The 72,089-nt window shown below is 48.3% G+C and overlaps 1 long non-coding RNA gene across 1 annotated transcript; it reads right to left on the bottom strand.

Annotated features, from left to right (window-relative positions):
• Window positions 1-17,299: 17,299 nt before the first annotated feature.
• LOC138498702 (uncharacterized) lies at window positions 17,300-59,871 on the bottom strand. Its single transcript, XR_011278846.1, has 3 exons — window positions 59,794-59,871; window positions 22,134-22,270; window positions 17,300-17,459 (listed from the first exon to the last, which is right to left on the bottom strand). It is a non-coding gene; the product is annotated as an uncharacterized lncRNA (long non-coding RNA).
• Window positions 59,872-72,089: the final 12,218 nt, after the last annotated feature.

Here is a 72,089-nt window from a genome sequence, read left to right as displayed (position 1 = left end):
AAGCAGAGGTTGCAGATCCCTGTCTAGGTTTATAATCTGAAAAGCAAAACTACAAGCCCCAGAATGCAAAGACAAAAGGGGTATTTGAAATATAGGGGTTCTGATCATGCCACTTGGATGAGGATACACGCTGACCACTTCTGGTGGCTGATCTACTGTAGGTAGGGATGATTAGGGTTTAACCCCCCCTTTCCCTGACACGAACACTTTCTCACAGACAGTTCATCGTGAGTAACAACAGACTAACACAAGAGCTGTATACCTGAAATGTCCGAACACCCTGGTCAGGCAAGGTCAGACAATTACTAATCATTACACACACCTGACTGCCATCACACTTCCCTACACAGATAAAAGGCGGAGCACGAAAGCACACTCTGAGCGAGGAAAAGCACACAAGGAAGCAGCAGTTCCAAGATGGCGATTTAACACAAGGAGAAAGGTGGCGAGACCGGAGAGGGTTGCAAGGAGGGAAGTGCCCTTGACCTTTAGAAACTGTTACTTTCACAAGCCTTGGAAATTGAGAAGCTTAAGACGGGGAACTGATGCTGATCTATCCTACACTGTGCATCAAAGGTATCCAGGGTGCTCCCGTGTTGATAACCCAGGCCGGCAGGAGCGATTGCCGCCATGGTGCTGTCCTTGACTCCTGCAAGAAAGCCACGCCAGTAAAAGCAGCAGAGCCAGTGAATCAGAGAAACTGATACGAAATCAACTTGTGTTTGAAGCAAGGTTGCAAGCGGCAACATTGTATGAAGAAACCCACAAAGGCCAGTGTTTGAAGCGGATGTGAAGGACTGAATATACTTTGAAAAGCCAAATAAGATACCGGGTACAGAGTGGTCTGGCGCCACGTGGTTGCTCATTCGAAGGTCTCTGTAAGGTATCCAACTGAATGACAACTGCATTGTAAAAAAGGAACTTTGCATCGAAGTGGTCCTGCGACGGGTTGAGCTAAATGATATGTCAGGATAATTGAACAGTTGGCTTCCCTTCCCCACGTGCTCAACACGGGACAAGGCGGAACGCTCGAGCTTCGCACACTCTGGCTTCTATGCCACGAGGATATAGTTCAAAGCTTCAAAGCATAGCTATCAGAGCATTCTGCCAAAGTCTCTTTCCAAATAACAGTCTCTTATCGCAGAGGGCCGGACGTAACAAACAAGCACCAAAGTTGTTTTCTTATCGGGATTTCCACATACACAAGTTCTCGGGTCCACTGTTCACCATGGGTCTCCCTCATTCAGGCTCAGACCTCCTTTTAAAACAATATTCACAATTGGTCTTCCTCAATCAGGCTCGGACCACAGATCTTCCTCGTTCGGGCTCGGACCTCTTTATCACAATGTTCATAATTGGTCTCCCTCGATCGGGCTCGGACAACTTAAGCACAATGTTCACAATTGGTCTCCCTCGTTCGAGCTCAGACCCCTTAAGTACAATTTTCACAATTGGTCTCCCTCGTTCAGGTTCGGACACCTTAAGCACAATGTTCACAATTGGTCTCCCTCGTTCGGGCTCGGACCATGTAATCTCACGTTCTAAGCTTTCCGCTTTGTATAGAAAATGGAAGACTTTCGATTGTGCGATGGATTTTGCTTAAACGGTCGCAGGACCACTTCGATTCACTTCTTTTCTCATTCTTATCTTTTACTTTCGCCTCTGACATTTCTTGGCTGGATACCTCACAGACACCTTCGATTGAGCACACTTGTGGTGCCGGACCACTCTGTCACTGGTATTGTATCTTTTTTTGTTAAAGTTCAAACATCCATCAGCAATTAAGCTTTCCTTGCGTCTTTCATCACACACGTTACCAATCTTCGTTCTTTCGCTCTTTATACAAGGTTGCCGCTAGCAACCTTAACTTCAACATAGACCGTTCTTGCATCGATCTCCCCAACTCACTGGCTGTGTTGATCTCTCTGGAGCTGCTTTGATCCTGGAGCCAAGGACAGTACCACGGCAGCTGCTGCTCCTCCCCGGCTCGGTCAGTCATGCAGGAGGGCCCCGGGTATCTCAGATAGGATTCTTCAGTCTGGTTTCCTGGCTTTACTCTTTTTAAGCTGAAGAGTTCTGGAAAGTAACAGTTTCTCCCCGGAAAGTTCAAGGGTATCTCCCTCCTTGCGCACCCTTCTTGTTTGCCGTCTTTCTTCCCTCGTGCAGCTGCTGTTTGGAAAATACTGTTCTTTCGTGTGCTTTGCCTAGCCATGGGTGTACTCTCATGCTCTACCTTTTATCTGTGTGGGGAAGCTTAATGGAAGTCATGTGTGAGTGGTTGCCAGTGATTGCCTGACCTTACCTGACCATAGTAGTGAGACATGTCAGGTACAATGCTTGGGTGTGAGTCTGTTTTCTCCCAGAACGGGCTGTCCGTGTGAAAGTGTTTGTGAAGGGAAACGGTGGAGGGTAAAGTTCCCACATATCCTACCGGGTAAAATGGGGTAATTGTAATGGGTTATATATAACACGCTTAATAACCCAGAGGTTTCTAAGCACGGACCGGGGAATCGAACCTGTGTTCTCCGCATCGTCTTGCTTCCAAGACGAGCGCGTCGCACCTGAGCTATCTTCCTGATACAAGTGTAAAGGTGTTACAGGGAGGCGGATACCACGTCTCGCCATTAGGTGTCCCACTCCCCAAACACCCCTTACCCAGGCGATCCTCCCGCACTAGTCCATCCCCAGGAACTGAATCCAAAAGCGATGGCCGCGTCCTGGCCACCTGGGTGACAGATCCCTGAGGACTAGCAGGTGAGACACCTTCTGGTTTCTCACAGTGCTACCCATGAACGTGAAGAAAGGAAGACCCAAGCAGCCAGGAGAAAAGGTTGACAGAGTAGAGGGTGAACATAGTAGGAAAGAGGGTGGTGGTCAGAGGAGCTAAGTAGATACTCAAAAAGGTGAAGATGAAAGGTGTAAAGAATATTAAAGCTGAGAATAGAAATGGAACGAATGGTGATCAGTGGAGTGAAGCACCCAAAGGGGTGAAGATGGTGGGAGAGAGAAGTGTCTTCGAGATTAGTCACAGGACAGAGAAGATTGGAGGAGGTTGGTAATAGTGAAGAGAAGGTTGAAGTAATCAAGAATTTCAGTTAAAGGTGGAGAACCTTGCAAACATTGGCAAAGTTGGTTTAGAGAGAAGGTTGGAGACAAGAGGGAGACAGAGGCAGAAGCAGAAAATAATTAGGAGCAAGAACACCAAGAAGTAGTTGGGGAAAGAATAGAGGGGTTAGAAATATCCAGATGGGACTGAGAAGAACAGGGAAAGTCAAGAGACAGTACAAAGAGGTGGAGCAACCACCAGGTAGTCAGACCAGGAAGGTTCTGGTTGGCCGTAGGCAAGTATCAGAGGCAGAACGTGATCAGGCTCAGGTTCAGAGGTGAAGGAGGGGGACTGAGATGAAAACTGAGGAGGAAGGGCTAGGAAGGTCCAGGAGAATCAGCCCAGCTCATATTGAGACAAGACTACCTTCCACCATGAGGGCCTGGGGACCAGCTTCCCCAGGAAGCAGATATTCAGAGGAGCTGGATGGTTTTCTGGAGCAGGAACTCCAGCTCTACCCCATCCCTCCTCGAGGATGGTGTACAAAATCAGTAGGCCTTAGACAATCCTATGCAATGACCTTATAAAGGGTAAAGGAAAAACTAAAACTCAATACATCCAGGACACCTGCAAAAGGGGTTGGAACCCCTCAAAAACTGCACTGTAGAACCAGAGTTGAACCCAGTCCTGAACTTATCAAGAATTTCTGTTTGAATGCTTTACTTCTGAGGGACACTTTCTTTTAGTTAAATTCCTGAGGTACTACCCAGATCCAGGAGAACAACTCCATCCTGTTTTGTTTGTGAGGACGCGTTTTGGTTGTTTTGACCAACCTTTGTACATGAACCCCCTTGGTCATTTGATCGCCATCAATCCAAAATAATAATCTTTCTAAAAAAAATATGACAATGAACCAACCGTATAATGCATTCAATTAGTATCTAGCCCACTGTTTGCCTCAAATAAATTAGGCAAAACGAGGGACCATCGTCATAAAATGCAACAAAGAGAACCAATAGTTAGGTTGAAATGAAAACAAGGAGAATGTCCAGAAGTTGAATTAGATATCTCCAACGGCAGAAATGTCCACCCGAAAATGATAGGCCAAAATAAACTAGAATGGGCAAGTCCCTACTTCATGGACAAAATGTAGTACAAATCACGTGCAAAAAGAATTCACTGCTCTGTGGCAATCCCTATGTGGACAGATTTGGGCAAGATTTTCATCTGAATACCTCTCATTTGTTGATGATTTTAAGTGTGGTGCCTGATCTGAAAGGGAATTAATAGCATTCTTCTCTGCATTAGAAATGACTGAAATGACTTTCAGATCAATGTTCTACAGAAGCCTGGTAATGGAAAATGTGCATAAACTGTGTAATGAAACATGTTGGAAGGGAAGAAATACTGTGTCAATTTCCTTCCTAAAATAAACATGCGTCTTAAACACAGATGTATTTTTAATTCATTGGATTGGTTTACTTTTGAGCTCCATCCAGTTGGACGTTGAATCCAATCCAAGAGACGTTACACCTCAGCCTGTCTCCTGCGGTTTTCTCAGTTTCCCCTTCTGCTGCTTGAGGGATCCGAGAGACATCTCCTACGCTCTCCCTGACCCCAGTTCTTAGTTGAAACAAGACCGTGGTCGGTGCCCTTGACCTCAATTCCCAGACGCAATGTCATTTCTTGGTTTCTTTAATCTTTACTAAATTGACGTCAGGTCTTCGGAATGACTTATAGGTAGATTGGATTATACTAAACTGGTAGGTTGTTGGCTCTTGAACTGAACCACATTCCCCCAACAAGCAATTTGATTGACTTCTCACGTCCCTTAGATTACAGTACACTTTTCTCAAACTGTTATGGTCGAGGTTGTTGCTGGTTATACCGAATGCTTAAATCACCAGGCATTTTTTATATGCAGCAGCTCTAGCTTTGGTTAATCAACGCCAACTTGTAAGTCAAATTATTACGATACTCGTCCAGTCTTTAGGACAATTGCTACTAGGCCTTTGGACCACCTTTCCAAAAATACAACCCTTTACTCTTTCAGTCCTTTTTAGACTTCATTGGATATTTGGAGGCGGACCAGCATGCAACACATTACTTTTGAACTCTCCATTCTTCTTAGACCATTGTAGCATCTGACATGATGACTTTCCTCCATCAATTCTTAATACTCTTTCTAGACACTTTGACCATATGTGCCAGCATGCAACATAGAGGACTCCTCAAGTCCTCTGGGTCAGGCACCTAGTTCTCCTTCTCTCACCTGGAGCGAAACTCTGAGTTCTGCTACTTACCTCCTCAAATGCTTTCAGGCCTTTGGGTTTCTCAGGCTTCTTCTTGTTTAACCTTCTCATAGTGGCCCTTCTGTCCTCCTCCCAGTCTATAGTTAACACTCATGATGTCTGAGGTGCGTTCTTTCATACCTTCCTGGCTATCACTGTTTAGACTCTTCTTGCACTGATTAAACTCTTCTTGGCAGCTGTCACACCAGTGCACACAAGCTTGTCGGCTTCCTTGCTACCCACGCCTCTCGTGGCTTCCACTAATTCTCTCTTGTGACTGTTCTGCCTGCCGTTGCATCCTGCTTTTCGACTCTGGCAATGTTTCCGTGCCAGACGTTCTCCCTCCTTGCAGGAAGTCAACACATTGTGGTTTGCTGTGGCCCAGCTCATGCATCGTTTTACCTCTGGACTGAAAGCCAACATCTCAAAGGCAGTTCTTGTGGAGCTCACCTTACACAATGTTCCTCCTAGTCCATGCAAACTCCTAGCCCTCAGGCATTTCTGGCACCGCTCACATGGTGTGCCTCAACTCTGCCATGAGTTGGCAGTCCTCTGGCAGCTCGGGTCTCTACTCTTTTGAATTCCCTGTGACTCCAGTCATCGGGCCATCATAAGGGGGAAAAGGACTTTTCTAAGCCACTCTCTCAGGTGCAGTACTTTCCCACAATACATACTGTGAACCCCAAATGGGGTAATGATAATGATGTGTTATTTATATAGCGCCTTTATCAAAAGCTCTTTACAGAGCACACATTTTACATACAATATCACCCAACCGAAATTGGTACTCATTTATCGACCTCGGAAGGATGAAAGGCTGAGTTGGCCTTGCTGGGATTCGAACCTGCGACCTGCAGATCAAATCGCAGCAGCGAGTGCTCAACCCGCTGAGCTATCTTACCGGCTTACAAAGAAAACCAAAGCCAAGCTGGAAGAAGGAATGAGAATGTAAGACTTAACATCTGACAGTGATGTGTCCGTGATTGAGTTTGCGTAAAAGATTTCTCAAACCAACAAAAGACTAACACTGATTGTTGCGGAGTGCAATCTACATATGGGGATGGGCACTATGACTCAATCAGATGTAAACATTTTTTGAGGCAGATTAACTGAATAAGGAAAAAAGAAAGTTAGCAATACATATAGGCTAATTTACCACTGAAAGTGGCGTGATTATTAACACCTCCTAAGCAACAGACATTTTCCAGCATTAAACAAATATAGATATTAATAGTTTTGATTGATATATGGTTTGTCACCTGCAACAAGTAAAAGGGTCCAATGACCTTAGTCTGTAGGGCCTTTTCCCAAGAACCAAGGACAGGGAACTGAGTAATGAAAACTCACTGTTCATGGTTTTGGTACTGTTGGTTACCCGAAGAAAATGGCATACATGTACACCTTCTTCCTGGCTCTGGAAATATTATCTGCACCCTAGATCATATGTTAGGTGGTCTCCTAAAAACTATATAGTCAGGGACAGGGCCCCACATGATTTTTGAAAGAGTAAAATGTGTACTGTAATGTGACTGATTACAAAATTGAAAGAAAGTGAAAACACGGAGCCCTCTCTCTCAACACACAACTCCTGCAGCTGCGGAGGGCCAGGTCTGTTGAAATAGCAAGGTCCATGGTTTGTTTATTCTACATATGTGCAGTCGGGACAGTCAGCACAGTAAAGAGTTATCCGTGTGAGGGACCAGGACTCTCCAAGCCAGGGTCAAATAGATGCCTGGAGGCATTAACACAAACACCCCCGAAGCACAGATCATCCTTGACCCCATGCCCTATCCTGTACTTCATGCAAGCTGTGGTGGGATTAGAATTTGCTGACAAGACCCCAGCCGGGTTAGACAAAGGATAGGGGGCAGGGTGAAGTGATGATGGGATGACTTTATAAACTGATGGATTCTAGAGGTGGTGTTGTGCATTTGGGTGTTTTATGTGACATGCTGCTGTGTATTGTGCAGCCCGTTCTGCCATTGTATCAGTTACCTGAGGGAATGTGCGTTTTCTGGTCATCTTTTAGATGGGGGAGGTTTGTATCTTCCTCTCAGTCTCTTCTCCCAGTTTCTATGGATGTGAAGCAATGAAGGAGACGGTGTGATTCGCCTTTGATAGGTTTGAGGTTGCACTGGTTAGGGATCCGGTCTTCTTCAGGTGTATCTGCATCCTCCAGTTTCAATCTAGTCTGTGGTCATTCACCTTGCATCCGGTCATTATTTGTCCATGTTTGAAGTTTGATTTTCTAAAAGTGTGTATCCTCTCTCAAGTAGTCTCTAACATTGCATATCATTCTGGGCATGTGAGAGGACTTCAGGGAGTTCTTTAGGCCGAGGGTCTAGGAGTTTGTTTTCTGGGTGTTTGTCTGTTTTGTCGGTTGTTTGCTTCATTATTTGCTTTCAAGTGGTACAATCTAACATGGCTCTTCTTGAGATATGTCCAGAACTCCATAGATTGATCTGTTATGCCCAGTAACAGGGGACCCACCCCCCTTTCTCACACATTGTGTTGTTGAATGTGTCGATGAACTTTAAGTATCTATTTGTATAATAACAGGTCCATGGATGCTTTTGTCGTCCGGTTCCACTTGACAGGGTGTTGGTTGAGAGTTGGTCTCCAGACTTTACTTCCGTAAAGGAGAGTTGGCTTAATGATTTAATAAAATGTTATCCAGACGCATTCAGTCTAATAAGGTGAGATTTGATGGCATATTATGCCCATAGACCTTTCTCATCTATTGCTTTTGTGGCTTGTGGGAACTATGCTGGGACACTAAATGATGCCTGGGTATGTATACGCCATTGTATGTTCTAGGGTTTCCCAAATGAAGTAGAAATGATGGTTCCTGTATGTGGCTTTTGTTGGGGGGAGGGTCATTACTGAGGCAGTTTATCTGCATCTCCTTGTTGTATACCTGGTGTGCAAGTTTCCAATGTGATCGGTGGAACATCCATGAACAGATAACCAAAATGGGCTCAGGCAGCATCCCGGTTTAACTCCCTTTCCTTATTTTCATGATGTTTATTTTAACACTGCATTTGGCCTGGGAGTACAACATTGCCTGGCTTGTCATTAGTCTTAACTCCAATGCCAATTTCAATGAGTTCTAGTGATGGCGCTGCATGACATAGAGTCAAATGCTTTTTGGAAGCCTACGAAACAAGCACACCCTTCTCCCTTGGGGCGTCTGTGGATGTTTTTGGCTAGTGTTTGTAGGTTGTTTATAGGGCCTGTTCTGTGATTGGTGAGAAATCCTATCTGGCTCATGTGTAGAAGCATTGCCTCAATGCTTTCATTGCAGGTGCTACAGAAGAGCTTCCCTATTGCGCCCCTGCCCCCCACACAGAGGTCTTGACAGTTACCTGTGTCTAGGTGGCGACTACTTTTATGCAATATGGAGATCATACCATTGGTCCATCCTGCAAGGAAGTGGCAATTGATTAGGATAGGACTGAATTGTGTAGTCAGGACCTCTCATTATGCTGTGCTCCGCTTAGCATGTCATGTAATGTAGCATGTACTCTGCTGAATGTTCCGCATCACAGTTTTGTGGCTAGTCTTTGGCCTCCTTTGGTGTTATTTCGGTCTCTAGTGACATCTGTTGCTTGTCCAGGGCTACTTGTTCTGGGTTCAGTTACTCCCCTGGAATGTCTCTAAATAGTTCCCAGAAGGGTTCCTCCCTCCCCATCCAGAAAGAGCACAGCTGTGCAGGAAACCCCACCCACCATCTACCAGCCCAAGAGCGGAGTAAGGCTGAATAGTGGTGAAAAGCTGTGAATGGCTAGTCTGTAGAACCAACCACATGCAGCTGTGTGTGGGAGAAAGATGAAGAGGGTGTGGCTGAGGGAAGGGCTATGAGGGAGGGGCAAGAGAGAGGGGGGCATTAGAGGGGGAGGGGCAAGAGGGAGGGGCAAGAGTGAGGGAGGGGCAAAAGAGAGGGCAGGGCAAGAGAGAGGGCGTGGCAAGAGAGAGAGGCAAGAGAGGGAGAGGCAAGAGGGAGGGAGGAGCAAGAGAGCGGGGGCAGGAGAGAGAGAGGTGCAAGAGAGAGAGAGAGAGAGAGAGAGAGATAGAAGGGGCTGGAGAGAGGGAAGGGGGCACGATCTTGTGAATTATTGTGTCTGTGCAGTTTGTGCATGTGTGAGGGGAGATGGTAGACTGGACATGGCTTTGCAAATAGTGTGATGTTGTAAGCCAGCGTGCATTTCAAAGGATTCTGCACATTCACTTCAAGCCAGGTTGGACTGGGGCTCGGTCTGCTGCCTCAGGAAAGATGTTAATTGCCAGCTGCTGCAGGCAAGGTATGCAACAGTCTTAATTGGACCACCAACGTCATAAAAAATGGCAATAAATCTGCCACAACCATGAATTTTTCACTGCTCATGGTCCCACGCATGTCGACACAAATGACACTAACGTAACCAAAATTTGAACCAGACTTCAAGAACACATGATGCAACACCCGGAAGTGCCACAGCATCGCCAGGTAGAAACAATGAACTGCAAGAGGGAAAACTAGAAATCAGGCATTTCCCTAATACACACCCAGTCTCTGGAACAAGTTACCAAAGAAGATCACACATACCCCACCATACTTCACTTAAGGGGTTACATTTCCTACTCTACAAAGGACGTGCCGCCAATCGTTCCCCTGTGAACCTTTCAACCTCCACTGATCCCTCTCCAATCCGACCTCTTCTGCTACCCCCGCAGCTTTACTTGTAATACCCTGGGTACACGGTCTATGTACAGCACTCGTTACTTGCCGGCTAGGCTTGATCTTTATAAATCAGCTACATACTTACAAGGGAGGGGGTTGGAGGAACATCGCCGCAAGACGGTGGAATGGTAATGAAACTCGGGCAGTGGTATTCAAACATTTTTATGCTATCCTCCAAACATAACTCCTTTCAGTTGGAGATCTTATAAGGTTGAAGCGATTGGTATATACCAGGTTATCTTGCACTGAACGCCTGGAAAAAAGACTGTGATGGTTGAAACATGTGTCAGGTGTGTGTTTTGATTAAATTTGTATTACATCCGCACAGTGTGATGGTGCATGATTTCAATTTAGATTTCTCAAGTGTCTACCCACTTGGCGCGATCACCCGCAGCGGATCAGTACTATTGTATTCATATGTACATGTGCTTGACAAGCGCAGGAGGTTCAATGTCTAAGTGCCCTAGTGTTTTCTTACCTCACTCTGATTATCATTTGTACGATCAAACAAGATTCAGAACTACACAACAACAAACTGGTGGGCCTAAATGGGGCGGACGGCCTTCATTGGAAATGTTCTGCAAAAAAATTATGAAGTCTGTCACCTTGCGTTCCACTGCCATTGTGAAAGGATGTGCAAGAAAATCATTTTGGCAATCTCATAGCAATGCAGAGGGATCCCGCGCCCCTAAAGGTCTGTGTATGGCCAACAAGCTCAAATTCCCAGCGGTTCTCTACAAGAGTCCAAAGGCAATCAAGGGCGTACAGACCTAAAGGAAAAGTCTTCTAATCATTAGATCAATGATTGCAGGTTTTGGAATAAATAATATATAAAGTTTGCTAAACTTTGGAAAAAAAGATTTGTAAATTAATGGAAAATTGGAAATGTAAAACTTGAAAATATGGAAAATCTGGTTTATGTGAACTTTCCACTTACCGCACGCCCGAATTAAGGGTACGTGATGGAGTAGGCAAAAAGAAAAGTCGTAAAATAATAAAAATGAACACAAAATGTGGGCGATTTTCTCTGATTCCTGCTGTAACATTTCCTATTGGTAAAGTTTTCCCTAAATTAATATATGGTCTTGAAATCATGCCATACTGGATATTGGAGAAGTTGTATTACTTAGAGGACCTAATTTGGAGGAAAATGCTTCTCCTACCGAACTGTGTACTGTGATGGGTCAGGAATAAAAGCCAGAAACAAAGATGTCATGTTTTGGTTATAGACTTTTATTAAAAATAAAAGGGGTTGGGAAAATGCCTCTCTGGCCCTATTCTAAAGAGGAATTTCCCTACCTAAAAACAAAACTAAGGATCTGTCGTTGTCAGGATGTCATAAATAAAAAAGCCATCCTTGTGTCCAAAACATTCTATCCTGATCCTCACACTAAAACAAAATAACAAAGTGACAAGAGACATGTCTTTAACCTGGTACTTGCAAAAAGGTGTTCTCAAATGAAAGTAGAACGGATTCAACATACATTTTCTCTATAGTGGAAAAGACCTTGATTCCAGAGAGTGATTCCTTTCCCCTGAATTCTTCATAGGTGTCACAAAATGTCTGTAGGACCACCAGTTCTTTAGGCCTCCCTTGGTCCTCAAAATTTTGTTAAACAAACACAGTCCAGTCTTGTAAGTTCTCCTGCAACAGAAAGTTCCTTCTTTTAACACAAACACTGTTTCTACTTGGTACTCCTTGTAAGATTGCAATTTGCCACCTGGTGTACTCCCCTGCCAGGACTTCTAGCATATTCCCAAATGCCTGGTGTACTCTCCTGCCAATATTTCTCTTTGCACTTTCAAATGCCTGGTGTACTCTCCTGCCAGGAATTCTTGCACACATTTAACAGCTTCACAAAGTTCACGAGGTGAGGGTTTATCCTTCTCGCCCCTTGACCTCTCTCAGGCTTTGTTTCCCCAAGTTCCTTTCGATTTTCTTTCCGTAATCTCACAATGTTCAAAAACCTTCAGTGCGGTTGCTGAAATGCCCGGGGTCCCCACTCTGCTCTGGCAGCCTCACCGGCTTACTGTAGCTTAGCGTTTCCAGGCTTTCTTGCGCTTAAGCGGCAATTCTTTGCTGCCGATTTTCCACTCTGCATGGCTCAGGCGACTCTCCAGGCTCTCTCGGGGCTTCTCTCCAGCTCCCAGTAAGGACGCTGCTGCTTCTCTTGGCTGCTGGACACCCAGGGACCCTCTTGTGGTTCCTGGCGTCTCCACGGCCTGCCTCGCTTGCAGCACATTTCTCTCCTTCTTCTCTGTCAGCAAGCCCTTTCACTTCGCCACACTGGTTTGCACCTCCAGCTTCTGCAGGCCGACTCGTGCCACCAGCTTCTGTGCACTGGCTCGTGCCTCTAGCCTATGCCTGCTTTCCCTGGAGAAATTATGCATTCTCCTGAGCTCCGTCTCTCAGCGCAGTGACCGTTTTTAAAGGTCCCGCGCACAGGTGTTACCCTCCAGTGACTAGCATGTTCATCATGCTTGTTATTCAACATCAGTTCCTTTATCTTCCTCCTCTCAGTACTTGAGGGTTTGTGGGAGTTGAAGTCCATTGATGGATTCTGAAGCATGATTCTTGAAAGGTCTTTCTTAATAAGTTCACAGGGAAGATCAGTTATACCTGAACGAGAACTAACATGGCAATAAGCCATTAGGGTATTGGGCAAGAGGGAATTTGCCCTCATGGGAAAGTGGGGAATACCGCCAATGAAGCCATGACATCTCCCCGATGGCTACTTCCTCCCATGTGATCCTCCCTCATAAAGCTGCCCCCAGGGTCAGGATCAGGCAGCGGCTGCTGTCCTCTGGCCACATGGCATGAGGTTACCGCCAGGGAATCCGTGATGACTCCATTCGATTCATCACAGTACCCTTAGTGGCTATACATCACAAGCTAGGATTGCAGTCCTTAAAAAGTAGGAATACATGGAAACAACTGTTGCTTTACAAATATATCTTATATCCTTTGCCCAATGGCTTATACATATATTTGCAATGTATAGCAAATAAAACTTCTGGCAATATGATCCTTGCCTTTGTTAATAAATGTAGGCAAATGATTGTCAACTTAGACCTTATAAATGAGATTTTGTTGGACAATCCTCAAAAGGCTAAACTAACCCTGACCAGGAAAGATTGGATTATAAACTGCTCGGCCCTTACAAAAATATTCTCTCTATGCTCATTTGGGACACAGGCAAAAGAGGGCCAGGACAGTGGAAACGCATTCGTTGAAATTCCCTAATGCTTCCTATCGCCATCTTTTTGAGAATTTATTGCCAACTAAAGAAAAATCATGTGCATTTGAAACCATTTGCCTAAAGATTTAGCCTTTTGTCGATTTTATAACAACTTTTAAAGCATTTGATCATATATTGCCTGACTTTAATACAATTACGTATATGGCATTTTACGAGCTTTGTTTATAGATTGTCATTTGTGGAGTCAGAACTATTGTATTTTGGGGGCAAACGAGTATCATTGGCACTTGCTGTTCTCAGATTTATAGAAAAAGTAGATCTATTTAAAAGTCTAATCTCTGGGTATAATTGATACTTTGCCTCGTGATCTGGGACCACACCGATAGGGACACAGGAGGGTAATATGTGATAAGTGCTTTGGTTGCCATTCAGGGGGTCCTGGGGTAATTATGGTTTTAGTAGGCAGGAAATCATTTCTATCCAGAGTTTTCACAGAGTAAGAACTTTAAAAACGTAGTTAGGATCTAATAAATGTGGGCTGCCTACTCCAGCTTGAATCCCATTTTAATATCATAATGGAAGAGATGATTTGTAGTTTTAGATTTTTACTGTTTGAATGATAACTATGTTTAATGAAACGTATCTGACTTTAAAGAAATATGAATTATAATTATGAATTTACTTTCTTTTTTGTACCTGGATTTTGATTGTATGAAAATGGTGTGTTTATAGCTTGTAAAAGGTTTATTTGTAATCAAATACAATCAAAAAAGTTTAAAGAGTAAATTAATAGATCTAAGCCTGGCTTTAAGGATCTAGTGGAAAAGTATCTAGGAGTAACGAATCTTAATTCATGCATTGGAGGTTTTACTATTGGTTTGTAGGTTACCTCCATATTAAGGAAAGACAAGCAACTGCTGTGATTGAGTGACATGGACCTGAAGCCGAGTCACTGTCAGTTTGGGGAATGTGAGTATTATGGGGTACCGGAAAAATACCTGACTCAAGGAGGGATAGCGGAGCCTTCCCACCATAAGGGATCTCTTTCCCTTCTCAAGCTCTAAAGGAATATAGTCCCCTCCACATTCTCAAAAAGGACGAAGATGCCCTTCACCCTGGTAACCAGTGTAGCCCTTGTCAGGATTTCCAAAGGGGGGCCAGCTCTTTGGTACTTGGTCCTACCGTTGGCTTTCCCCAGTTGGCCCATTTGCACTGTAGCCTTAGGACTGTTCTCAGGTCTCTTTCAAGCTCCTTCATACTGGCTCCTTTTTCCTGCACAGTGCAACACCCTCTCCCCTCTCGTTCATCTACCCTTATATAACACAGGCCTTCTTTACAAATAGCCTTTCTATTGCTTCTTCCGATTGGTCTGCCACTGTACTCTGATGTATGAGGCTCTCACTTTGGCTAAATCTATGTATGGTCTCCTTTGCTCCATTGGCGGTGGACCTGGGACTCAAAGTGGTTAGAAGGCTGGGCAGCTCTCTTCGTGTCAAGTGGAAACTCATCAATTTCATACGTTGCTCTGCCTCAAGGTGTAGACCCAGCCCCCAGAGACCTGTCCGCTTCCGCAGTGGCTCCCTCCATCTTGCTCAGGCTCCCTCAATGTCTGCCTTGTGGCACCCTTTTCTTATAGGCATGTGGGAATCCCAGTTCACGAGCAGGGCCCTGGGCTTGCAGTATGAAGCTTCAGGTTGTTTGGAACAGTGACTGCTGGTTTCCGCTCATCCATGGGAAGCCATTTTGGCATACAAGATCTGGCCTACTTTAGTTTCGAATCCGTGTTTGCATAAGGTTGAGATCATCGTAGGCAACGTTATAGTCTGTTTCTGCATACTGATCGGTTTTAACACTAATGAATCCTTGGGTCGCTAGTAGCACAAGCATTGCCCAAGCCCACATCTTTGTGGCAGATGTTACTACCTTTGTCGATGTGCATGCAAGACCCAGGAGCCGGGTATTGGCCATATAGCACTGGTGTCATTATCTACTGTGTCGGGACATGGCCCTGGAGATGGAGGGGAATCTGGAGGGTCCCACCCTGTAGCATCTCCAGGGGGCTCACAGTTTTTGAAAAATTGCCCTGGTAGGCGAGGCTGCCTGAGCAGCAGAGTCCCCTCCTGGTCTGGGGACATAGTTAGAGGACTTGATCACAGCAAGGGAAGTAAGAAAGTGGCTGGGCGAGGTGGCTGAGGCCGAAAACGGGGTGAACCCCCTTGCCCCACCATGCTAGGGGGCATAGGTCTACGTAAGGAGGCCTGACATTCTGGCTGAGTTGGAAGAGCGAGAGACGGGTGAATGCAGGTCTGGCTGAATAGCATAGGTATGCATGGCAATTAATTGGTTTAACAGTAACATCTGGCATTTAAAGCACTACATTGTGGCATGACTATTGCAGCAGGCACCATATACAAGTAGCATCTGGGGAGAAGACGCCAGCCATCCAGTATGTATGGAATGCAAGCTTAATCTCATGGCATAGCCAGTGTTACATCCTGAGGCTGGCACCATACTCTCAGACTCTGGCATATCTCTGTGCCCCAGTATCCTTCACTTCCTGCCACCTTGCACAATGGTGCGTCCCTGCTCTTACCTTCCTGGATTCTCCTCGTTCCCCCATCCACACCCTCACACTTAGACTTACCTGCTAGTCGGCCTCCAGCTCCCGGTTTCCCAGCGGATCCCCCTCTGGTGTCATACAAATAGAAGACAGGCTCAGTTTGGAGCCGGTCTACCATTTGTAGGACCAGTGCTCAGTGACCCAGATGTGCCCCATAGGTCCATTATTTTAATACAAAAACGATTTACACCTTAGGGCATAGCCCCAGGGTGCTAATAGAAATAATACCCATGGTGGCAGGCTGGATTAGCCGGCAGGGGCAATGGGCCCGCATTAATGTCCTCGCTCAGGCCTATAGCTTGGGTGCCAGGCCATTACTGGGCAACCCAGCTGGCCACAGGAGGTATTTGTATTTAAATCAACTGTAGTATTAGGAGATGGTGACAAGACATGGGTAGGATCGTGAGTTACTTGGAAACAGTGTTCATTAATGGATCCTTGTGAGGAGACACTGACATTAAGCTCCATTTAAACGAAAACATTGAGGTCAGAACAAATCTAGCCGCCCCATGCTCCATGGGTAGGTGCTGGATTGCGTTTGGCGGAAATAGATGAAGTTCAAATTGAAAGGTCTTGGTAAGGAAGGGGGCATTTTGATAGTATAGATATATGAATGACATGAGGGTAGATCTGAATCTAATCAGAATCTATCAGAATAAGTCTGGTAACGCTTCAGAAAAGGATGAGTTATTGACAAGTATGAGAGAGTAAGAAGAGACGGGATACCAAAAACAATGGAGGTACCACGGTGGGGAGGCGATCGCCAAGGAGAGTCCTGCTGTTACTGGAAACACCTGGATGACACGGCCAGGAGATGCGCACCAATGAGCGTAGTATTTACTGTAGGATTTGGTAGCCGATGTAATCTAATTAGTGTAAGCAATAGATGTACGCAGGCCGCAGAGGTGAGCTAAGGGGGAGTGGTGTGATCAGATGACGATCAGTGTGGCAATGACCGGATGCAATTGGAGGTATCGAGAACGATACGTGCCGTAATGACATTGGGCAAGATGGGGCAGCAGAGAGGAGCCAATCACGCAAAATAGATTGGATGAATAGGGAAGCAGGGGTGAGCTGAATGTCATTGCATAGGAATGACTCGGGAGTGTCAACCAGGTGATCCCATTAATACGCTGGACACCTGGAAAGATTCTTTGGCGATCTACAGTCCTACATTTTTCTTTATACGCATCACCAGGATATATCTCAACTATATGACAACTTCCTCTGCATAAATCTTCAGGTATCTCCAATATTATTGTCCGCAAATGGCTGAAAATGATGCACTTAACCACTCTCTGCTTTCCCTGCCATTCGCTGACTTGGATTTGCAAAAGGAAGAGGTTTCGATGTTTTCATGAGGAAATCAGGTCTATTAACCGAAAGGGTAAAACCTTCTCAACTTACAGCGGCAAACTGTTTGTAGGAGGGGTCTCCAGGCTGTGGTGGGTTCATAATGACGTCAAGCACAGCCTGGGCAGGTGCCGTTGGGCAAAGGCGCACAGACACCAGCTTGGTAAGTTGCTGCTTCACCGCAGGATCCATATCGATGACCTCCATGTAGCCCCCGCGGAACCCGCACCTGGAAGATCAGGGAAAAGAGGCAAGAACCATTCACAAAAGGCATCAAATTATTTGTAGAATTATAGAAAGATATTTCAAGTTTTACAGTTCTTGTCAAATACACGTTTAATCTAGATATTTGGTCAAGTCAAAGTGACAGTAGGCAGTCAGAATTTTGATGGGCATCAAAGCTGCGACACTCGGAAGAGGAATTTTGTACAAAGCACAAAAAAACTACCTGGCATATCACACACCTATCCAGCACTCCCTCGCAGTCGTATCTAGCGCTCCCTCACAGTCGCTCTCCTTAGATCCTTCCCTCAGTCTGTGCTTTAGTGCGGGGCTCTCGATGAGCTCCCTCGACCCCCATCTCTAAAGGTGTCCTCGGATGCGAGGGAAGAAGGCTGAGCGGGGAAGGGTGGTTGTACCTGTCTGGAGAGCCTCATTGTGTTTTACCAATCATTTGTGGCGTGGGATGAGAGGTAGGAGCCTCTCTGACTTTTGGAAAGTGCAGCCATGTAGGCCTACAATAGTGTAACACAGTGCCGGGGTCAGACATTGTATCTTCTCTAGTTTGTAATGTCATGACCTTGGCAGGGATCGCATATCTTGGGATGTCAACAGTTGTCCCCTGATTTTGAAAAACTGTTTGACCAACTGCAATTCATCGCATTGTGCATAATTTAGTGTGTTCTACTGCACACCCATGTGCCCTGCTATTCAGGGAGATGTGCAGGCAGGGAGCCAGTCTGAGCAGTAACCCAAGGTGGCAATTCTTATCAGGGTCCCATGTGGGGGAGGGGTGGTGTCTGCAGACCCACTCCACCCCTACCTGATCTTCCACCAACACCTCGCCTGCTCCCATTTGCTAACAGCACCTCAGCCACTGTGGACAGCCTGGCAACCGGAGGGAACAAACTACCCTGAAAGGGGGCGTGTTATCTTCATCAATAAAAGTAGCGAGAGCTGCAAGAACATGATTCACACCAAGGGCGGCCCCATGCATTGACACTGCAGGGGGGGTCACCATCACAGTAAGAGGCGTGTCTGTATAGAGGGAGGTGAAAGGGTCACGGATAGGCGTGGTTGGAATGGCGGGAAATCTGGACAGATCTGTTTAAATGCACACTCTCACAAAATGAGGGGTCAGCATTGTTACCCAACCCCCAGACAGCAGACAAAATGCAACACTTCATTGGTGCACTGGTTCGAATCTGAGCACCTCCCTTTCCAAGAAGGAATGACAGTTTGAGGGTCATTGGAACAGCCGCATAAACCGCGCCGTAAAAGGTTTACGTAAGGTTTTGGCACTTTTTCATGCACACCGCCGGGTTTTGGTTTTTATAGGCGGGGTGGGTGCATGGAACGGTTAACACTGTACACCCGCCTCTTATACTCTGCCTGCAAAACCACCTGCGTTTGCACATAGCAAGTATTAACGCGTGTGTGGCCATAAACTCACTACAACAGCTTCATAATTGGCTTCATGATTTGGATGAGAGGATAAAATGGCGGCGACATCTGCGTGGCTCCAAATTAAACAAAGTATTTTTAAATTTCATTTCAATTTTGAAATTGGATGATTGGTTTGCTTTTCATGTTAACTGACTTTCAGGGATAAGGAGGAGACCGTTAAACAAATGTGTAACTCCACTGATCTGTGGAACATCTTAACCAGGTGACTGCACCCGGGAAGACCACCTGACATTCAGGAAGCTCCTTAAATCCTGGCAATAAAACATAGCATTGACATGCGCACTTCAAACCCTCAACACAATTTGGTTGTTCTCACTCAGAAAGCAAACGGGCCAGACACCCAACGGCCCAAGACTTTCTTTCGAAAGAAACACGTCAATTCCATCCTTTAAGCCCAGGCCGAGGCTGGTCCAAAGACCGCAGCAGCAGCAAGGAGACCAGTCAGAAACCTCCTTTCTCAGGTGCCCTCACCCTCGGACACAGGATTTGAAGACCTCTCTTTAAGCCCAATATCGCAGTTCCACTCGCCCACTGGCTGGACCCCATCTGGTCAATCTCACTCTCCACCAGGGAGATGCCCATCAAGGCCTCCCCATAAACAGTGGCCTGGGCAGAAAAGCGTGGACACACCTAAATGACCAGCACCACTCCCCTCTATCACCACAGAAATAAAACCAAGGACAGCCATGACTGCCTGGCCTGATGAATATCTCTCTCTCTACTAACCCACTCGGCAGCTGCCACACATCCACCCCACATCTTCAAGACCGCCCCACTCTACCGGGGTACGTGCATTGGTGAGGAGTCAAGAAGGTTGTCCACACATTTGGTTCCCCTCTGGGTACTCCGTCACCCATTGTTTTATCACCAGAAACCACTCTGAAAATTACTGGTACAGAAAAAACTGGTACTTTTGGCCTACACCCATCAAGACTTCAGGATTTGCACCTACATTGCCACCTTCATCTCCTCCCACTAAGCTTGCCCTTCCCTGTACTCCTGCTTCCCTCGCAGAACCACGTGAATGAGGCTGCGATACACGACAACTTTACATTACCGGAATAAGTGTAATGCAAATCGATGGTAGTCGATTTACCCAAATCAGGTATGGATGAAAATCACAGTCGACCCTGCCACGATTAAGAGAGACGGATGAGGGGAGGTAAGTCTTAAACATTTGCCATATAGGGAAGAGCGGGCGAGCATAGGTTGAACATGGCCGTTCTTAGGTCTGTAAGGAACGACCAAGAATGGATGCATTTTCCCGAATCAAAGTGAGGCAGCTATGTGGGTGCTGACCTTTCACTATGGGCCTCATTACGAGTATTGAGGTAGCCATGGTGCTATTAGCGCCATGGCTATCCCCATACCGCATACCGGCTCCGGGTTCCTTGAATGAGGAATTACCGGGTCATTCCAACCTTGGAGGACCCGGTAATTCCTCATTCAAAATACCCATCCCCATTCCCATTTGAACCCCCATAGGCCTCAATTGGAATGGGGAGGGAGCTAATAATGGGCCCGTTATTAGCTCCCTGGTCCTTTAGCGGCTCCCGCTAAGGGACCTCAGAATGCGGCGCTAAGGGGTTAGCGGCACCGGCATCCTTACCGGCGCTGTTAAACCCTTACCGCCGACCTCGTAATGAGGCCCTATGTGTGGCTAAAGCTCTGGCCAAGTGCGAGAACTTCTCACTGAGTGCCAATGGGCATCAATAGATCAAACTGGTGAGATCTCTTCCATAGCTGTGTCTCCGTTTGTTTGTGAATTGAAAGAGGGAAATTACTAGGCTCCACTTGAGGGGCAATGAGTACCAGATTATTATATCACACCCCAAGGAAGATTATTGAAGGTTTGTTTCTCGAGACATCAAACAGTACAATCACTGCTGTGTAACCCTGGTCAGCGCTTGATATGGAGGTCGCTCCAGACAGCACGAGAGATGGAAGAGTAAAGTCTGACGGGACCTAGTGTAAGATGGACCCGATGTCTTGAACGGGGTCAAGCTCATTTGCTTTCATGAAAGTTTGAAACTGGTGGGCTGCACCCACTAACCGGGCCACAGTGGCATCAGGTGCAATTAGAATGATTAAGGTTCCAGTGCTTAGAACATCTGGATGGCTTTGCCCTTGAACCTGACGGAGCAGGGTCACCATGGCCCCAGAGACGTCTATTCAACAGAGCAAGATCTCAAAGGTTCTATGTCATCATAAGAAATAAATTACAGAGGGATGTTTCACCTAAAACAAAAACTGCAAAACAAATAGCAATTGTCCCCCCTTAACTTCCCTGTTTCTCTATGTGTTGAGGCTCACCCCAACCCCCTCCCACCAGTTGTATCCCCTTATCCCACCCTCATCTATGTTTCCACAAAAATAAACTGTGTTTTTTTCCGTTTTTATTTTGTTATGAATTCCCTCTCTGTAATCACTGGATACCGATCTCAACACCAGGGCTCACGATACCCGTGAGGTCACCAGCAGGCTGGGATGGGCTTACCGCTTACTGATCGCCTTTTCTGGTGAGCTGTGCTTCGTAAGTGCGATTAATCACTTCTTCTGTACGGGATATATCAACTGTAGATTCTAACAAACTCATTGATGTGAGAGGTCACAACACGGTTTAACTGGGGCCATCAAAGAAAAATCAGTTTACCATCAACAGGCCATTTTGTTTTTTTTTAATGAAGCAAAGCAAATCCTTTGAGGGATGTCAAGTGAATGAATTTTTCTGTCAAGTTCTATCATGTTATCTGTTTGTAGCGGTGGCCTCCAATGATACGACTGCCGGGAAACCTGTGACCTCACAGGGTAGTACTGGATAGGAAACACAGCTGATTCAAGCGATCATATGTGTAATTTAATGTTTGATAACTTAGTCGTGCCGAGTTGGACCACGCGGTTGGAATATTTTTCTTAGGCAATGCAAGAGGGGTGGGTAGTAAGAGTCTGGCACATGGTAGCAGCTTTTTCTCAAAATACAGACAGATGAGTTGACAAACTGTGCCCAAAGTGAGGTGATACTAGCAGAGGGATGGAGGACTGCACCCCAGGGGGTCAGTATTCCAAAGGACAGCCTTCTTCCCATCCATATGCATGGAGTCTATTCTGAAAAAAGATACAACTGGTTGAAGTGTATCCGAAGGTCACCACAATGCAGGTTTAGCGCCCCGCGTCTGCTCCAGTCGGCAACGTTGGGTTTCTCGGGCCAAGCACTTACTCTCCCATGAAGCCCTTGGAGATGGAGTGGAAGGAAGCCAGTTCCACCACGTCGGAGTACTTGGGTCTCATCTCAAACAGCACCTTCTTGAAGGAGTGGAAGGCGCAGCCCTCGGCATAGACGTTGTCCTGGTACACCTGCGAGACAGAGAACGGGAGTAAATGGCCCAAACCCATTGAAAGCCACAAGAAACCTTGCCTCTGATCAACGCTTCAAGATAACCATAGCCCATCCAGAAACAAGCTTGGCCTGCAATGTGAAGGCATCTAACCAATGATTCAACATTAGGCTGGTACACATGAAGAACTACAAATGAATGAAACAAACATTATTTGGCAATATAAAAAGGAAAATATATTCTCGAGTTGTGTTTTTTATGTTTTATTGGTAAGTTTTGGACTTGGTAATAAAAGGGCCCAGTACCCATGGGTTCGCCCCTAAACCCCCATAGCTAGCATCTTCCTTTTAATGTTGGTTTACTTTCTAAACTGAAGAGAAACCCTTGTACCTTTCAGCACCCATCATACCCTGCAGAGCCCTCCACCTGATGACTTTCAGAGCGTGCTCTACGCCACGCCACTCCTGATCAGAAAGGGTGATCAGATTTTGACTCGTTTTAAGCGCATCCTTTTCTATTTCAGGGAAAAGTATGTGTTTTACTGCTTTGTTTTCAGTATTTATTTTATTGAGTTTTTACGTCATCTGATTATGAATATCCCACATATTTACTTCGCCATATCCTTCTGGAATTCTAATATGTGCAGGCATATTTATCCCGGGACGGAACTCCTCAGCATGGCGTGGACCCCCCATCCGCGCCCCGCGCACTCACTCGAAGGGCCCCTCGTGTTTGCAGTTTGGCAGAATGGATGGCCGGCCTGCTGTGATGCCAGCTGATATTGCACATCATTTTACAGTTACACTAATGCCAAGGTGGTAAAATGTATGTATACTGGCCTGGGGGTGGCCTTGACGAGGTTGAATGGGACTGTGGGTAGGGTGGTCAGAAAGACCCTAAGCATGGGATAGAAAGGTTCATACAGAGGGGTACGCATGCGCACTGCTGCTTCTCTAAAACATCAGTGCCCAAGTGTAAATGGACTTAGTGTAGGGCAGTATTTGATCTTGAAAACACAAGTAATGTCTACGTCAGCGTGCCCATACTTTCAGAAGCCAGGTGCATGAAGACCCCAAACAAAATGTGCATAAAATGAAGCAGACGGTTCTATTGCATGCAGCTTGCAAGAGGTGCAAAACTGCAAACGCCACCTCTTTTAGCAGCTACATAAGGCAGCAGACAGGACACAGGCAACACCTACACCGCAGCCACCGGGCCACTCCCCCTCCCCTTGCCTCCAATTCCACACATTACCTCGTCGGCCATTAGGAAAAGGTTTTCTTCAGCAGCGAATCGGATCACGTCCTCGATGCACTTCCTGCTCTGGACCTTGACCTGGGGGAACAATGGTTACTAGAGCATAGGGCCGACATCCCGCCACAGACGTAGACAAGGAGTTAACAAGACACAGCAGTGAAGCCGCCCAGTCAGAGGTAAAAGGAATTCTGGGGGTTTGCTTTATTATAGTGAAATTCTCAATTGTTTACTTATTGGATACTTCTTCTGCAAAACCTGTATTCGTAAAACCAATAAAATCAAATTTACAAAAAAAAAAAAGGGAGACTTGTCATGGCAACCATGATGGCGAATCATGGCAGAAAAAAATAGGGGTGCAGAACTGGTGGACTCATTTCCAGTGGCGTCGCTAGGAGAGGGAACTGGGGGGGGGCCAGGGCCCGCCCCCCCCTGTGAAACCCTGTGCCCACCTTGTGCCCCCCTACCTAAGACGAGCAGTGACCATGTTCTCCCCCTACTTTTGTCTGTGCCCCCCTACCTTTGTCTTTGGCCCCCTCTGTGCCCCTCCTAAATGTGATTCCTGGCGACGCCACTGTTTATGGATCAGCAGGATCTAGTGCTACCATTGTGAGGGCGACAGGGTGCTAATAGAATTGCCAGGGGCTTCCAGTGTGTTCTTGTCCAGTGCAATACCAAACAGCACTAGATTTAGTGTCATAACATAACTCAGTTTCTTTCGACACATTGGCGAACCTTTCATTACTTAGCACATGGCAGGCATCCAAATTCATGAACTCTTTAATATGTTTCACATGCACTGTTTGTGGCAGCAGTAATTTGTCCTTAGGATGTATCATGATAATGCAATTCCATACTTAATATGTCAGTCAGCGCTACTCCCAGTTATTACTTGGTAATTTATCTCATCACACTAGAGGGCGAGGATCCGGTCCATTCTGCCCCTTTTGTATTTGCACTCGTACTACACATTATCCTGGCAATTCGCTCAATATGGAGGGTAACTAAAGTCTTTTCCTCTATAATTAAATCTGAAAAATATTTATTATGTGTTGCTGTTTCCAATAATTAAAAGATCTAGATGTATTTCACTCAAGACCCACGTTGTATACCAACAAAGTGATGTCATACGTTTTGGGCGTCTTCATTTAATGCCGGTCTCCGAATGCATTTTCTAACATAGGTCCGGATACCGACCTAATGTTTGCATTCTTTAATTTCAGAACTACTTCAACTCGTTAAAGCAGTATGTTGAAGCACATATAGCACACATATTTTCCTTCTATATTTTAAACCGGGTTAATAGTATCCGTATTCATCTAAATTACGGCAAGATCGTGGAGGCACTCCCTGTGCTTACAAACACTGTGATGTCACACGTTCGGGACATATTACGCAGTTGCAAATACTTAAGCGGCAAAACAATATGGCGCCCCCTGCCTTGGAAGTTACAAGTTGAGAGGACGGTGGCGAAGTGTAAAAGGCGACTTAATTTGTTGAAGGCAGTGTCGGGTCAGGAGTGGGGTGGAGGGCAGAGGAGTATGAGGAGGATGTATGTGGGGTTGGTCAGACGTGTGCTGGAGTTTGGAGTTCGGCTGCAGAGCGGTTATAGTCGGGCTCAACTGGGTTTGTTGGATGGTGTCCAGGCAAGGGTGATGAGGATTGTGACTGGGACGGTTCGGTCATCCCCCACAGAGGCTGTGCAAGTGTTGAGAGGGATGTTGCCATTGGATTTGAGAAGGGGGGGTCTGAGCACTAGGTATTGGTTGAGATTCAAGTCCCTCAGTGTGTTGCATCCTGTGAAGAAGTATCTGGTGGTTAATTGGCTGCATACCTATAAGAGTGTGAGCTGGGGGAGGAAAGGGTGTGCTTTTGGGTTCCATGCTGACAGGTTGGTGAAACAATTGGGGGTGGAGGAGTCGTGCATGATGGAAGCTGTGAATAGGGTGGTGGTGCCTGTTTGGATGCAGCATGATCCAATTATCTGTTTGGATTTGGCTAAGGTGGTGGTTAAGAAGAGTGGTGATCGGCGGTGATTAAGAGTTTGGTGGTGCAGTATGTGGTGTGGAAAGTTGCCACTCAGGTGTATACGGATGGTTCCAGGGACACAGAGAGGAACAGGGTTGGTATGGCCTGTTATTTTCAGGTGGATGATTAGTTTTGGGTGGTTAGGTTGTCGGATGATATGTTTGGCTGCACGGCAGAGTTGATGGCTGTTAATATGGCAGTGCTTCGGATTATGGGGAAGCAGTGGGCTAGGGTGGTGGTGTTTGTGGATTTGATGAGTGCGCTGTTGGCTATCAATGAGGGGAATTGTGACAGGGGGGATATAGTTATGCTCATTAGACAGCGTTTAGAGGAGCGTGTTGTGGGGTGTACCATGGTGGAGTTGGCTTGGGTCCCCAGTCATTGTGGGGTTTTGGGTAACAAATTGGTGGACATGGCTGCGTATTGGGCCACACTGATGAGGGAGGTGGATGTAGAAGTTCCATTGAGTGTGGCTGTGGTACAGGTGATGGTGCGTGGCAGGATTTAGGATATGTGGCAAGATCAGCGAGATATGAGTTTGAAGGGGAGACAGTTATATGCAGTGTGTAGGGAGCTGTGGGTTCAGGCGTTTGAGGGGGTGTAGAGTTGGCATGAAGGGAGGAAACGCTTTTGAATCGCCTTAGGGTGGGTCATGCTGGGTTGGCAGGGTGGAAGTGTATGATGGGTAGAGTTGCCTCAGCGGCATGTGAGGCTTGTGGTTGCCCAGAGACAGTGTCTCACTATATGTTGGATTGTGTGAGGTTTCACGTGCAGAGGGAATTGATCATTGATCAGAGTTAGGATGAGCGGCATTGTGGTGGTTGTACGTACGGGGTAACTGATTTGTTCTGTTGGAAAAGAGGGGTGGGGGATAAACAGTGTAGGTTCCTGCTTCAGTTTGTGCGGGAGACTGGGAAGTGGGACGAGATCTAGTGGGGATGGTTGGCTGGTTGGTGCATATTTTGGCGAACATCATCTAGTTAGATGGAAATCGCCTGCTCCGGGTTTTTGGAGTCACCCCAACAAGAAGCGACAATAAATAATATGGCGGCCGCTGTGGAAACACACAGAACGCAGATTCGGCCTGATGCTTCTAACTAAAGCATCTTTATAATGCAATACAAGGTAAGTAGAACGCAGTCATACTTAATTGAAGAGGTGGCAGATTCACTCTTATGAAGCAGGTATTTTAGAGCCTTATTTCCTTAAACCTAAGATCTCTTACAGTCTGCATTCTTGGGTGACAGCACAAGACATTTTTCAGCAGATTATTACTAGACTCACATCAAATGGTGAGCACTCGGTCTATGGTGTATGCAGATACACTTAGTAAATATCCTCGGCCATATCTATAAATCTCACAAAGATCTATGTTTTTATCTCGTAATATTTATTTATTTATTTCAATTCTTGATTGATACGCCACATCATCCATAGGCCTCAAGGCGCACATGAAACAAACAGACAGATAGAGAGCAAACGGATGGCAAAGAATCAAAGACCAAGGGAGTTGGCAGGAAATAAAGGAACAGGATTAGATAGCCTTAAAAAGGTAGGTTTTTTATTTATTTTTTAAAATCAGCCAGAGATGTGATGGTTTTAAGATCCAGTGGAATAGGATTCCAAGTGGCAGGAGCTAAGACATCAAAAATAATTTTCCCGAATTTGACTGAGTAGAACAGAACCTGGGTTGGCACAGTTTGGCCTGATCTAAGGACCTCAGTGAGGAGTATACCTGTGGATAAGTTTGCAGAGATAGCTGGGCGCCGTCTGAGTCAAGCACTTAAACGTGAGCATGAGAATTTTAAAGGAGAAACAGTGCTTAATTGGCAGCCAGTGCAGGCTCTCCCTGACAGCGGTGATGGACTGCCTGATGGGGATGCCCAGCACTGCTCGGAGTGCCCCATTTTACGTTACATGAAGGGCAGAAAAGTTTGATAACCAGACTTTCATGTGGTAATGCACGGGTGGCCCTGGAAATTCCCAGGGTTAGCGGAACAGACGGGCTAGGACGTCCCACGCCCAGTAACGAAAATAGTCACAGTAAATGGCAACGGCTGTTTTATTAATAATCCATATAAAACGGGGACAGCAAAAAGCACATGGATCTCTGAGCTCTCTGGTTCTACAATACAAGTCATCAGTTATTTTTTTTTTTAAATAGAGTTTTATTGACATTTTTAGGTTATTACATCATGTCTGCCGTTTCAACCATGTGCATTTCCATAAAACATTTGAACAATAACCCTTATCCCCCCTCCCCCAATCCCCCTCCCTTAGCCAATGCTTGAGTGTTGATTTCTAGTTTGTCCATCGGTCCCACAAAGATCGTTCACAGACTCGGACTGTCAGATGATCTTGTGCACACGTGGCCTGGGTTTGGTTTGTTGGTACCCCCTTGGAGGGATCACTTGTGGATTGATTCGTGTCTATGGGGCATCATTCTCGTTGTACCCTGGTGACAGAGCATGTCTCTGGGTTTAAATTCCTGTCGGCGTTCGTATTTTTCAAAGAAGGGGAGCCAAAGTTCTTCAATATTGGTCCTGGACTCATCAAGGACGTGCGTTAGGAACTCCATGTCGGATATGGCCCGACTTAGCGACCCACTCCTTCTCCTCAGGCGTATATGGGTTCTTCCATCTTTGGGCCAGGCAACATCTGGCCGCCATCTGCATGACCTGTAGCATGTGGCCCTGAGTGTCCTCATGGTCGTCCCCTACCTCGATCCCAAAGAGAAGCAACCACGGGCACAGAGGTCTGCTGATTCCGTCAACACCCCTGATACAGGACAGGACCTCTCCCCAATATGACTGTACCCTGGGGCATGTCCACCACATGTGAAAGTAGTTACCTTTCGTTTTACGACATTTCCAGCAGTGGGGGTCGTAGCCCGGGCACATACTGGAGATCCTCTGTGGGGGAGAATGCCACCTGTGTAGAACTTTTAAGGCTTGATGTCGATACTGAGGAGAGGTTGTTGAGCGGTGAGCTCGGATGCACATCTTTGTCCACCTTTTGTCGTCTATCACCTCTCCCAGATCTTTTTCCCATTGCGTCCGTGCTGGTGGGGGGGTCACTCGGGACCGAGAACAGGAGGAGATTGTACAGACGGGATATGACCCCCTTAGAGCCCCGAGTGGAAATTATCATTTTCTCAAAAGTCCATTAGGTCCCTTCTGAGGGTGTCGCCCCATGAGGGCTCGGTGAGTACTCCCTTAAATTGGAGGTAGCGGAGTGGTGACAGTTTTCCCAACCCCAAGGCCTCCTCAAGATCCAGTAGGGGCATAAACGACCCCCCCACCAAAGGTGGCCTGCCCTGGTAAGACCCACCTCGTACCATTGCGGATATGCGGCTGGTTCAGCCACTTTGTCTAAGAACGGAGGGGCCCAAATGCAGCTCAGCGGTGAGGGCCAGGTTGTGAGCCATCTGTAGTAACCTCCCTCCTTCCAGATAGCCCACAGGACTCCCAATGCTGGATGGTCTATAACCCGTCTGGGGACCCGTGATCTTGGGACCCATAGCCTATCATCAAGCGTAACCGGGGCAAGTAGCCTGTTGTCCAGGCCACCCACTGCTTTTCTGTACCGGGGTTGAAATGGTCTACGAGGATTCTCAGCTGGGCCGCCCTGTAGTATGTGTCAAAATCTGGGAACCCCACCCCACCGTCCTCCTTGGGCCTTGTTAGTACGTCATATGAGATCCTATGTTTCTTGCCCGCCCAGAGAAACCTGAGAAGAGTGCGTTTTATTGAGTTTAAGAAGGTCTTGGCCACCTGGATAGGGAGCATCTGGAAGAGAAACAGGAATTTGTGGAGCACCACCATTTTGATCAGATTAAGGCGTGCCATCCATGAAAACCCTGAGCTCGCCCACCTCTCTATGTCTCTCTTGACATCTGTCCATGGTGGGGTGAAGTTACTAGGGAAAAGGTCAGTTGAGTTGGCTGTGATCTGGATCACCAGGTGTCGGAAGCTATCCCTCTGAAGCCGGAAGGGGAGCTCCTCCACATATTTTGTCTCGGTTTCCAACAGATGACCCCCTATGAATGCCACAGATTTGCCCAGGTTGACCTTGAACCCCGAGAGATCCCCATAGTGCGCCAGATCCCGCAATACGTGTGGGACTGTTTGTGAGGGTTTGGTGACGTATAGGACAGCGTCATCGGCGAATAAGCTGATTTTACAGTGAGAGTCGCCTATCCGCACTCCATTAATCGCTTCATCATTTCTCATGGAAACCGCCCAGGGCTCCATGACCAGAGCATATATCAGGGGGGACAGTGGGCAGCCCTGTCTTTTACCCCTCCCCAGAGGGAAGGCCTCCGACTCCATCCCGTTGGTGACCACCTTGGCCGTGGGGGCTGAATAGAGTGCCGACATCCATCCCAACCATCTCCGGCCCATCCCCACCGCCGAAAGGACCTCCCCCATGAATGCCCAGCTAACCCTGTCGAAGGCCTTTTCTGCGTCCAAAGCCAGCATTAGGGCTCCCTCGTCTCGGGTCATCCTCGAGTTTCACACGTGGAGCGTTTTGCGCATGCTGTCAGAGGCTTGGCTTGTTTAGTATGAAGCCTGCCTGATCCGGGTGGACCAGACGAGGTAGGCATTTCTCTAAGCGGATTTTGGCATCAAGGTTTAGGAGTGAAATGGGTCTGTATGAGCCGCACTCTGCCAGGTCTCTACCCGGCTTAGGGATTACTATGATGAGGGCGTGCAGGAAAGTAGGCAGAATCGTGTCCAGATTTCTAATTTGGTTAAACAGTTTGGCTAGAGGCTCCGTTAGTGTGGGCTGAAATTGTTTGTAGAAGTCAGCCGCGTACCCATCGCTCCCCGGGGCCTTTCCCACTTTTAATCGTTTGATGGCTGCTTCGACCTCCTCCACTGTTATGTCCCCCTCCAGCTCCTATAGTTCCACCTCGGACAAACGTGGTAGTGGGTGCTCCCTCAAGTATGCCCGCATCTCCTATAATGATTTCCCCTCCTGCTTGGTGTAGAGTTCCCTATAGAAGTCAGCGAAGGATTCGACTATTTCTTCTTTTTTGTTACGCCTGTTGCCCCTCCTATCCCTGATGGGCCCGACCCTCCTCTCCAGTCTGCATCCCCTGGCTCTGCACGCCAGTAGCGTCCCCACCTTGTCTCCCCTTTCAAAGTACCTCTGCCGCGTGTATCTCAATTTCTTAACCACCTCCCGTATGAGAACTGTGTGCAGTGCTTGTCTCTTCTCTTGCATTTCCACCAGCAGGGATTCCCTGTTTTCCCCATCCTGGTTGAGCCTAGCCCGTTGGGCCTTCAACTCTGCTCGTATCTTGTGTTCAATGAGTCCTCTCTCCCGTTTACATCTAGCGCCCTCAGTCATGAGGAGGCCACGGAAGGTGGCCTTTGCTGCCTCCGACACTGTCACCATATCCGTTTCTCCATTATCGTTTGTATCGAAGTATGCCTCCATTTAGTTTCTTAAGAAATCCTTGAACACTGGGTCCCTCAGGAGTGTGTCGTTGCAGCGCCAGTGTGATGATCTGGGGGACAGGGGCAGAGACCAGCTTGCCACTAGTAACTCGTGGTCGGACCAAGTTATTGCTTCAACCAATGGGACCGTGGCCGCCCCACCCCCCTCCTCTGAGGTCAAGAGCAGGTCAATTCTTGTGTAAGTGTAGTGGGGGGGAGAAGAAGGTGTATCCCCCTGGGCCCGGGTGTGCCGAACGCCAGACATCTATCCAGTAGTGTTCTTTTAGGAGGGTCTGCAGTGGTAGGTTGTCTTTAATGATCCCCTTTTGCTCCACCTCTCTCGCTGTCCACCAGTCTAGTTTGGGGTCCTTGATGAGATTAAAGTCGCCTCCCAGTATCATGGCTCCCTCTGCCCACTCGTCCATTACTCTTAGGATCTGAGTCAAGAACCGTATCTGCCTGAGGTCGGTGCATATAGGGTGGCCAGAGTGACACATTCACCTTCGCAGGTGCCCTTGATCCCCAGGAACCTCCCCCCGAAGCCTCTCTTGGTTTCTATGTTTGAGAGATGGAATGTTTTATTCAGGAGAATCCCCACCCCTTCCTTCTTTGAGCTTCTATGGGAGGCCCAGAAGTTGGACCCTATTTCCTTTCCTCTGATGGGATATTCTTTCCCCTGTTTATAATGGGTTTCCTGTAGGAAGAGCACCATTAGCTGTTGTTTGCGGAACATGTTGCTAGTCAGTGATCTTTTGTTTTGGGAGTTCAAACCCTTGACATTTGGGAGTTCGAACCCTTGACATTTATCTATCTTGCCTTCAAGCATGGTCGTCTTTAGAGTCTTCTACTTTTTGCTCCTTGGTGTAGTTCAGATGTGGGGCCCGTTGCAAAGCGTAGGACTCCGAATCGATCAGGCTAGTTCCCCCCTACTTTGTCCCTCCGTCATACCCTTCTCATTGGTCCTTCCCCGCCCTCCCCCCCTGACCCAGTCCCTCCCCACCTCCCGTACACTCCCCAACTTATTCCCCTGCATTTCAAGGCGTTCGTCATCGGCGATTGGTCAACGAACCACCAAGGACTCTAAACCCAGCCCCGGGTATTTCAAATGTTTGGGAATCCCATTTCCTTCATTTTATGTGGGGTGAACCCACGCCAACCTTGGCTCCAGTGTCCGAGGTGGGATCTCGGAACCTTGATCCCCCACCTCAGCCTGTGACCTCAAACTCGGATCCTATGTGTGGATCCATTTAACAATATTGTTAACATTTAGCAAACATCAACCAGCCCTGTAACCTTGCGGGCCAAACAATGCGACTTGACGCATCACCGTAATGCCTCCGGACTACGGCCCTCAGCTCCACCGGTGACACCGCCTGGTGTCGTTGAACGTAGGAGAGTTTCCTCCACATCCGAAGGAGTGGTGTTGTCACTTCAGGTGGCCCTCGGAGGTCGTTGACGGGTGTCTGGGTTTTTTAAACTTGCGGACCCCCTTAACCTTAGCTTTGTCGCTGTGCTTTTCCTGTCTGCCAGGGCCCCGTGGGGGATCCCGGGCTTCTCCTTCTCGGCCACCGGAGTAGCCAGCGTGGTCGCCCACTAGGTCATCGGTGACCCATTGGATGAACTCCTCCGTCACCAAGTGGTCGAATGCCAGCTAGAAGGGGTGGCCCCAGCGATATCGGACCCTCTTTCCCTGGAGCTATCTAGTAAGATTACCACATTTCTTTCTCATTAACAGGGTGAGGGCTGAAAGGTCCTGAAAGATGGCCACCTTGGATTCTCCATATTGAATGTTGCTGAGGTTCCTCACTTTCTCTAGGATCTTGGCAGTAGTGCAGCCGAGCCAGCACCGAGCGTGGGCCTCTGCCCCCGCCGCCCGCGCGGAGAACCCTGTCGAATTTGATCTCACCGTCGGCCTCCGCCCCCATAACAATCCTTATGATATCGTGTACCTTACCCTCCAGGCCTTGTGTGCTTTCACCATCGGCTTCTGCCAGTCCAAAAATATGCAGGTTGTTTCTCCTCTCCCTGTTTTCCATGTCATCCACCTTAAGCCGGAGTTCTTCTTCACGCTGTTGCATTTCCTGGAATCTGGCTTCCATTTGATTCTCCAAGAGTGCTGTGGAAAGCTGGTTGTTTTCGACTCCCTCCATTCGGTCCTCTAAGGTGGTGACTTTGGTTGTGAGGTCGGCCAGCTTGGCACCCATATAGGTCCTTATCCCACAGATCTCTTCCAGGATCATCTGAATATTGTTCTAGATGGCGGGGTGGACAGGTACCCGGCCGCCATGTTGCCCTTGTTGGCCACAAATTATATTGAGAAAGGGTCTCTTTCCAGCTCATGGGGTTCCCGTTTTAGTGGGCGGTTATGGGTGCTCGCTGTTTAGCCTGCGGTTGTGTTGGAGCCCACCAGGGCGGGGGGAGGGTGGAAGTGTGTTATTCCTTGTTATTGGCACCGGGGGTGAATCGGATTTGCCTGTAGCGGACAGGTGCCCCTGTGGTGGTGCTCGCTGGGTTCCACAGCGGTTGGGCTATGGGTTTGAGGTGGTGGCAGCGGTTCGGCTCAGCGGCCTTGGGGGCGAGGCGCACCCTGGGTGGCTGTCCAAGGATCAAGTATGAATAGTGGTACACCTCGCAGCCAAGCCTCTCTGAGTAGCGCGCCCCCCGGGGTCCAAGTCCTAAGGAGTGACTATGGGGGTATTGGCCCAGGGGAACCCTCACCTGTTGCGTGTCGCCTCCTGTGTCCCACAGTCTGTTGGATCGAGGGCGCGCTCCCGCGACGGCCCGGACCGGGGGGTGAGGCCTCCTTGGCTTCTTGTAATGCGGTGTCACCTCAGCCTTGGGGGTCCAGGATGGCCCCCGCCTGTAAGTGGGTATGTGGCGAGGTGCCTCCGGCCTTCCGCAGATGATGGGGGGTCAGCGTTCGGTGCTGGGAGCAAGGACCGGGTGCGCACTAATCAATGCGAGTCCCGCGTGCGTGGCTTATGGGCCCGCGAGGCAGGCGGAGGTGTTGGGTTCTCACCTCACGGAGCCCAAGGTGGTGGAGGGTCCGTGTTTGATGCCCCAGGTGCCCCCTTTTAATGTTCACCACAGGGAGTGTGGGGGGCGCACTCCTGCATTGGCCCCCCGGTGTTCCTCTCGGCCTGATGGCAAGGATCGTGCGGGCACCACTCAGTGTTGGCCCCCGCGTCGCAATCGATGAGCCCGCGAGGCGGGCGGATGCACTGGACTCTCGTCTCGTGGGGCCTGCGTGGCCGCGGTCTCACAGGGCCCGCCCGGGAGTCCGGGGCGCGGGACTTCGATGTCCTCCAAGCTGTCCGCTTTCCCTCCACACTCCTCTGCCACGGCCTCCTCCTCGCTTAGGGCAGGTTGATGCGGCAGTGTGTTCCCTGGTGCCAATTATGGCGCGGCTTCAACGGCTTCCTCGGGCACGTTGCTCGAGGTTGTGGGGGAGGGGCCGCGAAAACTTTCGGACGGCTGGACTCAGCACAGGAGTGTCAGTGAGGCTCCGGAGTTGGACCCAGTGGGGGGGCCACAAGCTCCCACGGCATTAACTGGAGGACGTGTGCCTGATGGGACCCTTGCTCTGTCTGGTCTCCACAGATTACCCGGGGCTGGGTACGGAGCTCGTAGCTCAGGCAGCCATCTTGCCTGCGCCCCCTGGAGGCCTTAAGACATCAGGTTTTAAACAAAAAAATGTCATAATTAACATCATATCACAATCTTAGTTGCAAAAACCTACGGGATCAAGGAATTGGTTAGGGGAATTGTCTACTTATAGTTTCACCCTTCCTTTTAATAACTCCCTTTTTGATGTGTGCCCAGTCTCCAACCTCAATCCTGATTGCCTTTCCCGGCATTCTCTCATTTATCTTCCTCACCCATACACTCTTTCTCACATCCATTCTCTTCTTCAGCTGCTCCACCACACAATCCAAATCCCTAGCCCTACCCAGCCACGGTGGAGACACCCTCATGTTGGGTTTCCTACCTCTCATTAATTCAAAAGCGCTAACACCCTTCTCGGTATAAGGCGCTAAGTGCAAGGCATATAGTAGTTCTCTTACTGCCGTTTTCTTGCCTTTACCTGTTACACCACCCATACGTACGGCATCCATAATACAACGGTTCACCCTTTCTGCCATTCCGTTAGCTGGAGGCTGATACAAAGCTGTTCTTTTATGTTTTATTCCACTCAGCCTCAAATAATCCTAAAACATCTCACCAATAAATTGTCTACCATTGTCTGTTAAAATAGATCTGGGTAAACCTTCCCTCTCGAAAATGCTCGGTAAAAATCCAATTATGCTCTGCAACGACACATCCCTCACAATTTTAAACTACGTCCACCTGGAAAACAAATCAACAACCACAACAATAAACTTCCCCTGTCCACTTCCCAAATCCATTAGACCAATAATATCCATAGCTAGGTCACACCATACGCCTGCCGGTGCATCAACCTTCATCATTGATGGATGTTTGTCCACAATATTCTTCTCCGCTACTTCACTTTCAACACACGAACAGACAGCTCCCTCTATATCTCAGTCAAAACCAGGCTACCAGTAGTCTCCTCTGAGCACTTCCTTGTTCTTATATATACCAATATGACCCTGATGAGCAATCTCAATTAACCTTGAGCGCAAACTACCAGGTACAACTACCCAATCCCATTTGTACACAATTTCATTCCTCACACTCAACTCTTCCCTTACCTCCCACATCACTCTTTCCTCTCCACTTAAAAGTCTCTTATCAGCCCATCTCTGCTCAATAAACTCCACAATGCGTCTCCACATTTCATCCTCGAACACACTCTCCCATTCTGCACAAGTAATCACTCCATCATGAGATACAAAGACCATATCAGTGGGACTATCTTCTACATCAGATACTTCAATACTCTCATCCCACAGCCTTGACACATGACCGGCTCACACATTCTCCTTTCCTGAAATCATTTTCGATCTCAAATTTGTGACCCTGTTACCTGGCCACCCAACACACCACCCTCCTGGACACCTTGTACAACCCCTTACTTTCGGATATACATTTAAGTGGCTTGTGATCAGTCCTCAAAGTGAATTCGGAACCCCAAATAAAGTTCCGGAACTTTTCAATCCCCCAGTGGCATGCCAAAGCCTCTTTTTCCAGCACTGAATAATTTTTCTCAGCTCCTTTCAACATCCTAGATGCATATGTCACAACATCATCTCTGCCTTCTGTCCCAACCTGAGATAGAACTGCACCAATGCCCGATTCACTAGCATCAACCGATATGGTACACCTTTTCTTTGCATCAAACGTAGCTAAAGCTTTAGCCATATCTATTCTTCTGTTTATGTCTTGGAATTCCTCCTCACAACTCCACACCCTTTTTCAAAAGGTACCTCATTCTACCAACCCTATCTGCAAAATTACCCACAAACCTGTGATAAAATTCAATCATGCCCGAAAACGACCTCAATTCAGCCTCATCTCTTGGTGATCTTATTTTCTTGATCCCCTCGACCAACTCCTTTTTGGGTCAAAGACCTTCCTCTGAAATCTCATGCCGAGATAATCCACCACCTTTTTTCCAAAGGTGCACTTTTCTGCCCTCAGGGTAATCCCCTTTTTATTTAAAACTCGTATTACTCTCCTCACATTTTTCTCAAGAACATCCTCATTCTACCCACATACTAATATATCATCCTGGAAGCACCATATGTCCTCCATACCTCCCAGCAACATATCTATAACCTTCTGAAATACCGAAGATGCAGAAATCAAACCAAGCGGCATCCTACAAAACTGATACACTCATCATGTGTAATGAACGCTGTGAGTTTCTTTGACTCCTCATCAAGTTGAATTTGGTGATATGCACTGGCCATATCCAATTTTGTGAAGTACTTGCCTCTCCCAATTATGCTGAGCATTTCTGACATATTTGGCAACGGATGTCTTTCTGCTACCACACATCTCATTTACCTCTCTCTCTGGTCAACACAAACCCTCAATTCACCACTTTTTTTTTTAACTATGACCAATGGGGATATCCACTCAACTCATTTAGCAGGTTCTATAATCCTTGCTTTCTTCAATCTTTCAAGTTCTTTATGAACACCATCTCTCAACACAAGTGGAATGGGGCGTAGTTTGGCGCTCACAGGTTTACTTCCCTCTTTCATCACATCCTAAGCACCATGCCTTTAACACATCCTACTTCTTTTGAAAACACCTTGTGAAAACTATCAATGATATGATTCTTATCTGCTACATTCAAAACCTGTTCCTTGGTATTTGTATCCAACCGTATCCTCAGACCCTTCTGTTCTCTCCATCCAAAGAGTTTCCCCACTTCTGGTCACATATACCATCCCTTTAGTCTCTCTTCCTTTAAACTGAAAAGTAGCGATAAAGTATCCTATTATGTCAATCTTGCCACAATTTTATCCAACCGGGCCTTTTGTCAGACGGCATTAATTCTTCCACCGCCCCGCCCACTGCATGTTCGTACACTTCACGTGACATCAGAGACAACTTGGCCCCTGAATCTTCCATCATATGTACCACTCTCCCATTCACTCGGATATTGGAGTTTCACACCCTTCCTCGTCATCACACATGACCATGTTTACCGTGACCACCTCAACCTTTTCATCTTCCTCCTCTCCAGATGCCAATTGTGCATCCTCCCCTATATAAAGTACCTTCTTGCCATCACTAATGTTTTTACAGCAATTTTCAAAATTACATAAAGCTTTCCTTCCTGGCCATACTGGGGAATTTGCAAAATGTTTTGGACTCGCACAGCGAAAACATAACCTTTCCTTTTCTACCAGAGTATTTTCCTGTACTGAACTCTCCCCCTTTTTGAACATTTTCTTTACCTTTCTTTTTCACACCCTTTTGATGTTCTTTCTTATGTTCACCCACTCTCCATACCTCACTCATTATGCTTTTGACCTCCTTGCAAGCTAATTTCGCCACACACTGCATCGTGTGTTTGATCCTTTTTCCCATCCCAATCACCTCCTCTAAATGAGGGTCATCCTTTAGCCATATTTCCTCACGTATTTTGTCATTAGAACAGTGCAACATAAATTGGTCACGGATATGTTCATCCAATTTGTCCCCAAATTTACAGTTTAGGGCAAGCTGCCGTAGCGCTGTAATATATTCTTAGACACTTATCCCCCTCATGCTGTTCCCTCATGCCAAAATTGTATCTGTACAACACAGTACTAACACGCACATCAAAATGGCGGTCCAATTATGCAATATCAAATTCATTAGCATTACTTTCAGCATCTAATTCAGGAATGTCAGGCAATGTATCGAAAATCCTTTGCCCCTCATACCCTATAAAATGCATTAGCATGGACACCTTGCGTTCCACAGATCAATTGTTTCCACAAGCAGTCCTAACGTAATGTAGAAAACCCTTCTTCCAGGCAGTCCATTTTATCTTTAGCGGCCCTAGGCTAATCATAAACATGGGTGGTCTAGGCTCCCCTGCCATAGCCATTGTATATATCTCCTCTGCACTGAGATACCACTACGTCTGCTGGATGGCATTACTGAGGTCCTTATGAGTGGAATATGTCCCAAATATCAATGTACTTACTGTAGATCAGTGCACACAAAATCCAAATACTGCACGTATCCAATGTCGTCCGCTGATGTGTGTCCCCTTCCCCTTGGGGCCCTAGGTACATACGTTGCACATGAAATGACTTGCGGCCAATTCTGACAATCTTGAAATCCGGGATTCAAGTGTCACTTCCGTAGTGTCAGCTAATACACTCCGACGCAATCTTTGTAGACAGTAACTCCTCCCACACGCTCATGGATGCCACTTCTGTACTGTCAGCTGATCGGATTCCACTCCGATATGATCTCTGCAAGCAGCAATTCCTCACACACAGTCGCCTGGAACCCCTTCATGTGCCAGTTACTTACAAGTTCGGTACAGCAACTCTCCAAGGCACTGAGAACAATGGACGTCGAATGCTGGTACCAATGATTTTGAACGCTGTAGCACGCCAGATAAGTATCGCGCTTCCCTTTTTTCAAAAAATGCAAGCAGCAATACCGTAATGGGACCAGCCTGTGTTTCAACAGCACAATCCCAGAAGTTTCATAAACATCGCACTCCCACACTCCCACTGTCTCAGTGTCGCTGCGCTCACATACCTGCTGGCGAAGACAGGCGCTTCACAGCACCATGGGAGGCTGCGGTCTCTGTGCTGGCCACCGTATTCAGCACCAAGCCCCTTTGCCCTCCGTAGAAAAGGCTCCTGTGGACTCCTATTGCTTCACACCCTGGCTAGCGCAAGTAGCTCACTGTATCTCGCCTGGGGAGCGCAGATGGCCTTGCTGAGCCGGACATCATCCATCCGACAAAGATGCTACTCCAGGGTTGGGGGTCTTTTACCTTGATCCCATCCTCTTAGCCAATGTAAAAGATCTTCACGCACTAGATGGTAAACTGTACACCATTTATTTGTAAGATAAATAGACGAACAAAGACCCCCACCCAGCCACCAACTTGAAGACTTATCATCAACTGCCTCAGGTGATGCCATGCATTCCTAAAGGTAACCCTTTCCCAATGTTCCACCATGACATTCCACACCTTCCCATTAAGCATAATACACAACATGAACAAACAAGGTATCAGGGTTAGAGTGGTCTGGCGCCATGTGGGCGCTCATTCGAAAGATTAACAGATGCCCGCTCCTGAACAAGGATAATATGTTGAACTGAGAAAACTACAACAACCAAGAGGCCCTCAGGGAGGCCGGCGTGAGATGTCAAAGTGGTCATACAAGGGTCAAGCCAAACACTGTGTACAGTCAAAAGCTTTGACACATTGTGAATTGAAAAGCTAAGTGAACTGCATTGTGGTGACAAACGTGAACTCGACTGAAGGATGTCCACAGTGAGTTGTTGGTCTGAGCCCGATTGAGGGAGGCTAATGTTGTAAAAAGGATCGGAGTCCGGCTGAGGGGCATCCTCGGGTGAAGAGTAATTGCCTGACATGAAGATTAATAGAAGGAACTTTTGTTTTGTTGTTTATGATTCATCAGGCCCTCTGAAGCAAGAGACTTTGCATAAACGAGACTTGGGCACAGAAGGCCCTGATATTGAGAAAAGAACTGTAAGCTCGGACCGGAGAACCCCAGAATTGTGCTGTGCTCAAGAGTCCTGCCTTGTCCCAAGCTTCAAACGTGGGGAAGGGAGACCCCGACCGTAGCATCCTGACTGATCATTTTGTGAACACTTCTTTCCTTTCTTGTGAACATTACCCCACACTATTTTGTAGCATAGCAGTAAGGATTGGCAATATGTTTTATTAGTATAGGCCCTTTTTATTTTCCTAGACCACTAGGACTGTATAATTATTATTTGATGGTGGTTTAAGTTTAGAATAGGTGTTTATCTCACCCATTTATACAGTTTAATAAAATGTGTCTGTCTTACTTTTATACCAGGCCTTCCTTAAAGCTTGTTGTGTCTGTATAGGGGCTTGCTGTGCTTGCATTGGTGGCTGGCTGCTGTGCTTGCATTGGTGCTTGCTGTGCCTGTTGTATTTGTGGTGTATATGTCTTATACTGTGTGTGATCCTGTGCATAATATTCAGGAGGCTCTGCACTGTATGTTAGGGGTATGCTATCCCACCTCATGGTTCTTTCCAGTACTGTTGCATCCCTCCCCTACTTCAACATGCTTTACAATGTGTCCCATTCTCCCACATGTCCAACACTGCTGAGGTAGTGCTCCAGGTCTGGGCTATCCTCCATTAAACCCTCCTCCTTGCAGAGCCTGAAACCTAGCTCCTCTCTCCCTTGGTGCAAACCACCTTCTTCGTGGCCATTAATTGTATTCTCCCCTTCCTGCAAAATTCCCTCCAGCCATTGGCTGTACTTGCTGCGTGTCTTATGTGACCACTCCCTCTCCACTCGTCAACACGGCTTTTCCACTGTAAACCTTGATAATTGTTTCTGAACTAACTTTGCTTCCTCCAACTTTTCTTTATTCAGGTTTCTTTCTGGCTTTCTCCTTCAATAATCGACAAAGGTGGACCATAGTCAATTGGATCTATGGCTATGGCTTTGCTTCCATTCCCACAAATGTTTTCAATTGCATCTGCACTGGTTCCGGTTACCCCTCGCATAATATGTGAGAAAGAATCGCTATAGTTTTGTCCCACGGTTCCCTTGTCTCAAGACGCCACCTTTCCTGAATATCTTGAATGTAAGCAACTTCATCACACATTTTGTGTATCATAACTGCACACTTATCTTGGTATTGCACTCTGAGTGCGCTCCACACATCTGCTCTACAATTATTAAAAGGTGCCTCCATCAAGAGCCGTCTTCTGAGCTGTCACCCCAGGATAGCCCACTCATTTCCAAATATCATCAGTTTTCTCCCCAATAGTGGCAGCAAGCAAGCTTTAAATGTCACCCACCGCTAACATCATTCCTACTGTCAGTCTCTCCAATTCATGAATCCACTTGCTCGCTCACAAAGTCAAAGTTGTCAATTTACACCTTAAATTATCCTTATCCATTTGTGGCCAGGGTATGTATTGTGGCCGTCCTCCTCCTTTCTCCAACAATGAGAAATGGCGTCATTCCCACCCCATGTTCTCATACAGCTACGCCTTCATTTTGACCATAGTGTCTATTCATGCTAGCTTTCATTCTCCCTGGTAATGTCCTTATAACCTGTCTACATATGCGGTTGTCTCCTCCAAACTATGCGATTGTCTCTTTGGACGTTCGGGGTATGGTACGGGTTCTCGCCTTCCTTCTTCTGGTTCTTCCAGATCAGTCCACGCTATCTCTTTTCCTGTGCTTAAACCTGCAGAGGGGCCTTGCACAGTCCCCTCCTCTTCCTCATTTTCCTTTTCATGTCTCTCCTCATCAGAAAGCATCATCCCCCAACTCCCACCACTAGCCTTGTCTTCTCTGTCCTCAAACTGTCATCTTTTTCGGGGGCTCCTTTTGTACAATACCTTCAGTGCCTTTTCCAGTAAACGCTTTTCTCCTCTCTGTGGGGATTTTACTACACTCCTTTTTGTATTACGGATTACACCATTGTCCCTCCTGCTCCTGTACAAATTACCAATCCTTCTTCGTATCACTGCTTCTTCCTCTTCATCTGGAAGAGTATCATTTTTTAATTTCTCTTCTATTTCGTTATCACATCTTTCCAAACTCCCATCTCTTTCCTTTTTTTGTTCCTCATTTTTCTCCTTTTCCCAGAGCATTCATTCTCTAACAATCTTACCAGCATCTTTCCACCGTTTCTCTTGACTTAGTTCCATCTCTTTTTCCATTTCCTCCTCTCTCTTCCTCAATGTCCCTTTACCTTTCTCTTTTGTCATCCTTTCCATTTCTTCCCTTTGCCTCTTCACTCTTTCCCTTTCTTCTCTCTTGCTCCTTTTCTTCCTGTTTTCTCATTATTTTCCTCTTTCTTTTCTCTTTCTCCTAATTCCCTTTTCTTCTTTTCACTTCCTTTCTTTCTCTTCATCATCTTCATGTTTCTTTTCTCTTTTCTTCTCTTCCTCAATTATTCTGTCTTCTTCCTTCTTCCTATTTCTCCTTCCTTTTCTGTTGTATCTTTTATTCCCGTTTTCTTTCCTATTGCAATTATTTGGCCTGTCTTTCTTTAACTTGCCTTGCTCTGTCTTTAGCATTGTGTCATGATTCCTGCCCCTCATGTCCCCAGCCTTCCAAGATGTCAGGCTGAAGCCAGGCCATGATCACCTACATGGCCCTGAAGGGCCTCTGCATCCCTCCAAAGACCCACTTGGAGTCAGACTTAGCGCTTGTGGCACCAGACTCACTCACTCCCATAGGATAACATTGGGGATTGGACTTGTAGTGCATTGATGGGGACAAGATGGATGTCCCCACATATTTCGGTTCCCAGAACTGCATGTGCGGTCTAGTCTTTTGGGTGTGGTTCAGCCCAGAGACACCTGGGATACCCAGAGACTATTTAAGCCACGCCCAGGCTGAGAAACATGCTTTGTGTTTTCTGCACCTGCAGCGTGACACTCACTGTGGTCGGATCGGACTCCAGTAGGCCTGCATCTTTCTTCTACGTTCAGCTCCTGCAAGAACAAGAACACCGTTAGGAACAGCCTTACCTTGCGGCGCTTCTGCCCATCATTCATCGCTTCTTCTGTTCTGCGGGCATCTTTGGCGGTGTCATTCCCATCCTGGCACGCTGCTTCCTAAGGAAAAGGGAAAAGAACAGAAAAAGTAAGCATTCAGCAAATCTTCGCTTATTTTTAAAGACTGTACAAGCTTTAAATGCTTACCTGAATCCCAGTCGCTCTGGGGGCACTTTGTCTCCGGAACTTCTCATCCATCTGCAAGAGGGAAAAGACATTCCAGGTTAGCGTGGAAACATCTAGAGGCGCCGCATGGAACAAGTTACTTACCTGTAACTGTTGTTCTCCAGCATGGGTCTGGCATGGATTCACATGCTCATGAATATTCACCGTCGTCAGGCTGGGAATCCTCGGTAAAGAAAAAATCAGTATCAGTTTCGTTTCTGATCTGTCTTTCGTAGTAGTAACCAATCACTGATCTCTGCGTCATACTGACCACAGCCAATGACTGCCCTCTACCTAAGCCCCGCCTCTGGCAGCCATCTTCAGATTTGGTAGCACGTGAAGTGGCAGTATGACCAAGTGAAGAGCCGCAGAGGGGTAGGCGGGAGGGTTCGCATGTGAATCCATGCCAGACCCATGCTGGAGAACAACAGTTACAGGTAAGTAACTTGTTCCTTCTCCAGCATGGGGTCTGGCATGGATTCACATGCTCATGAATATAAGAATAAATAGCAGTACACACATGCACAACCACGGGGGGGGGGGGGGGGGTGGTGGCAAAAGGCTCAACATTAAGCAATACAAAAAACTCAACATTAAGCATCTCTTACCTCCTCACCAGGCTCACCTTAAGCGAACAGGTTGCGCAGCACTACTTGGCCGACCCTGGACTCCTCCCTGGAATCCCGATCGACGCAGTAGAATCTCGTGAAGGTGTGCGTCGACCTCCACGTAGCAGCCCTGCAGATGTCCAGCAGGGGCACACCAGATAAGAACGCCGTAGTAGCAGCAATCGCTCTGGTCGAATGGGCTCTCGGACGGCCTGGCAGCGGTCGGTTAGCCAACCGGTGGCAGTGCATGATGCAGCCGGAGAGCAATCTGGAAATAGAAGACTTCGAGAGAGCCTTCCCTTGATTCACAGGTCCAAAGTTCACAAACAGCTGTGATGTACTCCGGAGACTCTTCGTGCGGTCCACGTAGAACTTCAGCGCTCTAGCCACATCCAGCGAGTGCAAAGTCCTCTCGGCCGGCGACGAAGGAGACGGGAAGAAAACAGGTAACACCAAGGGCTCGTTAAGATGGAAGTCCGACGGCACCTTGGGCATAAAGGAGGGGTGCTTCCTAAGCACCACCCTCGAGGCATGGAAAGTCAAGTACGGTGCTTTGCAGGATAGGGCCTGGATCTCTCCCATTCGTCGTGCGGCGGTAATGGCCACCAGGAATGCAGTCTTCCACGACACAAACTTCATCGGTGCGGAGTGCATCGGCTCGAATGGGGCCCCATGAGCCTGGTCAGCACCACGTTAAGTTCCCAGGCCGGGGCCGGGGCCTTCACCGGCGGGAACGACCGGAACAGTCCCTTCATAAACTATTTTACCAGTCGATGGGACCACAGGGACGTCCGTCCTGTGGTTCTGGTATATCTGGAGATCGCCGCCAGATGAATCTTAATGGAGGCATGGGCTAGCCCAGCCTTTGCCAGCGATAGCAGGTACGGCAGTACTTGAGGGGCCGTAATCCGTAGGGGGTTGATCTTCTGTGCTCGGCACCAGATAGAGAACCTCTTCCACTTATGACCGTAGCATTTGAGAGTCAAGGACGCCCTGGCCTTTGCAAGAACCTCTCTGCATCGGCTGGTATATCGTAGCCTCCAAACTCTATCGCTGCAGGAGCCAAGCCTGCAGGATCAGCGATGCCGGGTCGTGGTGGAAGATGGCGCCTCCTTCTCTGGAGAGAAGGTCCGCGTCCGCCGACAGTTTGACGGGAGGGGACGTTGACAAGTCCAGAAGGTCCGGTAACCAGATCTGCCTCGGCCACGCCGGTGCGACGAGGATCATCCTTAGTTGGCTGATGAGTCGAAGCAGCAACGGCAACGGAGGGAACGCATACAGGTATAGGCCGTCCCAGGGGAACGAGAACGTATCGCCCATGCTTCTCGGCTGGGGAAACCTGCTGGCAAACCTCTTGCACTTTGAGTTCGTCGCTGTTGCGAACAGGTCGATTTGGGGTTTGCCCCATCGTCGGAAGAGTAGATCCACCTGATCCTGGCGCAGTTCCCACTCGTGACACGCGCGCAGCTCCCTGCTGAGCGAGTCAGCGATGGTGTTGCTTTCTCCTGCCAGATGGAAGGGAACCAGGGACATCCCCTGGGCGACCGCCTAGTGCCACAGATCCTGTGCATCCTTGGATAGGGCTGGGGATCTGGTGCCTCCCTGCTTCCGTATGTAAAACATTGTCGTGGTGTTGTCTGTGAAGATCCGCACCACCTTGCCCTTGAGCGACGGGAGGAACGATTTGAGAGCCCAGAACACGGCTTGGAGTTCCAGGACGTTGATGTGCAGGAGCCTCTCCTCCGGGAGCCAGAGGCCTCTTGCGTGGAGATCTCCGGTGTGGGCGCCCCAACCTTCCAGGGAGGCGCCCGTTGTCACCGTCTCCTGGTACGCCGGCGTCTGAAAGTCCTTGCCCGCCGTGAGGTGCGCTCGAACGCCCCACCACTGAATTGCCCGCCGGAACACCTCGTTGAGGGGGACCCTGTCTTCGAAGGTGCCCGTCACCTGCATCCAACGGGCGTCGAGAAATTCTTGAAGAGGGCGCGTCCGTAGTCTGCAGAGGCGCACTAGGTAGATGCAAGAGGACATCATCCCCAGGAGGGACTTGATGGACCTCACCCTGGCCACGTCCGTGGCTAGCAGGCGCTGCACTTTGCCTAGAATGGTCTTCGTCTGCTCTTCCGACGGGGCCGCCAGGCGCCTCACTGTATCGAGCTTCGCTCCCAGAAACAGGGCCACCTGCGACGGCACCAGGTGGGACTTTGGGTAGTTTATGGCGAATCCCAGGTCTGAGAGTAGCTGGACGGTCCTCGCAGTGTGCGTGAATCCCCTGCAGGCGCAGCTGCGCCGCCACTGGTGCTAGGCACTTGGTAAAGACCCTGGGGGTCGACTTCAATCCGAACGGCAGTGCTCTGAATTGCTACTGGCGTCCCTGGACGACGAACCTGAGGAACTTTCGGTGACTTTTGAGGATGGGAACGTGGAAGTATGCATCCTCCAGGTCCAACGATGATAGAAAGTCGCCTTCCTCCAGCTGTCCCAGTACGTGCTGGAGGGCGACCATCCTGAACTTTTGTGATCTGATGTATTTGTTCAAACGACAAAGGCACTTGGTAAAGACCCTGGGGGCCGACTTCAATCCGAACGGCAGTGCTCCGAATTGGTAGTGGCGTCCCTGGACGACGAACCTGAGGAACTTTCGGTGACTTTTGAGGATGGGAACGTGGAAGTATGCATCCTCCAGGTCCAACGGCGATAGAAAGTCGCCTTCCTCCAGCTGTCCCAGTACGTGCTGGAGGGCGACCATCCTGAAGTTTTGTGATCTGATGTATTTGTTCAAACGACGAAGGTCCAGGATGGGGCGCCAGCCGCCCGTCTTCTTCCTGACGAGGAAGTACCTTGAGTACACCCCGGAGCCCCGGAGCCTCTTCGGGACAAGCTCGATGGCGCCTTTCCTGAGCATCGCCCGTACTTCCAACAGCAGTTGCGGGACGTGATTTTCCTTCCTGGCCACAGGTGGAACGTGAGGGCACTTCTTCAGGAATTCGATAGAGTGTCCTCTTGCCAGGGTATCCAGCACCCAACGGTCGGTGGAGATGGACTTCCACACGCCGACGAAATTCGTCAGCCGGCCTCCCAACGGGGTGCTTCGGTGGGGGCCCGAGACCACGGCCGGTTCAGTCCTGCTTGGAGGTGGTGGCCTTGCCGCCCTGGCCACCTTGCCGACGGCGGCGAGGCGCTCCCTGCTTGCCAAGACCCCTGTAGGCCTCCTGAGACGAGGAGCGTGCCGCTTGGCGGTAGGACGACGAGCCACCACTGGATCCCTTGGAGGCACCCTGTCTGCCTCCGGAGCTCCGAAAGGGCCGTCATTGCTGAAGGGCTCCTAGGGCGCGGGCGGTCTCCGTTTTTATGGCTTGGAGGGATTCGTCCACCGCCTTCCCGAACAAGTTGCTGCCATCGAACGGCATGTCCAACACCCTGGTCTGGACGTCCTGACGGAAGTCGGTCACCCGGAGCCAACCCCGTCGTCGTAGGCAAACACCGCTGCCCATCTGGCAGAACCCGGTATCGGCAATATCGGTTGCCACCGTTATGGCGTGGTCCGACGCCACCTCGCCCTCTTGCAGTATTTCCAAGGCCTCGGACCTCTTGTCGTCCGGCAGGAAGTCCAATATGGGGGCCAGCTTAAACCAGAGCTCCCTGTCGTAACGGGCCACGATCACCAGGGCGTTGGCCGCTTTGATCGTCGTTGTCGCCGCCGACGATATGACCCGCCGCCCCATGGCGTCCAACTTCTTTCCCTCGCCGTCCGGCGGGGAATTTGACGTCGAGGCTCCTGACCCCGCCACTTTCTTCTTCGCCGCCGCCGAGACGACCGAGTCTGGCGTTGGCTGGGCCCTGAGGCACAGGGGAGTGGTTTCGGGGACCCGGTACTTCTTCTTGTACCGGTCCCGTTTGGTTGGTGCCGTGGAGGGGTTTTTGAGAACCGACAGGCCCTCCTCCCAGATGTCATCGATTAGAGGCACCGCGATGACAGTCTTCCTCTTGGCCTCCCGGCGCTGATAGAGGAAACCTTCCTTTTTCTGCTCCTCCGGGCAGAGCTGGAACAATTCGGACGCCCTGGCGATCATGGCGTGGAATGAGCCAATCCCGTTCCGTCGTCGTCGCCCTCAGAACCCGTCGTCGAGCCCAACGCACCGTCATCTCCCGACTTGTGGGAGGATGAGGAGGGAACTGTAGGCCTTACGGGGGCGAGCGGAGGAGAGGGTTGGGTCCTCTGTCGTTTGTTCTGAGGACTTCCCGACGGGCCAGGTTGTGGGTCCTCCGGCCTGGGCTGTGGGAATCTTGTCCTTATCTCAGAGCATAAGGACTGGATCGCAGACAAAATGGCCACCGAGCCATCCTGAGGCCTAGGTTCCGGCCGCGCCGGAAGGGAAGGCTGCTCTTCCTCACCATCGTCGTCTTCCTCGCTTATCTCCCGAGGATCTTCCTTATGGGATCAAACCTTCTCGAATTGAACTTCGAGGTTCCTCATGGCCTCGGTCAATTACTCCTCCGAGGCTGACTCCGAGCTCAAGGAGGCCACCGTGCCCCCCTCGCTTCTTCCACCATGGCGGCCACGACGATGGGCTGAAAAGAGGATTCCCTCCTTGGCGGCAGGGAAACTCTAGTCCCGGAGGCAGTCTCCGCTGGCGGGTCTCTGCCGGCTTGGCCAGAGTCACCGCGATCGCCTTCACCACCTTAGGTGCGTCCCGGGCCTTCTCCTTCGGGGGAGGGGCGACGCCTCGCTCCCCCTCTTCCGAGATCGGACGAGGGGCTTCTCCCAAAGCTTACACGGGGTCTCGGACTTCCTCTTCCCCGAACCGGAGCGCTGGCTCGTGGTTGACGGTGCCGGGGAAGGTGCGCCCTGCCTGGCGACCGAAGAGCCCGACCTTTCGGCGCTCCCGGAGCCAGCGGACACGCGGCACTTGGCCTGGTGTTGGGCCCCCGTCGCCGGGGCGCCCGCACAGGACTTAGAAGCCCGCTCGGACCCTTTCTTCTTCTTCTCACCCGTTGAGCCCTTCTCCAATCAGCTGGCGAGACGGGATTGACGGTCCCTCATGGTCCGCTCCGACAAGTTCTTGCAGAACTGGCAGTCCTTCTCTACATGAGTCTTGTCCCCATGAAGACATTAGAGGCATCGCAAATGTTCGTCTTCCTTAAACACATTCTGCAGCCCGCATCCAGGGCAGCTGCGAAACAGTTTGGGTCCGGGCGACGAACTCGCATCCTGGGCCATCTCGAAGTAGGCCGTGAATCTTCTGGAATCCTCCAAGAAGTCGATTCGACGAAATCTTCACCCTTGAGGGGCGTAGGAAAATCCCGCAACGGGTAGCCGTTAACGGGTGTAGAAACGGTGGAGCTTGAGGCTCGATTAACCGAAAAAATGTGAAAATTCACCTGAAAAAGCGCGAAACACGCAGTAAAAGCTCGAGAGCTAAGCACGAGGACTCCCAACACTTGAACGTGCGGTAAAAATCTGAAGATGGCTGCCAGAGGCGGCGCTTAGGTAGAGGGCAGTCATTGGCTGTGGTCAGTATGACGCAGAGATCAGTGATTGGTTACTACTACGAAAGACAGATCAGAAACGAAACTGATACTGATTTTTTCTTTACCGAGGATTCCCAGCCTGACGACGGGGAATATTCATGAGCATGTGAATCCATGCCAGACCCCATGCTGGAGAAACCGCGCTTACTCACCGCATTTCTTCTTCATAACCGGCATCCACGCTGAAAACATTGCGGCACCTAAAAGACATAGAAAAAGAACTCAGTTCAATACAAATACGAAAGGGTCGCATCGCACATCGCGCTCTCTCCCTTTCAGCGCTACTCATCTCAGCAGCACGTCCCCATCCGCGGACACCGGCCATCATCATAGGAAGGAAAGAAACAAAGTTAGAGAACTGTTCAAAAGACTCATCATACTTGCCTGTCTGACTCTTGCCAGTGAAGTAACTAGGCAGCAACGAGCCTGCATCAATCAACGCGCCCCTGCGCTGAAAGCAGGACAGAGAGCACACTTTGCAAGAAAACAAGGCCCAGTCTCCAGGCGAGTAGACTACAGGGAAGGGTTCTAGGTCGTAAGGGGTCGGAACAGGCTGAGTGACGTCCCTGTGGATACCAGGTAAGCATTACAGAACACAAAGCCTCACATCAAAATCCACCTGGGCGTCATGGACACGTCAGAAACCGACCAGTTAGCCCACATGTTGGGGCAGCTACGTTCCGAAGTACAGGCAGCCAGGCAGGAGACCAACACCCTGAGGAGAGAGCTGATAGTAGCCAAAGAACGCACTGATGATTTAAGCTGGCAACTTCTCCAGTCACAAGCAGGGCATGCACCATTGCCGGGAAGCGTGCCCTCGATGCCAGCACCATCAGCCAATCCCGTTCAGATAACCCTTCCTGGGGCAGTTCCCTTGGCCCCGCCCGAACGATTTACGGGGGATCCCAAGAGGTTTGCAACGTTCATGAACCAGTGCCGCCTGCACTTCCTTTGTAGACCAGGGGCCTTTCCGAATGACCAATCACGGGTCGCTTTTGTGCTATCCTACCTGAGTGGTAGGGCCGCGGACTGGTCTGTACCCTTTGTGGCCCAAGACGATCCTTTGCTGCATGACTTCAGGGGCTTTCAGCAAGAGATGGAAAAGCTGTTCGCCCGTCGTACTCATGGGCAGGCATTAGACAATGAACTTCTGTCCCTACACCAAGGGAATCAAGACCTATTAACATACATAGCCACGTTCAATAGACTCGTAGTTGAAGCAGAATGGCCAGTGGAGAAGAGGACCACGTTATTTCATCGGGAGTTGCGGGGGGAGCTCAAGGATGTTCTCGCACAAGTAGTGAACCCCCCGAAAGACTGCTCAGAATTCATTGACCTTGTTGTTCAACTGGATCATAGGTTGCAGGACCGAAGAGCAGATCGAACCAGACCGAACCCTCGCCCTATGTATGTGCGTTCAAAGGACAATATTGCCCGCACAATGGAAGGTTCAGGAGAACCAATGCAAATCGAGGGGGGCAGATCCCCCTTGACTAAAGCGGAAAAGGATAAAAAGGAGACAGCACCAGAAATGTCTGTTCTGTGGAAGGTCAGGTCATTTCCTTAAAGAGTGCCCTGTGAAGCCACCGAGGAGGACGGTAGGGGCCACGGACAAGGAAGATACCATCAAGGAATCGGAAAAATCCCCAGCCCGGCAAGTGTAGGGGTCCACTTGTCGAGCGAAGAAAGTGAACTACAGACCTCCGATTTTGTGGTCTTGATCAATCACATACAACCATCTCGGATGCACGCAGTAAGAGCGTACATTGACAGTGGAGCCGTTGGGAATTACATCGACCAGGATCTTGCACCAAAGATGGGGCTTCCGTTACACCCTAAAATCAACCACCGACACTGTTACCACTGTCGACGGCACCGGAATAGCTTCTGGTCCAGTATCCCAATGCACTGCAGCTTTAACCCTTCTGTGCCAGGATGGACACCAAGAATCTATCGTTTTCGACCTCATTAAGGCACCACAGTTGCGGTTGATTTTGGGAATGCCATGGTTGGTAGCTCACAATCCTCGAATCGATTGGCGAGCAAAAGAATTGGCCTTTCCCGAGACTTGCGCCCGCACATGTTATCACCAAGAGAAACAACCAATAGACACCAGAACCTCCATGCTTGCGACTGTGGCAATCGGCACCCTACCAAGTGAATACCAGGACTTTCAAGATGTCTTTCAGAAAGAACAGGCTAATACCCTGCCACCGCATAGACCATACGATTGCCAAATCGACCCGATACCCGCCGCACAAATCCCTTGTGGGCGAATTTACTCACTCACTGAACCAGAAAACCAGCACCTGAAGGCCTATCTTGACCAATACCTGGCCAACGGGTTCATCCATCCCTCGAAGTCTCCAGCAGCTAGTCCTCTATTCTTCGTACCGAAAAAGGAGGGGGACTTGAGAACGTGCATCGACTATCGCAGACTGAACCAGATTACCGTAAAAAGCCGCTACCCCCTGCCACTGATCCCTGAATTGCTTGATCAAATCAAAGATGCCCTTAATCTACACAAAACTAGAACTGAGGGGGGCATATCACCTTGTTCGCGTAAAACAGGGGGACAAATGGAAAACCGTTTTTTGCACCAAATACGGCCTGTACGAATATCAAGTAATGGCCTTTGCAACGCGCCTGCAGCATTTCAATACTTCATGAACGATGTCCTACGGGAATTGATTGATGTCTGTGCTCTAGTGTACATCGACGATATTCTTGTTTATTCTGCATCAAAGCAGGACCACGTTAAACACGTCCGATCCGTATTGGAGAAACTCTGTCAACACCAGCTCTACGCCAAGCTCGAAAAGTACTCATTCCACGTCTCCGAGGTGGAATTCCTGGGCTTTATTCTCAGCCCAAATGGATGTACACAAGGTAGATGCTATCCTGAACTGGCCATCCCCAAATTCATTCAAGGGGGTTCAAAGTATGCTGGGTTTTGCAAACTTCTACCGCCGGTTCATCCCAGGATTTTCGCAAATCGTGCATCCCATCACGTCATTGCTAAGGAAAAGCAACAAAAAGTTCGAGTGGACAACAGGAGCCGAGGAAGCTTTCCAGGAACTCAAAGCAGGATTCACATCTGCCCCACTCTTACGCCCCCCTCGCCCTGACCTCCCTCCCATACCTGGTGGAAACGGACGCCTCAAGCATGGCTATGGGAGCCGTCCTCTCACAAAAGGACCCCGAACCGGGCCAGTTACACCCTGTTGGCTTCTGGTCGCGTAAATTCACACCCCCTGAACTCAATTACGCTATCACAGACAAAGAACTCCTGGCCATTAAGTCAGCCTTTAAGGCATGGCGGCACTACCTTTTGGGCGCCAGACACACAATCATTGTAATAACTGACCACCGGAACCTCCAGTACCTAAAACCGGCATAGGCCCAATCCTCACGACAACTACGTTGTGCTCTTTTTTTTTGCTGGATATGACTACGTGATTACATTTCGACCAGGGGTGAAAAACGGGAAGGCCTATGCCCTTTCCCGTATGGGGGTGGAAGAGCAAGGGTATCAGACCCCTGACCCAATAGCAATCATCCCGAGTGACAAGCTCCTAGGAATCACAGCAACCATAACTCAGAAAGAATTACATGAAGAAATCCAAAACCTGATGAGTCCGGAGAAATTACAAGCGTGGAGTGCACAAGGAGAACATTACATGATAAAACATCAGTTGCCCTACTTCAGGAATTGTTTATTCTTACCAAACCAAGAACTACGAAAACAAGCCATGTCCGGTTATCATGATTCCTTGATCGAGGGCCACCCCGGAATCGCTAAAACCGTAGCCAAGGTAAAACAAAATTATTGGTGGCCCACGTGGAGTAAAGACATTATCCAATTCATCCCATCGTGTGGAGTGTGTGCTCAAAACAAGTCATCCAAGCAGAAACCGGCTGGGCTATTACAACCAGTGGAAATCCCACAAGCACCCTGGCACACGTTGTCCCTCGATTTTATTACTGACTTACCACCCAGTCAAGGGTTTAACACTATTCTTGTGGTCGTGGACCTATTTTCAAAAATGGCACATTTCATTCCTCTTAAGGGGTTCCCAAATGCTTCCACTCTGGCAAAGGTATTTCCTGAAGGCATCGTACGGCTCCATGGGTTTCCTTCAGTTTTAGTCTCAGACTGAGGTACTCAATTTGTATCTAACTTCTGGAGAAAATGCTGCTCTATGGCCCAGATCGACATCCAGCTATCCACCAGTCACCATCACCAAACAGATGGTCAAACTGTGAGGACAAATCAGACGCTCAAGCAGTATCTGCGTTGCATGTTACACCAAGCTGAAGGAAGCTGGTTCGACCTATTATGGATAGCTGAATATGTGTATAATAATTCCCTACACACCAGCACTGGGCAGACACCCTTTTATACCATGTATGGCAGGCACTCACATACTTCCGAGTTGGACGTTCCTACAACCCTGGAAATGCCAGCAGTCAAAACCTTGCACACAACCATTTCTCAAACCTTTAAAAGGGCAGCTGAACACCTACTTCAAGCTAAGAATCGCCAAAAGAAGTTTGCTGATCAACACCGAGCAAAGGCCCCAACTACCAAGTGGGAGACGAAGTCTGGCTAGCGTCTAAACACGTGTCCATTAAAGGAACCCGAACTTTCGTCCAAGATGCCTGGGTCCATTCACCGTCACCTCCGTGATAAATCCTGTGGCGGTCAGACTAGCTTTGCCGTCAAACATGCAGATTCATCCTGTGTTCCACGTGTCTCTCCTTAAACCTGTTCAACCTGGGACCCGGGTAGAAACACCACCGCAGCCAGTAGTAGTCGCCGGGGAGCCAGAATTCGAAGTCAAGGACATCCTGGATTCAAAGTACGTCAGATCCAAATTATACTACTTAGTAGATTGGAAGGGGTATGGTCCACAAGACAGGACATGGGAGCCTTGTGAGTACATCCATGCACTTTGCTTGCTTAGACGATTTCATCAAAACCATCCAAACAAACCAGGACCAGACAGAAGAGCCACCTTGAGAGGGGCCTTGGGGGAGGAGGGGAGTGCTGTCATGATTCCTTCCCCTCATGTCCCCAGCCCTCCAAGATATCAGGCTGGAGCCAGGCCGCGATCACCTACATGGCCCTCAAGGGCCTCTCCATCCCTCCAAAGACCCACTTGGAGTCAGACTTGGCGCTTGTGGCACCAGACTCACTCACTCCCATAGGATAACATTGGGGATTGGACTTGTAGTGCATTGATGGGGACAAGATGGATGCCCCCACATATTTCGGTTCCCAGAACTGCATGTGCGGTCTAGTCTTTTGGTTGTGGTTCAGCCCAGAGACACCTGGGATACCCAGAGACTATTTAAGCCACACCCAGGCTCAGAAACATACTTTGTGTTTTCTGCACCTGCAGCGTGACACTCACCGTGTTCGGATCGGTCTCCAGTAGGCCTGCATCTTTCTTCTGCGCTCAGCTCCTGTAAGAACAAGTACACAGTTAGGAACAGCCTTACCTTGCAGCGCTTCTGCCCATCATTCATCACTTCTTCTGTTCTGCAGGCATCTTCGGCGGTGTCATTCCCATCCCGGCATGCCGCTTCCTAAGGAAAAGGGAAAGGAACAGAAAAAAGGCATTAGTAAGCATTCAGCAAATCTTCGCTTATTTTTAAAGACTGGACGAGCTTTAAACGCTTACCTGAATCCCAGCCGCTCTGGGAGAACTCTGTCTCCGGAACTTATCATCCATCTCAGGAGGGAAAAGACATTCCAGGTTAGCATGGAAACATCTAGAGGCGCCGCATACCGCGCTTACTCACTGCATTTCTTCTTCATAACCGGCATCCACGCTGAAAACATTGCGGCACCTAAAAGACACAGAAAAAGAACTCAGTTCAATAAAATACGAAAGGGTTGCATCGCGCTCTCACTCACCTTCAGCGCTACTCATCTCAGCAGCACGTCGCCATCCCCGGACGCCGGCCATCATCTAAGGAAGGAAAGGAACGAAGTTAGAGAACTGTTCAAAAGACTCATTATACTTACCTGTCGGACTCTTGCCAGTGAAGTAACTAGGCAGCAACGAGTCCGCATCAATCAACGCTCCCCTGTGCTGAAAGCGGGACGGAGAGCACACTTTCCAAGAAAGCAAGGCCCAGTCTCCAGCCGAGTAGACTCCAGGGAAGGGTTTGAGGTCATAAGAGGCCAGAACAGGCTGAATGACGTCCCCGTGGATACCAGGTGAGCGTTACACATTGTCTACGTTCCTTCCATTCAATTTAAGCAATATCTGTCCTCCCACCCACTCGTTCTGAGTGATCACTGTCTCTTCTTTATTTCTCTGCCTGACTTTCTGCCTTTGGATCTCTTCCTCAGCCTCTTTTAGCTTTACCTGCAGTTCTCAGCTCCTTGCACTCATCGTGCAGGGACTTTGGCTTTAGTTTATCTAACTTGGCTCCATTTATAGCCTCTTCACTACTGTAAGCGGGGGCACTTATACGGGTTTAGTGTGTTCCACTGCTGCTTTCAATTCTTTCAATGGGTAAATTCCCTGCCGTTCACCTGGCGGATCAATGCTCTGGGGAGGAGGAGCCGATGGGTGCTTTGCCCTCCCCTGATGCTGGTTAAGCATCCACTCCTTCGCGGGTGGATCCTCTACCTTGTCCCCAGACATCTACCATAGCTCTAGAATGGCTAGTATTTTCTGCAATTTTCTTCCCTCTGTACTCAGCATATACTATGTTGTCACTGATTTTGAAAGAGTCCCCCCTGGGGCCAGGGCATAAACATTTTACCTGCTGTGCCATGAACCCACTCAGAGTGGTACTTACATAATTTAGTCTAGTACTGTGGCAGCGACTTACATAAATGCAAAAGGGGAGTGTCTCCACCCATGATGGCACATCACACTCTTGACTGCAGATACTTACCGGACCTTAATGAACCTTCATCCTTACTATCTCTTTACTCCTCCTTCATAATCTCCTGTCAACAAAAGGTTCCTCTATTTTCACCACTTTACAAGCCTCTTGGCTACACCACTGTTTGGGCAGCATCACAAATGCCGCCCACACTGAGGACCACACCCTTTGGGTCCAAACCACAATTCCACATGCTCTATGATGTAAACTAGTATTCACAAAGCCTTGTTTTCTACAACTTAAACTACCCTCCTGCTGGTGCCAGCAATTACTACACATATGGGTGCACCCTCCAAATAGCACAACACAACCCCAAACTCGTGGCTGTCTTCTTGCCTTCTTGACAAGGTATCCTCTTATTTCTTACCATTACCCCGGAAGGGTGCATGGCGCCCGCTTCTTTGACCTTGTCGTGGGGAACCTCTTAACTCTTTTAATAACTTAATACCTCATCACAAGATTTAGTGAGCCACCATCCATAACCTTGTTATAGGTATCCCCTCATAAATAAAGACTATCACTTCATAATTCCCCAATATATACAGATCAATCCAATCCCTCCTCCTTCGTTTGCCACTTCAATGTTCTATACTTATATCCGTGGATCGGCCGAGGCCTTCAGTAACGATACTCCCTCAATCGGCCAGTCGCTTTCGCCCTGCGGGGGGCCCGTGAGGACTGGCAGGACTTCTCCAAGGGGGCTCCTGTAGACCATCTCAGTACACGCGTGATTCACCATTCTCCTCAGGTCACCTCTGCAGTCCTCAGGCCTGCAGCATGGGCATTAAAACTCTGAATACCTGGTCTTCAACCATCCGAACCCCTACCATATATAAGGGTGGCCCTGGAAAGTGCCAGGGCTAGTGGAAACAGAAGGGCTGGGAAGTTCCGCGCCCAGCAATGGAAATTGTCAAGGTAAATGGCAAAGGCTGTTTTATTAATAATCCATATAAAACAGGGACAGCAAAAAGCATACAGGTCTCTGAGCTCTGTGGTTCTCCAAAATAAAACATCAGGTTTTAACCAAAAAATATTTAACAATTGACCTCACAATCTTAGTTGCAAAAACCTACGGGATTGGTTAGGGGAATTGTCTACATATAGTTTATATATGGATTAGTCTTCTCATTGGCTACTACTATCTGATGGCCCCACCACGGACCACCTCTCAATTGATAAAAGTAAAAAAGACATCATCGTAACAGCTCATAATTGGCTACTGCAACATTTACAAATGGCATTATTTTAGGAGTTGTGATTGGTTGGCAATGGTCTTACCAACCTTGCATACTTGCTAGGTCATCAGCACATGAGCAAAATAGTAATAAGGGGAGAGACAACAAAGGGATGCTTCTTCCAATTAAATAAGTAACCATCCCCGATTCCCTACGCCACATGCCAAGGTATCTAACTTTGAACTTGGCCTTGCTCAACGTTACTTGTTCTGGGAACTTGTAGGGAATTGAGGTTCTATCTGGAGCTCAATAAATGGGCACTGTTCTCCAATCATAAGTCAAGTATGAGGAGACCACATTTTGCTTTATTCTGCTTAGTTTTTATTAGGATTTTAGGTCATGTTAATACAGTGGGCCTCATTACAAATATGCCGGTCTGAAAATAGTGTTGCCGTTATTAACGTACTGGCACCCTTTACCGGACCAGTGTAGTCCGAGTCGCAATGCCAGTGTTACCGGCATGGCCAGGGACACACCATTGCCGGTATCAGCGTTGACACGCGGCAGCCGTGCCAGTGATACCGGCATGGCGTAGGTAAGTCCACATTAAGAGATGCACGGACACACAAACACTGGCATGTACATGCCAGTAATAGTTGATACAATGATGCCGGAAACACCAGCATCGTGGACCAGGTGTTAAGAGGATTCTGGTGTGTAGAAACCAGCCACAGGTGCTCCAAATCAGCACGGGTGGAGGCAATGGACTGTGGCACAGCACAAAAGGACCACTCCCAAACCCCACACCCGACACCCCTTCCAAATCCACAATGCTACCATTAGCACTAGCAGTACTGGAGCTGGAGGACATCCCTGCACAGCTACTCATTGAGGAGGCAGTGAGCCAGAGGATGCATCGGAGGCGCATGAGGAGAAGGAGGGCCATGATGCCCCAGCAGATACCCAATGTGCAGCCGGTTGTACCCCGCATGCAGCCACCAATACCTCGCCTAAAGGCCGACCCATTCAATCTCACCCTCGTTCAGATCCACACCCTGTACCGGCTGGACAGGGACACCATCACCACCATAGTGGACCTGATACATGATGACCTGGTGAGCCTAATAAATATCCAGACAGCCATCCCACACCTTGCTGAAGGTAGTGTCTGTGCTACACTTCCTTGCCACAGGCACCTATCAGCACACAGTGGGTCAGCTGCATGCAATCTGCCAACCCTGTTTCTCCCGTGTGCTACCCCAGGCGCTAGATGCACTCCTGTCCCACGTACGCAACCACATCAGCTTGCCACGGACGGCAGAGGAGGTGAATACCACAAAAATAAAATAGCATTCCATGCACTTGCAGGCATGCCCAATGTAATAGGTGTGGCCGACTGCACATATGTGGAGCTGGTAATGTGACATGCTGTGGAGGCAGTGTACTGCAACAGGAAGTCGTACTATTCCCTCAACATGCAGATGGTTTGCGATGTCCACAAAATAATCACATATTGCTGCGCAAGATTCCCAGGCTCTACACATGACTCCATGGTGCTGTGCAACTCCACGCTGCCCCGCTACATGGCCTGACACGCTGGACATTGGACCTGACTGCAGGTGAGTCTAAGCACAGGCCCATGAGGAGTGATGCATTGGGTTGGGGCAGTAAACAGCCTAGGCAACCTGGCTGCTGGGTGAGTCTAAGCACAGGTCCAGGACCTCACACATATAATGGAACATGACCATACGCAGCGTACTTTGAACTTGCTAGTGTGTCGATGTAATTGATTGTGCAACACAGTAATAGCAGGTCGAAGTGCAAGGCCTTCCCAGCCGTGTCTCCATGCATTTAATAGACACAGTGCACACATTAGTGCATGTATTTGAATCTTCACAAAACAGAAACCACATGTACCAGAATGCACCACTCATCAGTGACAATGAATGACAATCAAAAACACAGTAATGTAATTCACAAGTCATGATGGCCAGTCAGAGAGAAAACTATCTGCCACACTGAAATTAATAGCGATTGCCCTCACATTCCACAGGTACACCGCTATTCACTCCACCTGGCATGTCTCCTTAATGGACACCTTCAATTAGAATGTGTTAAGTCCAAAATATCAAAATGCTACAAATCTTGACTACCACCAATACATGATTGAGAGGTACGGGACTCACCCAATGTAGCATCATTCATCCATGCAAACAACCACCCAGCCGTAAAGTAGTTACGTAACCCTTTACCTGTCAGACATACAGCCAATGGATATGTGACCTTGTCATATGGGTAACAGTGAAGATGGATGTGAACATGAAGTCCTGTAGATGTAGACTGCATACCGTGAAGACCACTTAAGTGAGCCAAATGTGTAAATTTCCACTGTATAGGCACTGTCCACTTTCAGCTGTAACACATTAATGAGATTTGAGTCCATTGTTGTCAGCAGCAATTGATTTGTGAGAGTGCAGGTTCACAGTGAATGGCCCATGTGACAGCAACTGCACCTAACCCCTCCAACCCCCATGCATCGAGCCTAAGTTCCCTTACGGGGTACATAGCTAAATGTCCTGTACAGTTATGAATCTCTGTGCATGGTAGACTCATCAAATGAACACTGTACAACCTGTGTCAACATGGAATGACCACATAATTCACAAGTACCCTTTCTCTTGCTCCCATGCAGGTGATGTCGGGTATCCCCTAATGGCATGGCTCCTGACCCCCATCCGACAACCCCACAACAGGCACAAAGAAGCCTACAACCGTGCACATGTACGCACTCTCTGCACCATCGAGCAGAGGTTTGGTCTGTTGAATGCTCAGTTCCGCTGCCTCAGTAGATAGGGGGGAGCCCTCATTTATGGCCCTGAGAAGGTGGGCAAAATCGTGCTGGTATGTGCCATAATGCACATGTGCATCCGGCGCAACGTCCCCCTGACACGGACCTGCTTCGCCCAGAGGACGAGGATTATGAAGAAGATGTAGGAAATGCACTGTGCCACAATGGCAATGATGGACGTGCCACACGGGAAGAGTTCATACAACACTACTTTTGATGAGCTGTTACAGACAAGGCACTGGACATGAATCACACTGGTCACTGTACAAGATTAAAAGCACTCACACTGAATAAGAAATGTCCACTCATGTTTGTTTTAAACCCCAGGTGTATTACAACTATGTACAAATGTGAATGACATTGTCTACCACTACAATCCCCCTCAACTGACCCCACACCCCCTGTCCAACTGACCCCACAGCCTCTCCCCAACTATCTACACACCCCTCCCCAACTATTGAGCCGCTGTGAACGAAGCACAGGGCTACTTTGCATCGAACTCGACGGTGTTGTGCTTGAGGATGCGGCCAGTGCAGTGGTTATGTGGCGTTGTTCCGCAAATGTGTTGACCAAGAGGTTGATAGACTCCACCAGTGAAGACATGATACCAGTCCCCTCCCTCACACGCCTCGCCAGGTGGTACACCCCCCTCTGTGGCTCTGCCCAGCATTCATGCAGTGTTCCGTGAGGTGTCCTGCATGATGTGGCGTGCGAGTTGTGCCTCTGTACGGTACTGCTGCAACAATGCATGCATTGCCTGCCGCCTTTCTTCAATCCTGATGAGGCACCCCTCAATTTCATGTATGTGACGGAGTCCCGGTAGTGGCATGGGTGGTGGGCTACGTGGGTCTGTGGGACTGAACACGACATCATCCACAGGGCTACCGTCGCTGAGTGCGTCGTGCACACTGGACTCCACAATGCTGTGTGCTCCAGACACTTGTGTTGTTGGTGCTGGTTCACCCTGTTGGCTGGGGGCCAGGGATACAGGTGTCTCCGGCTGGCGGGGGGGGTGGGCCAAAGTTGGATTTGCATGCTCCGATCTGGTGGCGGATGTGCTTGCATCTTGGCTCGACGTGCTGGTTTGCCTGCGGGGGAGCTGTGCCCTGGTGCCCCTGGATGTGGTTGCATGTTCCATGTCATTGTCAGATGATGTGCCTGTGGGGGACAGTGAGGCATGGCATCATTGATGGGTGTGGATCCATCAGACAGGCATCAATGCTAGTACATTCTGTATCAGGTGCATTGTCATGGACATGGTGGAGGGCATGGCATGGTGCTCACATGCATGTATGGGTGATGCAGTCTGGGTGCATGTTTGTTGAGCGGGCATAGTGTGCGCAGTGTCTGTTGACTGGGGTACTGCTGTTTACTGGTTTGGGTGTTATGGCCATGCCACAAGAGCTGTGTGACACGTTGAGTTTGATTGTGATACAAATGTGATTGTCTTGTGGATGCTGCCGAGGGCTGTTGCTGCGTTGATAGTGATTCAGCATGATGGTTCATGGTGGGTGGGACAGGTGTGCCACATGCGTCATTGAATTGTGTATCTTGTCATGATGTGGCTTTGGGCATGTGGTGGCATGGCAGTGACAACAGCAATTGGCCATTGTCTGGGTGGACAATACAGGGGAGATGGGGGTGTGTCAGTGATTGTTTTTGGGTTGCAGGCAAGTACATCGTGCATGTGTGATACGGGGTTGACGGTGGGTGGAATGGCAGCAGGGTTCGAGTTACACTAACTTGACATGTTGGCCTGGCCATTTGCATTGGGGCTACAGGGTGGGAGGTGTGACCTTGGCCTTACGGACACTCACCGGCATCAGCGGATGTCACATCTCCCGCCTCTGCATCTCCAACTCCCTCGATAGCCTCCATGTGCAGGACAGAGCTACATGTCTCCTCCCACGCATGCAGTTTGATGGGAGATGAAGCTCCCCCTGCTGTGGCAAGGCCCTGGCTGTGCTGTGTGGCAAGGAGGTTGCGGACACAGAGACGTAGGTCATACCACCTCTTCTTACAGGCTCTCACAGTTTGGGGTGTTTTCCCCATCGCCGAAACTTTACGGGCAACATTCTTCCATATGGCCTTCTTGCGTATTCGTGCTTGGCGCTGCAAGTCTGTGCAAAAGACCTCATCTGAATGCTCTACCAGGGTGTCAGCAAGCATGTTGAGCTCCAGTTCACTGAACCTCGGCTTGCGGCGACGGAGTACAGGTTGCCTTGCAGACATGTACCTCAGTGTTTGAAGCTCCTCAGATTTGGACTCACACTCCTGAACACTGAGGATTACAATGGATTGTGTTTTTGTAATGGCCGCTGGTAAATTTCCTGTTCCAGTGCGATGACGTTATTTCCGGTTCCGGTAATGCCGGAGTCGGTGTCAGCGAGGATACTGGTATAGGGGGTTTTGGGGCCATTACAGGCATGCCGGTGCTACCATGCCGGTAAATTTCATTTTTTACCAGCAAACTCGTAATGAGGCCCAGTGGCTTTACCCTCTTTGGCCACTGAAAACTTGCTCGAGCTACTTTTCCTTCAATATTATCCTCTAGTTAATAGGTACTTAACACTGTACAAAATATGTTTGATGCTTGGGAATTATTATCTTCTATTCTCTCCAGAGCAATCCAAACCTCCTTTTTCGAAGTAACCTTGGATGGGGCTGTCCAGCTACTGTTTGGCATGCACGGGTCTGTGTTTTCAACTAACTCAGCAAACCAAATCTTTCTGCAGCTTCAAGACTTCTTCCATATTTCCCATTTACTCTAATGTCCACTCGTTACTGTTATACTTCTTCGTTTAGCAAGGTTATATGTATTCCCGTGGGTCTTGCGTTTCAGCAGACGCATTGATTATATGTTTTCTAGTGTCTATTGGTGCAGGTAACATTCTTCATGTCTAAATGCAAGTTTCACCTAATGTTCGTGTATCTTCATGGTGAGTACATATCGGCTTTGTGTCTAATGCGTCTACGTGTGTCAGTTTGGCAGTGATGTCACTTCCTCTTTTCTTCTTCAGTTACAGCATGTTCATTTCCTCCAGAGTTTGCGCTTCTTCGATTGTTCCAGGAAAAGGCGGTAGGGTTGCCTTAGTGAGTAGCGTCTCTCACGCTTGCGCTACTGCGGTGGGGAAGGGGAAGACGCATAAATGGCTTCTCTCGTTTCTATGATATGGATGCGGAGAAGACGCTGATGCTAGGATTGAAGCATTCATACAGTAATGCTATCAACCAATCTGCTCTTATTGGTAAGCATAAGGTGAGCGCACAGCGCAATGCAGATTAATTGGCAAATACTATTTGTCACTATTTAAAGAAGGGACACATTTTGGGAAGGCAAACTGCCACGTTGACTCTACACACACATTTATTTTGGTAACGTGAAGGAAGTCACTAATAATAGCATTTGCGCTCATTAGAGCTTAAATATTTTAAGGCGTTTCGCTTTAATTAATTTAGATATAGCAGCAAGTACTCTGTAATATGTATCCCCGGTGTTTTCTCTTCTCCTTTTCTCTTGATGGTTGTCTTTCATTGTTCCTTTTTTATAGTTCAGAAACTCACTGCATCATCATCCTGTTTTGACCACTTGCGAATTGTCAGACTTGCCATTATATAGCCATGAGGAAGACCCGGAAGTGGTTGAATCACGTGTTGGCTTAGGCTGTAATAATAATGTTGTGAGGGCAAGGGCATATGTTCAATAAGGTTAAGGGTCAAATCTGGCTGTGAAAGAAAGATTTGATGTGTAAAAGGCACATTGATAGTGATGTTCGTGCATCACATATGCTACTTTCCTGTAATTGGCAGTCTCAGGTACAACCAGGCCCGGCTGAAGATGTGCAGGGGCCCATTTCAATATACTCATTGGGGGGCCCCCCCCTTAGAGCCAAAAACAATCTGAGGCACCCTTAGGGTGCACACATTATAAAAGAGACAAATAAATACACCCAGCGGTTAATAGTCGTCGATTATCACGAGACTGGAAGCCAGCAGGGAGCTGAAACACTAAATACCCACTGATTATCACCTTGTTTGGTTGAAACACTGGTTCCTCCTTATCAGTCCCATGATGTCAAAGAAGGATTTATAGCTTTTCGGTTGGCATTTAGTGTTTCAGCTCCCTGCTGGCTGTCCGTCTGGTGATAATCGCTGGATATTAACCCACGGGTGCATCGGCCAGAAGGGCTTCAGTAAATGAAGCTTGTAAGCAAGCACTGCAAAGTGCATGTGACAACCTGCATGTCTCCAGCAAATGTAGTAATCTATTGCCATATTATAAACATGCAGATTGGCAACATGGGAGGAGTTGCAGGGGGCCCCGCTGAGGCTCAAGATCCCTTTCATTTGAAATGGTTGAAAGGCCCTAGAGTTGGCCCTGCACAAGATGCTTACTTTTTTTTCCTATTCAGTTTTTTAACATTTGTAGATATACATTCAATGTACTGTATGTATATACACACTCACAGTGCACTGGAGTGTGTGTATATGCATATATACACACTCCACACATGTAGATATACACACTCCAGTGCACTGCGAGGCGAGCGAGCTGGAGCCTGTCTCCCTCTATATCCAAGCAGTTGATCAGAGGCCTGCAACCCATATCGCAGACCCGACCTGCTACAACATTTCAACAGACCACCTAGTACAGATTAGCCCATCCGTGTCCCCTAGCCATTGGGGAACAGAATATTGATGATCCCAGTGAGTATCATCACCATCTGCCACGACAAAGGCAGATCCGACATGCTTCGTTATTATTTGATCACTGGCACCCATTCCAAGATGGCCGGCGAAATGCGGCCCGACAACGAGGATGTGATCGGTTGCTTAGCAACCACAATCCACGTCCACGCCAATCAGAATAGCCGGCAGGAAGAAGCTGGCAAGGAAAAGGCTCTGTTTGCCGCTGTTCTCCACAGAGAGCAGCGGAATCCTATCTTGGGTAAGCCCTCACCACGCCTAACTAACCATTATCCATATGACTATCAACAGTAACTCTCCCTATGCGGCCGACAACCTCATACTCCCCTGCGCCACTCGGAATTCTACCCACCCCACCTTGCAATCTTGCTGAGACTTGCGCTATCTTGTAGCAGCTACCACCCCTCTGCAAATGTACTGCCCACTTAACCTACTGATTCTAATTCCATTAGTCGATGTTCACCAACTGTATTGTTTTGAAGTTCACCTACTGGATTAGTCCTTTGCATGCTCATCTGATCTAGTCTAATGTCTACCGAACGTCACTGCATGCTGTACATCAAACTGAATTAGCCTAATGCAAACCTTGCAATACTGCTTACTGTCGGTTTATTGATCCAGCCTACTGCTGACCTATTGTGCTAGACTACTTTTCACCAACTGATTTAGTCCATTACATTATTTGAATCAGCCCTTTGTTGACACCTAGATCTAGCCTACTGTAGAACTATTGAACTAGCATCCTGTATGCCTAACTGAACTAGCCCTCCACCAATCTAACCAGTCCACCATTGAAGCTGTGTAATTTGTAACTGACATTCTGCTACTCCTCACGTTGCTGCATGCCTCACTTAAACTTCTCTCAGGCCTGCATGTCCTTAATCCTACTGCGTAATCTCCAACACATGTGCACAACCCTCCTACCACTACATCTGACACTTGTACCAGCAATCCCCGGCTTATTGCCCAACTCCATTACCGAAATGCAATCTCCAACTGTGCTGCCAAACTGTCAACCAACCTACATGCTAGCCACTGCACACCCTTTCCCTCCAACATCCCCTCTACCAACTTCCTACCCTCATATTTCACAAAATGTAACATGGTAAAGTCCCGCTCTACGCTAACTTCAGCCACACGCCCAAGATCTACAAACACCAGGAAGCAACTTCTGGGCCTCCGCTCCAGACTCCATATCTCCATAGTGCAGGCCCCCCTAGACACCGATGTATGAGATAAGGGCAGGGAACCCTCTTTGGTGTAGGGGGCTTGACTCCAGAGGGTTAGGGCAAAATTGTAGGGAGAAAGTGGAGTCAAAAGCTACCCTTGTCATTAACGCTCTGGTAGTTTTCTGTAGCAACGAGTGGAGCTAAGATAGCGTGTATCAGTTAGCTCTTACAAAGGACACAAGGGAGTGTAATTTGTTTACAAACATAAAAAGGTTGCAATTTATTAATTTCTCAAGAATAAATGTTTAAAACAGCGACATATGCCATCCTCGGCACAGGAAAAGACATTATATACAAATCGCAAATGATTATGCATATAGGTGGGTTAGTACATCAGAGGGGACTGTAATTGCATGTGTTGCTGATATTGAGGCAATACGGAAAAATTGTCGACACACACAAATCAGGTGTTTCTGGTACGGTGGGTGGATGGGATGTCCAGCGGTTGAAGAAATGGAAACCTGCTGGGTATTGCACCGGACTGTCTTCAGGACTAGGGAAGCTTGGAACACAATGGTGCCAGAATAGTGCCACCTACAAGTAGTGAGACAAGGGATGGAGTGTTATAAAATCAGAATTAAAATTACAGGATGTATTAACAAGGGAACACTGCGAAAAGAAAACCTACCTAGGGTAGTGGGAGCGGCATGGCTAAATGTTGTTAAGTCACCAGTTGTTGAATATATCACTGGCATGGGATTTTGGTCCGTAGGATGGACTGGTGGTCTCTGTAACAATTTAGAAGACCCCAATGTGATTAGAGTGCAGCAAATGCACACAAAAAAGATTCAGGGATAAATGAATGCTGATTTACCTTGTATAGCTGATATGGGATCCAGGTTGAACAAGATGGGAGGGGATCTCTCTCTCTATAGCACGGAGTGAAGCCGTGATATGCTGTGGAGGAGCACCTCCTAGACACCTCCACGGCAATAGGCCCCATGAAAAGTGTGACCAAGATAGCCTCACCCAGACCACCCAAGGTACCTCCAAACTCTGCCACATCCGGTTCAGCCAACACCAATTCAAACAAAACCATGACTCCAAACAACCTGCAATGCGCCCTGATCAACGCCAGATCCATCCCTGCACATGCAACCGAAATCCATGCAATGTTCACCAACCTCGACCTTCATATCCTAGCTATCACCGAGGCCTGGATACATAGCACTGCAGGGCCCGCTCTTACTCTAGCCATCCCACCAGGCTACTCCATCAGGCAAGACCGACTCACCACCGTAGATGGTGGTGTCGCACTCATAATGAAAGACCACCTAGAAGCTAGACAAATCTCATCCAACCTGGAAGGAAACACTGACGCGCTTGCTATAAAAAAATCTCCCTCCCCCCTAACACCACTATCACCCTCAACCTTGTTGTTAGGCAGAATTATATGCAGTACCCTTTGGGAACACCACACACAATTAAGACTACAAGTGACAGTACAATTTCACCTTTGGTACAAGCCTGTGCTACACAGTTAAAGTGGTAGCAGAGCAGCCAGACTTATCTCAAGAGTAAGTGAGCAGTATCAAATAGTTACACAAAGGACAGCAATTACTATGATTCAGGCAAACACTGACTCAAGGTTTTCAAGTAAAAGAATATACATTTATTTCCCTCTTCAGTTGTACAACATTACACTATTGTAAGCAGTCTAAAAATCACACTCTTAATACACCACATCACTTCCCTTAAATTCCAGACAAGTTAAGCTCACAAAATAAAGTGGGAGCAAAATGGCACTCCAGTAATTTAAAAGGGAGGGAAAGACAAAAGTTAACAGAAATGGATCCACACCAGCAAGTAGGTACTCAGAGCAAGCGTACAAGAGAGACTACAATGATGAAATCAGATAGAAAAGGCTTAGGGCCAAAGTCAATGGTTCAAAAGTCTTTTGCTCAAGATAATACAGTTCAGGGTAGTTCGCAGTAAAGTTCATGGCACGGTTTCCGGATGAGGTTGGTTGGTAGAAAAGTTAGTTCAAAGGGAAGAGAAGGACAAGCCCTCGGATTGGAGAAAGATTTCAAACACTTTCACTGCGGCTGAACAAAACGCACAACCGGATTTGCACAGTACCTTAGAACGGAGAGGGGGCTGTAGCTGAGGCAGATGTTCCTGTTAGTTCCTGCAGGCTCACGGTTCCTGAAGCGACTGTCAGACTGATCAGAAGTAGGAAGATTGGAGAGTCCTGTAATACCTAGGGAAGAAACCAGCAGCAGCACCAAACAAATAAAAGGCGCGCTCCTTAAAACCCAAGCAGGGTCCGACCTTCCTGGCTATCCGGCCCACTGTAGCTCTGTACAGCAAATTCGACCAGAGGAGGAGTCCTGGCTTGCAGTTTGGGTGAACTGGTTGGTTCCACCAGCTCAAGGGAAAAAGTTTCCTGGAGGATCTTCTCTGTCGTCGGGGTCTGGAGATTCAGACCTGCAGCAGAGCTTCACCGGGCGGTTCAGTCATTGTAGGGGTCCTATTCTTCCAGTTCCTCGTTGGTTCTTTCGTTCCAGTGGCGACTCTGCTGTTCCAGTCCCAGAGACCTGCTTTTTATGCAGTTTTCCCCCATTCATACAGCCTGGCTGTCAATCACACAGCAGGGTGGCTGGCCTGGCAAGGCCAGTCCCCTTAGCCAATCAGGAGTGCGACTTATGTTACCAAGGGAACCCATGGCAGGGGTCCTAAAACCCCTCCATCACATCCTGCCTTCCCAGATTCTCAGGCGCCTAAAGGAGGGCTTCTGTGTGGAAGCCCGCGAAAAAGCGATGAACAAAGGGACCAAACCTGGCTTGGCGCGCAGAGTAAAACACGAGAAAGATTTTAACAAAAAGAAATGGCGAATAAACCCGGCCGGAGCCAAAATAAAATGTATTTGGTCAAGCGGGTTTATGTTTGAGGCTAATATGAGAGCCTAAAACATTACCATGTTTATATCAGATAATCGCGGTAGAAATGTTAGGGTAGATACCACTGCCACCAGCCAAGTCTTAATGTAAAGGGAGTGAAACAATGTCCCAAGAGGCACAGACAAAAAGGGATAAGAATTAACCATTTCCAATACTCCATGGAGGATGGGGTGTACTGGGTCTGTGGTTTAAAGTGACTAAGGTAAAGTTAATGGCAACTTTACCCTTTTCTGGGGGACTGTAGTCAGCCCCAGAAAATGGAGTTAGTGGGAAGTCTAAAAGACAACCCTGTGTCACTGCACTGAAGGTGCTGTGTAACACACATGAAAAATATGGTGCCCTGGAATAGGTGAGGCTCCAGTGCCCAAGATCACACAAAACATGGAAACACACATAGCAAAATACATGTAAGAGTGGGGGAAAAGGCTCACACTCTTACCAGGTGGCAAAATGAATCCTAGAAATCCAGCAAAGCTGCTGAGGGACTCAGTAGGTAAGGGAAATCACCCATTTATGAGAATTCTCCCTAACACGTGTCTACCGCCCACCTGGCCCACTACTAGACTTCCATGAAAACCTCACGCACCTCCTAACAGAAAACCTAAAAACCACCTCTAAAAGCATCCTCTTAGGTGACTTCAACCTTGGATTCAACGACAAAAAGGATAGACCAGCCAAAACTCTCACTCTAGCCTTACAGGAACTAGGCTTTGACCAAAAAATAAACTCGCCCACACACAGGAAAGGGCGCATCCTCGACTGGGTAGCCGCCCACAACTGTGATATCGACATCAGTTCCATCACCGCAACCCCATGGTCTGACCATCTTCTCATACATTTCTTTATCCCCACCGAGATCACCAAGACAAAAAACCTACCCCAATAACCCCAGCCTTGGCAAGAAGTGCAACAAACCTCACTAAAGACAAGATCTAACCCCACCTCTGCACCCTTACCAACAAGCCCGAGTCCTCAGACCCATCGGTGCTAGCAGATATCTACAAATCCACCATCAGCTCCGCATTAGACATTATTGCTCCTCTCCAGAAGAAAAAAGGCAAAACAGTGAAACACTCCAACACCTGGTTCTCCACTGAGCTAAAAGAACTCTGTTCTCAAAAACGCAAAGCGCTGAACATCTGGCAGAGCTCACCCACCACTGCTACACTATCGTCATATAAAAAACTTGCATCACAATACAAAAAAACCATAGTAACAGCCTAATCTGCCTCCTATAATGAAAGGATTACAAATGCCAGCTCTGAATCTAAAGAGCTATTTGCTATCTTTAAAGGGCTCACCACTCCAGCCACCAAGTCCCAAGAGATCATTAAAGATCAAACCTGGTGTAACACAATACAAACTGCCCTACTCAATACAATCTAACTCCTACAAATGAAAATCAAAGAACACCACAACAACCTGTCACAGCACATTAAACTAACCACTAGCATAGAGCAAATGACCACCCCTAGTGTGAATCCAGTCACCACCAAAGACCCCATAACACCGTTCAAATTCAGAGAAATTACAGAACTAGAAGTAATTGAGACAATGAACAGAATCGAGCCCTCCAACTGCAAAAGAGACGCTTGCCCAGCCAAACTAATTAAAGACTGTGTGGAAACACTTGCCCCGTTTCTCAAATCCTTCATCAACGCCTAATTCAACTCTAACACGGTTCCAGACAGCCTAATAGAAGCCCGAGTGCGACCACTTCTAGAAAAAAAACACCCTAGATCCAGAAATTGCTAACAACTACAGGCCTATCACCACTGTCTCTTTCTTGCTTAAGATACTGGATAAAGTCACCTACACGTAAATCCAGCAATATTTAGAAGCAAACCACATCCTAGGTAAAAGACAGTCCGGCTTCGGTCCAGGACACAGGACTGACTCGGCCCTATTCGATCTTAAAATACAACTTGGTGACATCATGGACAAAGGCAAACCGGCACTTCTCCTCCTCCTCCTGGATCTGTCCGCCGCCTTCGACCTCGTTAACCATATCATCTTAGGTATGCACTTAAAAATGAGGCTCACTTCACCCCAGAAGCCATCGCGTGGGTGGCCTCCTTTCTAAACAGCAGACTCATGAAAGTCTTCTCGGACACTACATGCGCCTCCCCCACTACTATCCATTGTGGGGTGCTGCAAGGTTCGTGTACTTCCCCCATGCTCTACAATATATTCATCCTCCCGCTCTTCAATGATCTCGACTGTCGCAACATAGCGTACACCAATTACGCTGACGACACTCAGGTACTACTCCCACTACCTGGTATGTATGAAGAAGATGCTGCAGCGTTAACTAAAATCTACTCAGCTATTTAGACTTGGATGACTGCTAATGGCCTCTGCCTAAATGGGGACAAAACAGAGATCCTCTTAGTAGGCACCAGCGAAACTCTCAATAAGCTTCCACCACAATACAAAACCTTTGACATTGACAACTCCACCATAACCGTCTCAACAGCTGTAAAAACTCTAGGTGTCTACCTTGACTCCTCACTATCCATGTCCCGCCAGGTCAACACCATAGCCTCCTCTGCCGCGCTCACCACCAAGGTAATCTATGCAGTTAAGCCTTTTCTCTCCACCAAAAACTGCCTATTCAGCGCCAGAGCTACAGTAGGCTCTAAATTGGACTACTGCAATGCCCTATTTTTGGGCTCCTCGGCAAAAAACCTAAAAAAACTTCAGGTCACACAAAATGATGCCCTCAGGGCAGCCTTGAGCATCCCTAAAAGGGAACACATCTCTCAAGCTAGAAAAGATGCCCACTGGCTACCAGTCAAGGAACGCATACTTTTCAAGTCATTGACCATCACACACAGCTGCCTCTCATCTGATGCCCCACCCTA

The sequence above is a fragment of the Ambystoma mexicanum genome, chromosome 5q (assembly GCF_040938575.1).
Source record: "Ambystoma mexicanum isolate Mex_15411 chromosome 5q, UKY_AmexF1_1, whole genome shotgun sequence".
Lineage (NCBI taxonomy): Eukaryota > Metazoa > Chordata > Amphibia > Caudata > Ambystomatidae > Ambystoma > Ambystoma mexicanum.
The sequence above is the reverse complement of the archived record's forward strand: the minus strand, read 5'-3'. Positions and strand labels throughout refer to the sequence as shown.